Genomic DNA, 55335 nt, shown 5'->3' with positions numbered 1-55335 from the left:
TACCTCAATAAACACATTAGTTTTATAGCACCTTGCAGGCATAACAACTACATTAATTTCCCTCAAAATGAAGTGTTTCACAGCTAAACATTTTCCACTTTTTTTTTTTTTTTAATCTGGTGCAATACAGGAAACATCAACTTAACATGGTTACTTTGGGTCAATGAAATGACTGAATACAAAATCTTAATTAAGTGCTTTAGAGCTAGAACATCGATCCAAAACTCAGAGGAACATAGCAAAGAACTTTCTGCATAGTGTCTGTAAATTAATGTGAAATACCAGTCAACATACTTTCCCTTTTAGCACTGAATTAATGGGGAAAAATTACAGAGTCAAAATTATGCATAAAAATGTAATGTTCAAAGGAGATAACATGCCAGGCTTCATCCAAGAACTGTCCTTTTGAGCTACATTAAAACTGGAGTAATGGTTTTATTAAAAGTAAAAATCATTCAAGTAATAATAAAACATAATTACCAATATTTTTTTTATTAGAGGCATATTAAGCATACATCAAAAAAATACAGGAATGCAACTAGTCAAAATAAGCTCACAAGCCTCAAAAATCAAACACTAATGAAAACAAAAAGAGAACAATCAGGTATCATCTACATGCCAGCATATAAATAACAATGCTTAATGCCTGCAGAAAAGCTCTGAGATCTTTTATTTAAGGTTTTGCAGAATACTAAGTGTACTCGAGATTCTTTACCCTGACCTTCAGTTTCTAATGCCTTCTGGCAGTAAAGCACCACAGAATGTGATTTAACACCTATTGCCCAGGCTCCTCTCTCTCTTTACCCATTTCCAGGAAAAGAAAAGTGGACACGGGTTTGTTATAAAAATTTTCTCATTTAAAATACATCACCCAATACTTAGAACTCAGTATGTGCTATGATTTGATCTTTTTTTTTCCCCTGGGTTTACTCATCCATTCTGTTAAAGAAAAACTGAACCGCAGGGAAAGTTTCTTTCCCAAACTGCCCAAGGCAAACTGAGACATTGGCTGCACTTGAGGAGGCTCCAAGTGACTGAACACTCACTGACCATAAACTAATAATGACAACAGTTTTCCATTAAATGCAAATAATGAAGATAGCATATGCGTGGCATATGATTTCTTTAAAAATAAATGTTATAGAAACAACCTGAAATGATTATTCAAGCAAATATGGTAAATCTCTTGAGATGAGGGGAAATGGTCATTATAGTATGGATACCAACAATTAAGTTACTGGTTTTTGGTCAGGCAATGAAAACTTGAGGTAAAATGTCTTCCTAAGGACAAATAGAGGTGGCCCAGAATAAGAACTACTGACGGCTGGATGGAAAAACAACTTTTAAATGACTCAGAAACAAACAAAAAACTGAATTATGTGCAGTTACATTCAAATAACTAAAAATTCATTCAATGTAACTTGATCTTCTGGAGTGACTTCAGCCAAAAGTACCAATTTAACTTATCTCTAGGAAACGTCCCAAATAACATGATAGAGATCAATCTTCATAATTGTGCAGTCTCCTACAGTGTTTAGTCAGCAAATGAATTACTTCATCTAGGAAAAATTGTAATGAATTTTAGTTTTTCTCCTTCACAAAAATACCGTACCACTGTTTTCATGATACACCTCACTTGCCTATTTAAAGCTATCTGATGGTCTTACTAGAACAATCTAGTTCTCTCTCACCCCTTCCTCTGGAATGGCTACTAGATATTTGGGTGTTTTATACCTAACATTACCTTTTGTATAAGCATTCTCTACATGGTTTGAAACAAACAATGCTTTACATATTAAATATCTGAGTATATATATATACGTCTGCCAAATACAGAGAGTTTTCAATCTGAGTTTTATTTTCCAACTTTTCTCAACAGTACGTGGCCAAATTCTTCCAAATTCTTATTATTAAAATGGTAAATGTTTCAAAAATTTAATTGCATAATAAAAGACAAATGTGAGGAATTTACAAGCAAGTATCACACAACTGGTTCCAGTTGAACTTAATCTTTTCCAATGCCACATATCAGTGTTATTCAAAATACATCATTTGCATGGAAGATCATCAGATTAAAAATACCATAGAGATTTCTCTGGTTTTAAATGCAGATGCATTCAGGAACTCCTTCAGTAACATACACATCAAGTTCCACAGCTGATTAAGTCCTTTAAACTCTCCTCATTGTGATGCTGTATTTTATAATCTTCCACGTGTACATGCCTGAAGACATGAGACTGGTTAATCGTACCTCAAGTTAACGATTTCACTAAAATCTTTAAGAACAAAAGAATACTGCAACTTACTGCTCTCAGCTTTTTCATGTGTCTTGTTATTTGAAGTTCTTAAAGTGGCAGATCTTGAAGAGCTGTGACTATGTAAACTGTTCCACTTTTCTTTTAAAAAGTCTTCTAAACCCACGTGGATGAAAATTAAGACGCAATTCAAAATTTAAGTCATATAACTCTTTAGAGTTTGAAGCAATTTTTGAGATGTTGAGATCGATGTGGTTTCTTTAGAGGCTCCAACAATAAGCTGGATGGTCTCTAAATTTTAATACTGTTGCTGATTAGATTCATTTAGCAGCTGAGCCCAGTTAACCTAGGAGGACAGAGTAGACTTCAGTTGCATGCTGATGGCCCAGAAAAATATCTCTATATAATCTGGAAAAGTTAGCTACAAAAATATGTTTATGCATAGGCACTTGCTCATTTAATTCTATCAAAAAAACCCCCCAAATAAAGAAACAAAAAACCCCACATAAGTCTCAAATTCACAATTTTAAAATTAAATAGTTTTGGGGAACTGTCACTAAATCTTTTAAAAAAAATGTGGGAAGACTATGCCCAAAGTTTCAAGCTGAGCATAAAATTATGCACAAAGACAAAATTTTGTTGCAAATATTTACTCAAAAAGTAATAATTTACAGCAGTGCTTTAACAGCTGTTCAAAACATTTAACATTCATTAGAAACAAAACTGTAAGTCAAAAGCACATTCTGAATGTTTCAAATGGAGCAATGAAGTCATAAGAGCAAGCTACCATTAATCATATGCATTCCTACATCTAGCTGCTAACTAGAAGACAAAAAAAAAAAACCAAAACAAAAAAAAAATCAAACCAAAACCAGCAGCCATCTTTCTGTACACAATTTAGACTACAAAAAGTCCTGAAATTGAACTGTACAATTCTACTTTATATGCCCTTGTGTCCTTTTTGTAACAGTTAGCCAGTAGCAGCTGCAAAATGGCAGAATGCATACCAGTTGGTGTTTCCAGTTTGGGGTTTTCCTTCTTTTTGCTTGCGACAGTTTTTACATTAAACCGTACTTTGGTGTGACTTACAGACCATTCCTACAGGTCTACGGCTAAGAATAATTAAAACAATGGTAAAAGCCTAACAGCTATAGTACTTTCAGCAGTATGTTCTACTTTATACAATCACGTTCGTTATTTCTGCACAGTCTGCACACTGAAAACCCCGCAAGTATATATTTTTATTGTAATAATTCCACTTTCACTGAAAGTTTATTAAGGTAAGCTTACAGCCTGGCAGGATTACACCTGTACAGAGGTGCATAGACTCATATAATTCTGTTTACATGCTTTTACAGACAGGAATGTGACACCAAGTCCAAAGGGTTATGTTTACCCAAATTATCAGCAGACCAATAACCATCATTACAAGCGTGCTCCATTTCAGCATCAGAAGTGAATTCATACTAAATTCCACTGTTTAATGATATTCACACTGAAGGATTTAAAAAAATATTTTCTTGGCAAACAAATCACCTTATCCTGGGCTAGTTAACTATAAAAATTAGAATTTATTCCTCCTTTGAAATGTCAATCTAATAAGACATATCACATCCAAGAGACAGGAAGATATATTTGAACGTTACCTTTTGTAAATTTAGTTAATTCAGTTGTACATACACATACATGCGATCTTCATATGCAAAACTTCCCTTTAGTGTCTCTTTCTCTCCTCCCTCCCCCCCCTTTTTATTTTTAATAATTAGCATCAATGAGCACACTCATCAGGAATGGTCCATGGTGTTCTTACCATTGTTTATAACAAACAATAAAATTAAGATAATTTCAGCTTGCTTCATTTTCATCTGTCTTGTTTACAGTTGTTTCCATTCTGTTGGGACTGCTTTCTTTAGAAGTCTCCTCTGCTTGTTCAGAGAGTTGTCCAGCTTTCTTTGATGAAGGTGCAACATTACCTTTTTGAAGAATTTCAGTAGCTTCATGCTCTAGTACCTCTGATGGAGTCAAAGGCTCCAAATGAATACTGCCTTGTTCACTAATGTCTGAACTAACAGACTCAGGTTCATCTCTTTTTCTCAAGAACTGCTCAAAACTAACATCTTCACCCAATGTTAATTTTAAGTCCCTTGTGTTCACTGCTGAAAGTGTAGTTTCATCCAAGCTATGTACTTTAGTCTGCTCATTCAAGATAACATTATCTGAACTTTGGCAAGTTTTCAACTCACTTTCATCATGAATACATTTTTGTTTCTCATCTACTAATTTTTTGTTATTATCTGAATCACAACATGCTCCTTTCTCATGCAAAGGATTCTTTGAGCTGTTGTCAGGGAGTTCCAAACTAGGAACATTTTCTGTATTTGACAATGATGAGTTTTCTTCATTCTTTTCAACTGATGCAACTTTTTTAGTTTGATTTCTATTGCATTCTTTTGTTTCGTCTGAAGAGTCATGCTCCTGTTTGCTGGAAAAAAAAACAAAACAGGTTATTTTTATAACAAATGAAATAAAGCAACACATGGCTGTACTCTGCAAAGTGACACTCAAAGTGATGTTGTAGATTTCCTATTTGTTATTTCTCAGAATTTTTCATAGCAAGATGGGCTGAATTTAATTAACAGCTGCATTTTTCTTACCTATTTACAAACTCAACTTTGTACTTAGCAGTCAATTAGTACTCTTTAGTTCTTGCATTTCATCTCCAGAAAGGAAGGTTGTCTCCTTTGTGTGACACATGGAATTTTCCAAAATACAATGTTAAGTTCCTCTACCTGCACAGCCTCTTTGACACAGATGCAGGTACATCTACTTGGAAACTTTTATTGATGATGTGCAAGAAAAAGAAGCCAGTTCATACCTTTATACCGTCATACTGACTCTGCAATACTAATTAGAGTAAAGCGAGAAAAAAGCTAACAGTTGGAAATCTAAATTAAATGAAATCTGAAATTTAGTTGAGCAACTACAAATTTGGATTCACTGAAAAAGTGAATCTGTTAAGTAGCATTTTCAGTCACTTTCCAGCGTAAAACTGTATGTTTATAAAAAGGAAATATAGATCAGTACTGAATTAAGCAAGTAAAAATGAGAATCTTGCTGTATAATAAAATCTAAAACACAGCATATGAACTTTGTAGACAAACTGATTGTTTAAATTTTGTATTATTTCCAAAAAAGCCACATGCATGCAGTGCTTTAGAGTGACCAGGAAAAAAGAAAAAAATCAGAATGCTGCAAAGAAAGTCTGTACTGTATACTTCAAACACCATCTGTACCCACAAAAATACAAAATAGTCTGGTCATATTGCTGTATGCAATTTGCTCATATGTTCATATTCCAACAGTCAAAATCCTAAATACTAGTTTCTAATATTTCTCTTCATTTGTTATAGGAACACCAGCTTCTCCCATCCTTTCAACAATGGAGCTCAATTTTTGCTGTAAAGATTTAAATTTGGTAAAAGTTCAATACAATTTCTAATCCATTCAAAATTTTTCAGAATAAAAAGTAGCTCAAATTACCTAAAATTAGAAACAAAATAAAGTGGGGGGGTGGGTGGGGAGATGGAAGAACAACAGTTGGTCTGATTTCAGATATAAATTCTACATAGTAAGTGAAATTAGGAGCAAATAAGTCTCCCAAATTAACTTTTAAAATTTAAAACTTAAATTGAAAATAGTCTCTGAACAGTGACATGCAGACAAAAGATGTGAGAGATACAATATCACCAAATATTTCATTAATCAAAATGCATTTATACTTTATTTCTTCAAATAGTTTTAAAAATGGTTTGAAATAATTTTTAGCGAACCACTTTTTAACATTACCTAAAAGCACCAGACAGTTCCAGGACTCTTAAAAGGAATAGCAGATTTCCTGCTACTATGTTTTTATGATATATTTTCAAGCTGAAAGTCTAGACATGTTGTTCTACTGATCCAGGAATTTAAAACAATTCACGTGATTCGCCCATATGCTAAATGATATTGAGTTCTACAGAAAATGGTTATTCTGGAAGAGGTGCTACATACTACAAACATTCAGAAATCTGTTTTCAAGTTTTACTTTCACTTAAATAAACTAATCCAAGAATATTCCATTTCCTACTTCAAATTTAAGTCAGAGGAATATTTTTGAGTAGGGCTGAGATATCCTTGAGTGGTGAAATCTTACCAGTCACTGAGGTAATCATAAGAATCTTTTCATCCTGTTACACTGATTTTTCATTTATAATAAGGAATTAACTCAAGAGATAGGCCAACCTCTTTACCTAATTACAACCTGTATTTGCTACTTGTATCAAACAAAGGGTTTTTTTCATTTATTGGACTATCTAAACCAGTAAACGACATTCTCGAATATACAAACAAATTTTCTATCCAAGTTCTTCTCCTCCCTCTCAAACTCCTAGAAAAAAGGGGAAAAAGGGTAATATTCGAGGGAAAACTCAAAACTAAGTTCCAGCACAAAAGCCAACACTCAGAAACACCCATCAGCTGTGGCTGACATAACTGGTCTTGCCATAACTGTTCCTAATTACCTCATCTGTTCTGAGAAACACTTAAGCTATACAGAGCCGTATAGAGGCTAGTGAATATTTAGAATTGTTTTCATATGAAAATCCAGTCAACTTTTCATGAAACGGTGTATATACATGACCTTTAGCTACTACTTTTCAACAAGCAGCTTGAGGGTGAAGTGTAGTTGCAGAGTTAACAAGATTATGCTTTATGTAGGAAGTTTTGAACACAGATATGCAAAAAAAAAAAAAAAGGGGTTTAAATAAAGGGATGACTAATGCCTCATTAGCACACACAGAGCAGTGTTTCCACACTGGAAATGCTAGATGGATTACATATATGTACACACACACACTCACACCAAGAAACTCTTCAAAGGACAAATCTGCCCTTAACATACAAAAGGAATCCATCACAGTCTCCCTCACCTTCTAGTAACCAAAATCCCAGCTTCATCCAAACTCAGCCTCTCATTCTCTCTCATTTTTGGCAAAACACAGGAAGGGAGGGAGAAGAAGTGGGGAGAAAGAAAAGAAAGATCTATATACGTTCATCTCTCACGCGGAAACATGCTGTCTCCTATCAGCATACCTTCCCATGAGTCATTTATACCCAATAAAACAGAGTATAAAAATAAAATCAAACAAGTTTTTGCACAACAATCACCATCACAAAAACAATTATCCACAAAAAAACAGTGATCCTTTAGATCGCTAAGCACAACAGTAAGTTCATTTAGATGGAACAGTTCTCCAGTGAAATAATTTACCTCTGCTGAGAACTGCAGACAAACAAACAAAACCTAGCAATTGTGACGCACTAAAATCCCACAATAAAAAGAAAAATCATAGGATTTCAAGAAATCATTCTGTTTGTAAGTCAGTAGCTGAAAAAGAATAGCCTTCCATCCAATATTAGGAATGAAACGTATTCTTACTACTCTATGTGCAAACAATACTGGTTACAGTGTAAGAAAACTAAAAATTCAGACATCAAAAAGACCGGAAAATGCGAGAATGATAATAACTGTATTATATAGAAAGGAGGATTTCAGTGAACAGTTAGAATGTAAAATCTGACTTTTGTTTAATGAAAACAATGAACCCATTTTCTAAAGCATGATACAAACTGTGGCTAGACTATCAAATATGGGCTATACTAATGAACTAGCTGCCATATTGTCTATATGAAGTCAGGTTTTAGAATAAGACTACTTCAAGGGAGTAGCATAAGACATAATTTTGAATCCAAGAGATGAGTCTACCAGGTGCAAACACACACCCATCCCAAGCTACAGAAGCCTAGAAATTAAAAGGACTTTTTTCCTGTTTCTCATTGCATAGAAAATGTAAGATTTGGGTGCCAAGTGAGGCTGAGGGAAGCTAGGCTCTGAATATTTGTTGTTTTAAAATCCTACTACCTCAAATTTTTTTGCTGCTCTTTGCTATACATATTCACTTAACTCTGAGTATTTTATTATTTTATATTGGTATTTTATATTAAGATTTTAAAAATCATTCAGGGAAAAATTCTACAGCAAGAAAGAAAAAAATCATACAACTTCAGAACAGAACTATAAACAAGTGACATTTACACATCTGCATACAGAGCAGTTGCAAAGTATGCGCAAACACACCTTCAATCTGTGGAAAAGTATTTCCAAGTAACAAAACCTGTATTACAGCTGCATTTACATTAACAGTTGGTGTGAGACACCACCATGGTTTTGAGGCACATTCCTTGATTGTTCCCACGCACTGGTTTGGTTTACAGAGCAGTTCTGAGATATGCAAACTAGATTTCATTTTGAGGAAAATGAACTGGAAGCTCTGATCCACAAGTGCTCCAACTCCTAATGGAGCTGTGTCCTCAAGAGTCCAAACCAACAACGGGTGTTCCACACAGCTCTGAGTATGTGCACAGTATGGGCATTCTGTCCAGGGAACACAAGTCTGGTCTAAAATAACACCTCTGAACTACAGTGCAGTGAAGATGCAGGATTCTCAGAATCAACTGCTTTCACCTACTGATCTGCTCCTGCAGCACTAATTGCTTGCTAATATCAATGTAACTACCTTGGCTTAATAACAGAGGAAAGTGTTTGAGGACTGAGAATCTCTGGTGCTAGAGCTACGATACTCCAGATGTCTGTCTTAAAGCCCAAAAAGTAGTATCAAACAAAGTTTTAACAGAAAACACAGAACAGATATATATATTAAAATTATTTTTGTCTACTTAAACATTGGGAGAAAGTAATACATCATATTCAATTAGAATTACAGTGACTGTTTACTAATCCATAGCTTAAAGACAGAATTAGGTTCCAATACCTGAACCATTTAGTCTCAATTCTTAAGCAAGCATTTTAAGTGAAAGTAAAATTTCTAATTATTTGGCCCACACTGCATATGACTAGAATAAAGAGAGATAAAAGCAGAACCTTTTCTAAGAAGAAAAGTAACCTACAGAGAGGCTCTGAAAGCAGTTAGCTTTTTTTTGTAAAGGCACTATAAACGCATATATAACAAATAACTACAATTATGTTTTGACTAAGCTTTTAAAGGTTAAATTTGCACCAACGATTGTAAAAGATCACTAACTGGAATAAGACATTTCAGGCTGTGGGATCTGGAGTAATAATTTAGATGAATTATATGAGGTATAAGTCTGCCCACAATATGCACCAAAAGAAACGTATAAGATTTCAATTATTTCCCCAGACTGACAAAAAATTCCACAATTTTGTCTATTTTTTTAAGTGTAGAGCTATAATTGTTAGCTACCCAACAATTTCACATATTTGGTCTGCTAAGAATTTGGTTGACTATGCTTTCCACAAATGACACAGGTTTTTAAAAACCTAAATGAATATCTAAGAATTAACATTTTATACTGTATTTTAAAATTGTTTCCCAACTGCCCCACTAATAATTAATTCATATGCAATACTATAAAAAAATGCTTCTTTTAACAATCTGTACAATTTATTTAATGTCTTATGAACCTTGACTAATTTGCAGTTTAAGCATTACTAAGAATGTGTTTTGACACGTGGAACCTAAATTCTACATGTCTGTTGAGTAAGTACATTACGACTGCCGTTCAAAATTTTCTATCATAGAAAATACACATTATGAAAATACTAATTAAATACTTTTGCCCAATTACCTGAGAAATAACACAGCATGTGTTATTTTATGTACCTGATTTCAAGATGCAGCTGATCATTGTATTTACCTTTCAAAAGCTGGTGTTTCTGTTTTTCCTTCAGATATACTAGGTCTTGAAATTTTCTGTAATAATTAATGATATTTCTTTTATTTTACATTCATGAGCAACTGATTACAATATAAAGTTGTAGAAATAATTTCACACTGACATTCCCATAAATCTGCTATGTAGCAGAGACTGAGCATGGATCTGAGCACAGATGTTTGCAAATAGTCTTCCAAGTTAAAAAAAAACAACAAAAAAACCCCAGAAACAAAGCAAAACTTTAAAGCTACTCTTGTAGCCTTTTTCATATACGTAATTTCACTTATGCCTTATTGAATAGGATGCAAACTAAGTCTGGACAGCTTGTTATTTGGAGGGGAAAAAAAATCCTGAACTAAACTTGTGTTTTGCTAGCAAAAAAAAGAAAGCAAAAAAAGCAAAGGAAAAGCAAGAAAGCCAAAGTTGAGCTGAGTATATTTTTTAAGCATTACACAGTGTTTTAGTCCTACCAGTGCTATAACATTAAGTATAAGGAAGATTCTTAAAGTGCTCTTTACAGAAGAAACTTTTGAGTCTCTATTAAAACTTATCCGATGAAATAACTTCTTAACTCTAAACAACATGAACAAAAAAAGCAATCCCCCCCCCCGTTTTTAGAACAATAGAAAAGCAAGTGAGTGAAAACTGCCATTTGGAAACAGCCACACCAGTCTTCTAAAGGCATCTCCTATGCTGCAGGGCATCTTGCCCATATAATCTTATTCTCATTTAGGAAATTGTAAGTGCCTAAGTGACAAAATTAAGAAATTAAACTTTTTTCGGTCTGAATAAGACTGTAAGTTAATTTTGGTTTTAAAATAGAAAAGGTCACTGTACATAAAGACAAACATTTTAAATGATTATTTGTATCACAACCTCTTAAATATTTAAAACTGTGTAAACAATGTTACGTACTTTTAGCATAGTATTTTTTTCCCCCCACAGAGGTGGTATATTTTGTTTCAATGAAGCCAAATTACGCAAGTATTTTAAAACTGTATGGTAAAATTAAGCTTATTCTATCTTCTAAAATACCCTTTGCTATACTTCTATCATACTTTGTTATATTTCTGTCATACGAAATCCATACACATATGACCCATGCTAAGAAACAATTTCTGACTTAAAATTACTGCACTCTACTTCCTACTACAGAACCTCCTTCCCTATCCAGCATCCTCCTCTGCCCTGGCTGACCATATTTCCCCCTGGGAACTACCAGAAAAGGAAGATTTCCTGGCTTACCTCTCTGAGTTTTAAATGCTATGTTTTTAAACAACCTGATTCATCAATTTATATTTTTGGTTCTTCAGCACCCTAGGGGTCTGTCCTTTGACCTCCTGCTGTGTATTTCAACAAACAGCCAAAATGTCAAGCATCTGGCTGCAGCGAAATAACAGGCATTCCATAGCACCTTGGAAAAAAAGAGGTTCCACATGGCCCAGATCACACTGAACGGCAACTAACCGTTCTGAAAGGTCTTGGTTCAGATGTCCTGTAAGCGCAGAGAACTAACACCAGAGTAGCCTATTCTGTCTGTATTCTCCATCTTTTCCAACCATAAGGGCTAGGGTGTGTGGGTTGGGTTTTTTTGTTTTGTTTTAGTTTGGATTTGGGGGAGATGTTGCATTTTTTGTTTTATTTTCAATTTTGTGGAGCAAAAAATGCAAATTCCACATCTTCGATAATGAAACAAAAAAAAAAAGAAAGAAAAACTAAGAGAAAACACACCTGACGTGGTAATGGAGTCTATGGAAAGAAAAGGTGTTACTGTGTATGTTTGAGAATCTTGCTTAACGCTGCTGAATGAAGATGAACAGTCTTCTCACATTTCTACAAAATCATTGCTTGTGTTAAAAAACCTCACCAACCCCTTTGCATTTTGGAAAGCAGGCAAGCAGTGTTACAAGAAAAATCTTTACTAGGTCTGAGGACTTCTCCCACTCTCTTACTGGCTGGGATTTCTCTAACAGATTGCCCTTTTTGAAGGGCAACAGAAAGACAACTTCTTACGGAAGAAAATGCTGTAAAATCAGAATCCAAAGATGATATTTTTGAAAAAAGTTAAGACGACGTACTGTGAGATCATTTAGCTTCCTGATAGGCAGAAAGCAGGGGAAAATTTGTACACACGTTTAGAAAACCATTCCTTCATTGGAGCCTGGCATACAAATCAACCAGAACAGACTGACTGCAAACTGGAAATCTTTGGGTGTGGCAGACACACTACAGGTGTCCCTCCAACACTGCCGTACCTTTTTGTAGCAAAACACAGAAAGCTAGATTTTTGCACTATGCATATCTTCTGAACACCATGACCCAGTAGCGTATGTATAGTTAAAAAAGAATTGTCTTGGATCTTCAAACTAGTTATGAAGTTCAGAGATATTGTTAGATTGTGTGGAGAAAAGAAAAGACATTACCTCCAACTTAGCTTCTCTCTCTCTAATGGAGATTTCGGTCTTTAACCTAGTGGATAACGAATTAAGATTCAATGTTTTAAAATACTGTATGGTTAAAATAGAGATAAGGATGAAGATACTTACAGTAAGAAAGCCACATGGTAATCTGGAATCAATTTTTGAAGTTGATACTTATTTTTAATAAGCTTAAATGTACTTCAGAGTTCCAGAAGAGCATTTCAGAATTTTAAAATGTTTTATTGGGTATACAGAAATGGTAAGATAAACTTGTTTCATGTAACCTGTTCCAGTTATCTCACACCTCATGAAAACCAAGAAGCAACAGTTAAGATGGTTAGCAATACTTTTATTCTAGTGCTTACTGCAATTCTACATGAGGAATAATCTCCTCACCATAAACCATGACTGAAGTATTTAAGATCTGAAATGATAAATTTGCTGAAATGCCCTTTTTAGAAGTGCATAAAGCTACATCATGACCCAACAAAAACATTCTGCAAAACAAGCTCAGTTTTCTTTTAATTGTCTACCATAACCCAAATACCCAGAGCACAGCTGTAGTTTACTTTAGGGCAACTGTAAAACATCGCAGCTGACCTCCAACTACTATTTGGAGGAGATACTTCCCTCAAAATACCTTCACAGGCACAGTCCATACATTAGATGAGCTATAAATTATTGAAATTTATTGACTTTTAAAACCACATTAATAAAACAGCTTATCACAACATCACTAAAATTGATTTTCTGTGTTTCTATAAGAAAATACCACCGCAGAGATAGCAAGAAGTATGTCTCCTACAAAACCTTGTTAAGTCATCAGTTCTAACATAAAATCTAACCTTTCAAAGGTTTCCTATAAAAAAAGAAAAACTGAACAAAACCCTCAAAATTGCTTACACCTGTATCTTCTTTGTTGATGCTGCATTAAAGGCAAATTTAATCTGCTGAAGTATGGTGCTGCCTCTGTTATATTTAAATAATGTTATTAATCATAAATTGATTCACTACCTCAGCGAGTCTTAATGGTTGTCTACAAGGTACAAAATACTTGACAGAAGAAACAGCTTTATCAACTTAAATTTTATGAAAAATGTATACTAATATTAGATTGGTATCTGCCACATGTATTTTCCTAATTTGATCCAAGAAAGCAGTGCTAAAACCAGACCTTTTAAAGAATTTTAGCACATACTTTCAGCACACCATAAACACCTTCTGACACTAATATTCTAGCAGGTAACCCACAACTTGGACTGTAGCATAAACAACCATTTATAACTATTTTAACTATTACATCTTGATTTGCAATAAAAGATGGCAAAAATAACTACAAAAAAGGGATTGTTTTAAAATAACATTGCTATGATAGCACTGTAACAATGCTCATCTAATTAACAGTAAGAAAAATGATCAAGGTAAATCAAATGACAACACATTTTTGGGTCAGGGACTTGAAATACTCTGAAGTATTTAATGGTGAGTAGCAACACCAGTAAAAAATGATGCAACACCAAATATTTAGCTTAGCTTTACTGCTTTAATGATTTCTATGCAAGAACTTAAACAAATATGTTGGAAATAGTAATTTGTCTAAAAACAGTCACTCATGAAAGAGCAGAACAATTTAGACACAAATAAATCAGATATTGTATAGCCAAGGACAAAACATACTGTTCTTGTCTGAATAAATGTAAGTTTTGCCACCAAAATAAATGGGTATGAATTGGATCCAGTATCTGTAGATTGTTTTAAATACATTATAAACATTCTGACAGGTTTCTGTGGTCATGTTTTATAGCTTATAAAACAGATTCAAACTGGCTAGTTTATGCTGGTTTGGAAGTGAACAGGGTTTACAATATTTTGTGATAACCACATCTTTGTTAATATGGTTTACCTTGGATTCCTGACATATATTCTCAACCTTAATTCTGTTTAGGAATAGTTCCTTCTAATTTGTAATTAGCAGAAGTTTCGTAAACTAAACCATAGAAGACTATCACCTTGTGATGTTCCCAACACTATTATGGTATAAGAAACCTTAAATCCCATAGTTCTCAAACAGCAAGAAAGGCAATGTACTTTCTTACATCTGTGGAGCTACAGTGCTTCTGGAAAGAACATTATGAAAATAAAACAAAGATCGTGACCATCTCTGGTAAGTACAGCCTGCTGGTCCACAATTTCGAGCAATTTTGAAACCTCTCTAGAACTCTCCAAAGAGTCTTTATTCTACATAAAAATAAACTTCTAGTTAAGAACAATGAAAAAATATCCCTTAACTGTCAATCCCTTAAAAAAAAATGCCCCCAAAATGTAAAAAAATGTGCCCCCAAAATCAAAAGCTGAGCACAAAATTTCAGCTTGATTGAGATACTCAGTAGAATGGATTGGCCATAAAACCAGAGAGACTCAAAATAAAAGCTAGGAGAGTAAGAGCATTAATTTAGACACCTTAAAGTCTAAATTCAGGTTGATCTGAAACTTTATTTGATACATGAGGAGTCACCTAGGACTAATGGAAGAGATTTGGAGTCAGTGAAACAAGTAGACTCTAAAATGCACAGTCCAAGCACGGATGGGAGTATTCTCATTTCTGAAATTCATACAGTCTCATTGCTTCCCCTCCTCTCACATAATAAAATTATGTATATTTGCGCACACACACACACAGCTCAAATCATGAACAACTGTCTGCCCAGCGATCTGTCATGTCTTCTTACAACCAAAGAGTTACTCCCACAGCTTCTTTGGGTAAGCAGCACTGAAACTCGGCTGGAACCTTTTGCTAAACATCCCTTTTTTGTCCACCCCTAACCAAAAGTGACCTTTTCTAGGGTGACTGTAGCTTCAAGAATTTCTAGAGAACAACTTTATGTTATTTAAGTGGCTCAAGGTACCTTCCAGCCACTCAATTGAACCATACCCAGCATTATAAATATAAATCTATTTTACAACCAAAAGAATGGAAAGGTCTTTTGGGTTTCTTTGTTGGGTGGTTTGTTTTTTTTTTTTTTAAACTTCAGCTTTTAGCAGAAATTCCCCATTTTTAAAAATATAACTCTAAGTAGAGCTGATGATTCATAAAGCACAACTCTCCCCCAAATATCTGATTGTATCAGCATTTACTGGGAGGGTACATGTGAATGCATAGTTAGAGAGAAGAAAAAGCTGCTTCTACGCTATGGTGTTTTACACTGTTAACCACTGAACGGGCAAGGAAAGATGGTGACATTCATGTTACTTGACACTGTCTCCAGTTTCTCACCTGTAAAATGGGGTTAGCAATGAAGACAGCTATATAATAATAACAACTATTATTATCATTAGTGAAATGTTACTACGCACAAAGCTGCAGTGACAAACATTTAACAGAATAACAGAAACAAACATATACTTTCTTGTCAGAAAGACTTTCAAAACAAAGGTAACACAGAATTTGCTAATCAAGCAAGGTTGTCCTGCAACTACATGTCTTTTAAGAGCCCATAACGCAGTGACACTCAACGTCCTAAAAATAACAAAAAAAGAGACAGGTTAAGGTACATACCAATGAAGTCTTAATTCTTTGACCGTAAGCTAAACTGGTTATACCATGCATATTCATGCTCTGTCCTTGCAGATGTGGTCCAATATGCTGCATTATTCATGTAACTTGGTAGTTGTTGGGACCATCAGGGATACTTAATATCAAGTCAGGCAGGTTTACTTGCATGGTTTAGTACTGGTTTTATGTTATGAGTTTTCCACATGAGTAAGTTTTCTGAGATCCTCACACAAATGGAAACAGGATGCCACGACGCCAATTGTTTCTACATGAACTATTCACACAAATCTGGCAAATCTGAATGTAGCTTATGAGTGTTTTAACTGCAAGCCTGAAACTTAAAAGATTTCGGTAGCAAAGCTGTAAAAGAACCAAATGATAATATTCCAAATGAGCATTCAAAAGAGCTATAATTCACATAACTTCAAATTGAAGTGTCAATCTAGTGTAATTTCTGGGAAATTTTTAAAGAACATTTCTGAAAGCCACAAAAATCTCCAATCATATTCCAGTTTTATTGTTGCTGGAAACCAGAATGAAAGTGAAATACCACAGATTCAACTTCCTCTGAAATGCAACAGCATGTTCACAATGAAAACACAAACCCATTATGCTTTTTTGAATGCTGCTGTGTCAAAACAGAAATAAGTCCTGCAAGAAAAACCTGTAGTAGGTAACTGATGCTTGAACAGCAGCATTCAAGATGGAACATAGCTTCTGTCAGAAGAAAAAAAAGTAGCAAAAAGAACGAGACTTTAGAGTACTGAGTAAGCGTGCAGATGCTCAATCACAATATGCATAAGAGACAATGGATGACAGGATCCTTCCTATTATCAGCAATACCACAGTGGTTGCAGAAGCTCACTATCACCAAAACTGTTACTATTTGAATACTAAAAGTGAAGAGGGCAAAAATACTGGTAAAAAAAGGATTAATCTCAGAGAATTTGATTATGCAGAAAAAGAAAGTGCTGCAAATCAAGAACAGCTTGCATTCATCAGAAATAATCTCTTATAACTAGGAGGTTATAACAGTGACTGATCTCAGAGTAAGATTAGCTCTACCTATTAGGCTGCTTGGAAGCTAGTAAATTAGAGATTCAACCAAGACGCATATCCAGTGTAAGCAGGAGGTTGAGTTTGGAGGAACACTAGATATTCATCATGACAAAAGGAAAGCTCATCATATATCCAGACAACCTGTTGATGGATAAACTTGCCACAGATAATCTAGAACTAAAGATGAAATCAGAAGCAGTGAAATCAAAAGCAGCAGATGTCTCAGCAGCTTGAGTAGAGCATCCTTGAAGACGAGAGATGATACCAAAAGAACAAGGTGTGAATGAACTGTGGCTGCTCCACCCTCAGAATCAAGGCTCAATAAATGTATCTGCTTCCATCACATGCTTTCCTCCTACAGCATTTAGGAGCAAAAAGAAGCTTAGCTACCCCAGAGCAAAGCAGCTAATAAATTCCTTTGGCCAAGATTCAGTTTATGCAGTTAATGCGACAGAAGTCATTCAAAGCATATTTTGCCACTATATACTGTAAAGTCATTGGCAGACAAAAATGCAACTTACTTGAATATTAGATAGATCAGGACTTGTATGTTTTAGCGAACACAAACAAAGAGAATGACAAAGCCCTTTAGTTTCAGAAGCTAGGATCAAGTTCAGAACAAAATGGGCTTTGATGTCAACACATATATGTCATCATTTATACACTACTCTAGCTTGGGATGATATCAATAGACTTGAGCAGCAAAGAAACACTGCAAATGAGCAGCAAAGAAACACTGCATCACATAAGTGAAACTCCTGGTAAGCGTCTCTTCAAAGGATTATAGCCCCCAAAAAGCTGCAATTCAATGCTGCAAAGCAGAGAACGTTATCACAGAAGGGCCTTTGCCAGACTACAATATTTGGAGAAAAGACCAGACCTGCTGCCTAAAAGATGCAAGAAGAGAATACCACAGCTTCAATGTATGAAGAAAAAGGAAAAGGTCTGGTCAGATCCTTGTTCGCTTACATACCAAAATAATCCCAAGCTGGACTGGGTTCAATTTTCTGGTCCACAATGATGTATCAGTGAGCCAAGGCAGTATAGGATACCTGCTCACTTTCAACTCCCCTGCAACAAAAATGTCTGCTGTCAGTTCATTTAAAAATATGTTAATTGTTGCGCAAAGCAGAGAGTTGAGCATTAGAAGAGTACTGGCATAGTTATTAAGCCTTATTCCCTCAGCACAAGGTGGATCACTAAACAAACAAGGCAACTTTATGTAGAGTAACAATTTAAAAAGCAATTCCTGCTGGAACATCTCCAGCTAGGTTATCTGTATTACTAATGGCAGGATTCTGGTCCAAAGACAGCCTCATCACCACTACACAGAGCTCATAGAACATGTCTGGTCATTAGCAATAAAGATGAGTTTTACAACACATACAGACAGCCTGATATATAATAAAAGATACCATCTGAGAGATGCAAGAGAAGATCCAAAAGCGTTCAAGATTGTAACTGTGAGTCATTGTTTCCGATGATGAAGTGATTCTGAAGAGCCCCATAAACAAGTCATACCTCATTGAATTATAGGTCAAAGAATGGGAAGAAACATTCATAGATCATTGAGAAACTACACAGCAAAAGTTATGAATATTGTCTGCAAGCTCCTCTTCTTCCAAAGCAAACCACAGAGTACCATGAAGAACCATCCCGCAAAAAGATGAACATTTTTGTGTGTACTCTGTACTGCAAATAATGAATTTAAAAATCTGATACACAGGTATATTCATGCTCTTAGGTTTAGCAATGATATATTCTTGTCCAAAATATCAGAGTATTAGTATATGGAGCAGGACAAGATTTACTGAAATTAATGAAGTCTATGAGCATGACAGTTTCAAAAAACACCATCACAGATTATATCACCTCACGTAGTAAGATTATAACTAATCTTACGCCAACATCAGAGCTCTCAAAAAGCATGGCTATCTGCATCTGTCCTAATCTAACAGCTTGCAGAAACAAACCTGTACATATTCTTGACTCTACTTCAAATCTTTTTGGTGCTCACCCATCTGTTTCTGAGAAATAGATACTTGGTATATCCAACATTCTTAAATATTTTCATATGACATGTCTGTAATAAATTCAAGACAGCGAGATCCTTGTGCAGTACTGACAGCAGCCTGCCCCAACTGTACCTCTTTCCCCACCGTTCAACACATCTATAACCTTTCCTTACATATAGTTCAGCAAGCATTAATTCCCAACACCTAATGTCAGCTCCAAGTAGAAAAGCTAAGGTTGTATCATAGCTTAACAGTTTATTTTTCCATTGTTTGAGTTTCACTGAAATCTAAACTGTTAAAGGACACAAGCTACCCTGGATTAATGAAGGGAATATAGCTCACCCTCCTAGATGACTCTTTCCAGTGTTTTGTCCAATTTCAATATTTTGTGCTCCAAAATCAGAAATTTCATTTTTCAAATGGCTTTTTGGAATGCTTTCCCAAATTAACTTCCTTCCCCTGTTCATTCCTGCCAGAATATCTTCAATTCTTTTTAAATAATGTCTATTAGTCATCCCATCAGACCACCAGTTTTATTCAACTGCATCACATGCTAAACAGTTACTAGCAGACTTTTGAAGTTTATAGCATATATCTTGCTCTACTATTACTCATAGCCAAAGGTAAGTATTTCCATGTTTGGATCAGATGACAGATTATTCTAGTATCCCCTCTTACCGGCCACTTTATGGAAACCAAGAAAGAAAATACTTAATAGTTATGAAATAACCTATTGGAGATACTTCCAACAGTCAGTGAAGGCTGATTTATGCTTAGAGGCCTAAGAACTTCTCACTCTATTGGACGAGTTCTCATCATGCATGAGAATATGTAATCCCTTTTAGAATCCTGCTATAGGCTAGATGGACTCAATAACACCGTGTTGTTAAATCAGGGTTAAACTATTTTCTTCTGTCTTTTAAAGTATCTTTCTTCGTAGTCTAATTGACATTTTTGTTCCTGTGTTCTGAAACGGTTTAGAGAACACTCAAATGTTTGATTCAACTGACACACCTCTGAACCTTCAATTAAGGCATAAGTAGGCTCACAAGCTACATTGTAAAGCCTCAGGTACTGTTCCAGGATAATCAGGGATGGCTTGGCATGCCTGATTCTTCTAAGGTTAAAGAAAAACCCAAGCAAACCCTGCAACACAATCCCACAATACTGCAGGTTCTTTTTCAAATCCTTAAAAAAACTGAAAGCCAAAATCCTCATATTAATTTTTCTTTGAAAGTCAGAATTAAAAAGTTAATACAAAACAGCATACCTTTGTCATATAAATAACATCATTTTGAAAATAATTTGTAAATATTTATAAAAGATTAACACTGAATTTGTCCTACTTCAATAAAGGTAACTTTTTTTAAAATTCGTATTAATATTACATAAAGAACATAAAAAACATTTAATAAAGCTAGTATTAAAAGCAAGTTGAAGTAACAGTCTTACTACGTCTAGACTTAGAAGTCAGGATTTGAGAAGTTCTAATACTGCAAGAATTATTTATGTCTCTGGCCAAACTGAACAAAAACCTGGTTTTGATTTTGGCTGCCGTAGGTAATAATTTTATCTCCCCATTCTTGTAATTGTGGACATGGTAAGAGCAAAAAGCACTAGTAAAGTAAGGGTCTATGTTCATCCATACATTTCAGATTCTATGAAATTCAAAGAAAACCCAAGTTCAAAGTGCAAATTTTGGCCATCTGTCACTAAACTAATAGAAATAAACATTGAGCAGTAAAACAAAACTTACTCAGATACTTGTTCAGCAGTTGGGATATCTACAGAGACTGAAAATAAAAATAAAGGATTTAATTAAAAATATTTAAAAATGTGGAAATACAGAAGTACTTGCTTTCAAATCCAAGTACACAGAAATAATGATAATGCACTGAAAAAAAGGACTGCAATAACACAGAGACATCCATATGTAAGTATTTATATATATATACTATATAAAAAAGACACTATATGTACTCACCTTTCTCTATAATAACTTGACAAGTATGAGTGTGGCTTTCACTCAGATGTGTGGCCATGCTATCTAAGCCAGAAACATCAGTCAGGAAATCACAATTAAGACATACTACAGTCACACCTCTAGAGAAGAGATAGTAAAAAGGAAGTATAAATACAACATGGTTGTGAAAACAGTTTTCTTAACTTACAGCAACTAGACAGACTATAAAAAAAATAAATAAAGTTTCCTGCAACTGTAGATGAGATGACTCACAAAAACATATTCTTACTTTTTATACTGCAACTAGCACCTGGAAATCCCAGTTAATGACCAGGGCATCTCTATGCTAGGTATAGTACAAAGAACACTGCTTTAGACAGAAGTTTATCTGTAAAGCATGAGTTTCTCAGTTTTGGTTGTTCGTTTTTTTGTTTTCCTCCCCGCTCCCCATTTTGCACATTATGAATAATTAGAAAATAAAGAAATAGAAATATTTTTAAAAACTGCTCAGGATTAAGAAAGAAGTTAATAAATGTGGACAAATAACAAATATTTGTCACTGAACAGAACACTGCTAGTGGAAGAGTTGATGTTTTTATTCCCCTGCTCTTTCTAAATTGTGGAAGCCTAGAAATTCAAGAGGCTCTGATTCTCATTTAACTAATCAGTTCACTATCAGAAAGTAAAAATATATAACGATCTGTAACTGAAAAAAGCTGAATTACCGTAGCTCTTCTGAATGCTTCTTATAGATCCAAAATCTTTTACTTGGACGAGCACTGTGAAAACTAAATATAAGAAAACATTAGCATTTAGACTGGTTTTCTTGAGTACATTACTCCACATATCCCCTACACCGTACATGTCACCGCAATTTGCTTATGACAAAGCATGAAAATAGAAGGCTCAATTACTGACCTGCATTATTCTAAAACATTAAATTGCTGAAAGCTTACAGGCTTGTGAATCTCAGCTCTAGTTTAAAACACTGGCTCTCTTGTAAATAACGAGTTTGGGAGGGGCAAGGCTTAACTTTGTCAGCACAGTCCTGCGAGAACATAGTTACATTGCTTCCATCAGCAGTTTAGCTCTTGAAGCACCATGGCTGTAGCTGTACAGTGCTCCATAGAAGTGAAGCTTTGCTGAACTCACGCTTCCTAAAGAGATGGCTTTAAATAAGATAAATCACATTTTCAGACAACCTGTAAGTTCTCTCACATTCAGGTTTAAGTATGTGCCAACACTGTACTCCCCATATGAAACAAAAAGCGAGCAGCTGAGTACAGGGGCTGCTACTGCAGAAACACCCTCCCTCTAACAGGTTCCTCCTCACCATCCCTTGTTCCTTACACTCACCAAAAAAAGTGATGATAGGTGCTGCAAGGGGTCGAAGTAGGGGGAGCATTAGTGCATCAAGGAGACAAAGGACAAAAGACTGGCCATTTTACTGCAGGGTTGAATTTGACAACACCCAGAACATGGGCAACAGCAGGAATTTACCTTAGATTCCCCTCTCCCCTTCTGGAGTAAACCTTCTCTTGGGCAATCAGAATTAAGCACGTTAATTTTTATTTTTTTTTAAAGCATGCAACTGATAGGTTAGATGCATAAAAGCATGTAAACTATTTCAGCCTAGGACTTACATGAGCATTGAAATTAATATGAATAAGTCAACATATAAAATATATACAAAAACTTTTAAAGACTTGGGTCATAAATTCAAGGATTCTAGCATTCAAAAATGCCAAGGCATTTTATACATACATGTATTTAAAAAGAAAACTGCATTCTGTATTTTTCCGCAATACATTTGGCTTGTTCAGGGCACAAGATTAACATGTAGGTTTTCAAAATTTTGTTTGGCCATCACTGCTACGTGATCTGTGTAATTACTGCATAGTATAACTCTATTGCTCTGAAAACTAACATATTTGTTTTCTTAACAGGCTTTTTTACAGCTGTCATCACTAATACCCTACATTGCCTCACAATTGGAGGCAAACCTCCTGCAAAATGAGATGTTATTTTTACGGATGACCAGAAGAAGTATAAGAAAAAGCATCCACTTGATTATGCTATTTGAGACATCCTTTACGTGGTATTCTGGGCACAGATTTCATTAGCAATAGCTGTGACTGTATGCTTTCAGCACTTGTAAAATCAGATGAGGTATTCAATTTGAAACCCAGAGAATACGCAACAATTAGTCATTATTTGTTAAGTCTGGCTGAAATGATTATGGAAGATCCCATAGAAACTCTGAAGCAAAGACAGAACACTGCCTGAACCACCGGATTTTTAAGGCAAAACAAGAACATGGGGTTTAGGCCCTCATTACAAAGTAAAAATCCAACCTTACGCATTTCCCTGCCAGTCCTATAACCCAGTTCAAAATTCAGCTAATAGAAACACTTAACACACCTTATATGAATTTAGGAAGTATTTGATAACCCAATAAAAATTTTGAAGAGTTCTTACCTCATCATGTGATTCACATAGGCTTTGCTACAGCTAGTGTTGTATCTGCATAAGCTACAGTGGACATAAGCAGGAAAATGGCTTGCAAAATCTTTTATTTCCGAGTAACACTCAATGCATTTGTGAGCTCCCAAACGATACCTAACAGTAATACAAAAAAGTTAATAGTTAATATCAACACTTTAAGACGAGATAACTATTTCAAACTTTTTGCTTTAAGTCAGTAGCAAGTTTGCCCACATTAGGGAAAAAATGAGGAACTTAAAAATGTATCAGTTAAATACTTATTATAGGTTACATTAGCACACATGAAGAAAACTTTCTTTTTTTCTGAATTATACTGTCATTATGACCTTAATAAAAAAGTGAAAGTTAATGTAAGCATCTGTTATTGGCCACTCCTGGAAACAAGATACTGAGGTAGATGAGAACCTCCAACTTCAGCTGCTGCTGTTGTCTCTATGTACTGGAGAAGGATTTGAAAGAAATGCTTCATCCACCACAATGCACAGAAAAAGCCTTTGGTTTTCCTGTCACCCCTGATATTCCCCACAAGCTCTGAAATATCTACAAAGCAAGAATGTAATCCTGCTTTTCCCCAATTTTGCTGGCTGTTTTTGGATTTCTCAGAGAGCTACACACTGTGTCAGCACCTTGTTGGAAGGGAGACACCTACAATCTTTGACAAAGAAAATTGTTAACTCATCTTAGCCAATGAAATTATATTCTAGTCCATAAAACACCCATTAAATTATTAATATAAGGATAACAAAACCCAGTAAATTGTAAATATAAGGACAGCATTCTCCCAACAGCTTGCTTTTACTTTCTTGATTTTTTTTTTGGTAGCTCCCCAGATTAAGGTATCTCCTAGGACAGACAAGACTTAACCTTTTAAATAACGGTTTCAAATAAAACCCTTAAAAAAATTGAAGGAGGAAAATACTTTTTTCCCCCATAAGAAAACTTGCAAAGAACACCCAGGCAGACGTATGCTCCTCCACAGGTCACTTTTAAACATAAATCTGCCTGAGTCAGTATTTCAAGAGTCTGTGGCTCTGTGCAGAGAAAAATTCTAAATTTAGAACAGAAAAGTTTCTAGAACATCTGTTCTTCCATCATAAAGTAGTCTACCACCAACAAAATTGGTGAATGAAGATTCAGAATTATAATCACAGTACCAGTATGTGGAAAGTTTATGTGCCTGCTTTTTCTGCAAAACTCAAGTGTCAAATTTTCTGTATTGCAGTATTAGAAGTTATCGAAAGATAATTAAATGATCAGTTATTTATATTCGAAGTATACTTAAAGATATTTTTAATGCTAATATTTTACCTTAGATTACGCAATGCTGTATTTGTAACTTCTTTTTTTTTTTTGCTGTTGGTCCATGCATTTTGCTTCTTTGATGTAGTTGGTTTTGATTTTGCTTTTGACTTATTTGTATTAGATTTGTTATGATTTTTAGTGGTTGTATTTTTAGCTTTAGGTGATAACTGAAATGTGGACGTGCTTGTACTAACAGAAGATGTAGCTGATGATCCTGATTGAAGAGATCCAACAGACGCTCGAATAGTCACCTACAAGTACGAAATGAAAAATTTTTCTATTTAGATTTAAGCTTTCTAAGTTCCCATTTCTATTTGTCTCAAAGTTTAAGCCACTTTAGGACAAAAATCATAGCATAAGAAACACTCCTCAGTAAAGACTGCTTTGAAAAATATGAAATACTGTTGACTAGAATAAACCTAACCTCAATAGTCTATTGGATGCTTAAAAAGCTCTTGTTTTGGTGGAAATAGCCATGACAAAACATACTGCTCTCTTTTCAGACCTGCAACTGGCTACATCCTGCTTTCTTAAAAAAAAAAGTAGCTGTGGAAAAGAAACAGAAAGGTCAGACCAATTAGCCCTACTAAGAAGAATACCAAACAATCCCATCAGTGCCTGAATTTAACAAAAGCCTTGCGTCTGGTTGCCTCGTGATTAGCCAATCTACTTCCTTCAGATATTTTTGCTCCTCATCCTAGACCCCCAAGGACTAATTCTGGTTTCTGACCTCTCATCTGGCATTATTGCACTCCCTTGTCTTGCCCTTAAATTTGGTTCTCCAGTTTTCACTCGCAGCATGACTCCTAATTACACTTCTTGCCCAAACTCATAGTTTAGAAGCATCTCATCTTCTAAACCTGGTTCCAAGTTCTTCAGTCTCATCATCTACATCCTGTCAAGATCTACTAACACCAAAATCTTAACATAATCTAAGCTTTTATTAGATCATGAAGGCCCTGAAATCTTTAGAAAATTGAGGTATTGTCACAGAATAGAGAATCAGTGCTTTACATTCTGCCAAGTAACACGGTCAACATCAACTTCATTTTCCCTTCCCGATTCTACAGCAAATGAACTGTGAAGAGCTGATCAAAATGTTAATTTTCTTCTTCCTTTCAACTGAAAGGACACAGATCTTCACACTTCATTAAAAAACTGTAGAAAAAAGTCCTGAAAGATACAGGAATATCCTAGTCTAAGTGGCTCCTTCTCCAGAAATGGAAGACTGATTTAAAGATAGCCTAAGTGTTCTGAGGGGACCCAAGTTTACTTCATAAAACACTTAGCAGAAAATTGCGGGGGTTTTTTTCTCCTTCAAATGCTGGAGCTAAAGAAGACCTGGTAAACTCAGTTTTAAGCATATATTGTCTATGGAGAAGTAGGTCTTGCACTCTGTATGATTTTTTGCCACCACCTTCCACAGGTTGAAAATCATTCACAAGAAATGATGCAGACCCCTCAGACCAACATCCAGACTATCTCCTTTTCTCTAGCACAAGAAAGGATAAATGGGAGGGGGCAAATTAACCAACAGCTCAAGAAAGCAGCAGCACTGACTGGACTACTGGCATACACATATATGGAAGAATGGGACAGAGAGCAACACCACAGATCACAAGGAAGAAACCATAAACTGTGCCTGGCCATTCTTGCAACAGAAGTATTTTTTAAAGTTTTAGTTTTAGAGGTGGCAAAAAAAATTTTTTTTTGCTTGGGAAAAGAAACAAGAAAAGCACTTCTTTCTATTCCACCCCTTTCTTTACCAATACATTTTTTTTCCTTTGTCTCCTCTGATTTTCCTGTATGAACACTTACCTTTGTTCCAGGAGGCAATCCTTCTAACTGTTTGGGTTTCCTAAATGTTCGGTGATGCTGAGTTTTGTGATCCATTTTTTCTTTGCATGTCAAAAATTGCAGTCTGCACTTAGTGCAACGGTATATTCCTTTTTTCTTTTAAAAATGGAAGACAATCTATAGTAAGCATGAATGTGATGATAAACAAAACTCCAACCCTAGCTTGTCTCAAGCAATGGTCATCCAGTTTCTAAAACATCAACTGGACAAACTCATAATATTGTACAAAGCCAAGATACTGTGTAGGAATTAAAGAGAGAATATTTAAATACCTGAAAATGCAAGGCAGTATCATTACTAAGAGGAGGAGGAGTCAGGTTACCAGTTACAAGAAGACACAGTACTTCATAATCTTTTTCTCTACTTGAACTACAGAAAGGTTTGCTAGTAACCTCAAGAAAAGCAGAACACATCACTACAACTTAATGAAAAAACCAAATAGCAGAGATATTCTTTCAAGGATATTCAGAGATTTTTTTAAACAGGGAGCTGCTGTCACACAAAAACATGACAAATTCTAACAATTCCCTTAAAGACTTCAAAAGACACAGTGATAATTCTTCTACTGTATTTTATTAACTATTCTTATGCAGTAACAACCATACAAATCAGTTACGTCTTTTTTTCCAGAGAGATTCATGACATATATTTAGCATTTTTCTAGCATGAAGGATTGAAAATATCTGCTTACCTGATGCCTCATGTAATGATGCATATACGGTGCTCCAATTTTAATTACTTTGAGGCAAAATGGGCACAGCAAATGTTTTGTATTTTCATGAACTGTTCTAAAATGTGTTTCGACATCTGAAAAAGCTGAGGATCTGTAGTTGCATACCTAAAACAAAAAGTTTGACTTTCTTGTTGAAAGTTTATTGACAGTAAAGACAGGGAGGTGGTGTAATCTAAATACAAAACAGTCACTCTGAGATACCTGGCAAACATACGGCATTTCACCTGGCTTATGATTGTCCTTCATATGTTGCAAAAGAACTTGCTCTGTTTCAAAGGATAATTCACAGATTTTACAAATAGCTAGAAAAAGTGAAAAACAAGAAAAAAGTAAAAATTTGTTTGGGGTCAATAAGTAGATAAATTATAATACATATATGTATGTGAACTGTATAAATCTATAAAGGTAAAGCAATCTAACAATTATTCTACTCTTCAGAAGAAATTCCCTGTACAATTTCAGGAAGCCAGAAGTGCTAGGCCCTTAAACAACAGGAATTCTTGCAGTCAAACTTTCAATTAAAAAAACAAAACAGAAAGCTTTTTAAAATGTTTTTTTTTTCCTACACACATTGTTCTAACATAAATTGAATGAGTGCTCAGCTCCTATATTAAACCTCAAGATTATTGCTCTTTAAGTACAATAGCTTTATTCTGAAGTTACAAACCAGCAAAGTAAAAGTCAGAAAATATCTAAAAATTTTAGGTGTCAAAAAGATTCAATGTGATACAATCCAACTTACTAGATGACTCGTAAGGCGTGTGTGTACTTTCAATGTGGCACTGCAGCTGGAATGGGGTGGGAAACTGACGGTAACAGTGCTGGCAGGTGGTGTGGCTTTCCCAACTTTCACTGCTCTGCTTCTCAAGCTCCAAGTGATGTTTCATGTGGTTCATAAACCTTTAAATGATAGTGAACAGGTGCAAAACCCTACATTTTAACATTCACTATACATGACATATCACATGCAAGATGTACAGGATTCTTTAGAAACTTTACTCTGTAAGGACTTCTCAATTTCAAAATTCTTGCCTTGAAATAAAGGGAAATTAGCAAAGGCAACAACAACAAAACATGTCAGCTGTTCACAACTTCACCGCCACCACACTCTCAAAGCCACATTCTGAAGCAAGTATAACTTTAGTTCCAGAAGCTTTCTTTGTATAAAGCATTTAGGACTGAAGTTGAATTATGAAGGACAGTTATCAAAGAATGCCACTGTGCAGCTGACAGTCAAAAGAGTATGAGAAACTTGGTGGTATGTTACTACTTCAAGTTACTACCTTTTCCTCATTAATATGTCCACTTATCTGTAGTAGGAACCTATTCTGGCTGAGAAGTCAAGGCACTCATGACAACATTGGCAGGTCACAGTTACTGGTGGAGCAGCACAAGGACAGGTTAGTTGCACAACCCACTGCTGTTAAACTTCAAAAACTGTTCTATTTTGAATGTGCTTCATTTCAGTACAGCCAGAGGAACTATTAAATGTAGGTCACACTCACAAAAGGAATGTAGTTCTCAAAGTATTGACCTTGGAATTGGAAAAAAGAAATAAGCAAGGAGAACAGTCTCTTGAGCTCAAGCTTCTAATACCCTGCAGTTGCTTAAGAAAAGAAAAGAAAAAGGGGGAAAAAAAAAAGCTAACTGAAGATATCCAGGTGCCTAAGCAGAAGAAAGGAATTGACTAGTACTGCATATTACCTTAACAGAACATTATTTCAACGGTGTGTTCAACCATAGATCTTTTAAAGGAAGCAGGGGATTACCCTGATGAATCACTTTGTGCTTTCCTGAATTAAGGTCCAGAAAACTTCCACTACAAGTAGAGAGGTACTATGCATTTATTTTGTCCACTATAAATGGTTAAAGATGTAAAATATAACTTCAGAATTTTCATTCCACGGTATAAAACTATGGAATACAGCTACAAAGTTACAGCAAAAATTAATATGGCAGAAAGTTGACTCTAGAGAAAGTAAAAGAAAAAATTAAGTGCTCATTTTTAATGACTTGCTGCGGAACACATAGGCACCATAGCACCAACAGCTTACAATATAATCCTAAGTAGAAAATAGTGCCTGAAAAATATTTTTTAAAATGAATCCTGTATCTTAATAAAGTATTCATTCTGTGGACTACTTTTCATGATACTGCAAGAAAGGCTTATTTGAAAAGTATTATACATACAAACCCAGAAGAATAACCTCTTGGCCCATATCAAACTGTTTATTGCTCTTAAAAAGATAAATTGCAAGGGAAGAAATGCCATAATTAACAGGAACTATAAAATCATGAGAGTAAACTCTTTTAAAGTCTAACAAACATACATTTTCAAGCTGCTTAAGGCAAATTACTGGCACTTTTACTTAGGATTTACACATACTTAATGATTAATAGCAAATTTAATGTTTGTAATTACAAGAAACTTTTGTTTTCTTCAATAATATGGGTCTAATGTTAGCATAAACCTGTTCATTTTAACTTGCAGACTGTGCCCTTTGAAGGAATAGTCCATTTTTCAGTTTTACATTCTGCTACTTCAGCTTCCCTTGAAGAATGCATGTAAAAAAGTTCAATGACCTTAACTTCCAAAGGAACAATGACATGAACTCGTCTACCTATTAAAACAGCTTACTGAAGTTTTTTGCAGCATTTGGAAGTAAAATTATTCCATCAAAATAACAGATGTTACGTAAGTAATGCACCAACTATTAGTCACTGTGCATTCCTAAAGGGAATTAACACTCGCATCTACTAATATCACCATCAATCCAGATGGCAAATTGTAAAATACTTTCTGTTGCCCTTTCTAACCCCAAAGTCCTACAACTGCTCTCATTAACACCATTAACATTTGTACTCTAATCTGTCAAAAGTTTAAGTTATGGCCATACATGCATAGTAAAAATTAATTCCATTTCTGTTCAGTCACCCAATATTATCCATTTTCAATAAGAAAAAAATTTTCTAGTTCAGAGACACAACTTTTTAATGCATGAGACTAAGTGCTATGTGCTGTAAGCGATTAACAAACAATTAAGGAAGTGAGTTCAAATACCTTATGTTATTTTTAAGAACTTTCAGACAACTGAAGCACTTAAATGTTGTATGAGTCTTCTGCTCCTGTTGTACCTGCTGGGTGTCACCGTCATGTTTCCCATAATAAAAGTCATTAACTAACATAATCAATTTTCCTTTCTCAGATTCAGCAGTCTTGCTTGTTGTGCTCGAACATTCTGTTTTGGCCATTCCCAGGAAAAAGTTATTTACCATATCTGGACAACAATACTGGATGGAAAGGGGGAGGACAAGAGACAGACAGAGACAAAGGTATCAGTCTCTCTTACCAAACTGCGTCGATGACAACAGCGTTTTAAAAACTGAAGCAACTCACTAACTAGAGTTAGATGCAAAGTTCAATTCTCTGACACACCGACTTTATTCATATTTACATATGGATTTTGAACAGTAACTGATCTTTAGGTAGTGTTTAGGTAATAAAACACTACATATTATAAAAGCTGAAAAGGGATTATTCTCATAGGTTCATGTAAGATAAACTTAAGCTAGAAATCAGAATACCAGTATTGCCTTACTCATTAGAAAAATGTCTATTTCATTTATATTTAATAACGAGAAAGAGAAAAGCAGCTTTTATGCAAGTATTTTGCTGACAAGCATAAGTTTACTGAGAACTTAATGGAAAGTTTTATCTTTCATTTCTTTGGGGAGGACATATGTTGAAACCTGCAAAAGTTCTTTCCAGCATTACTGAAAAATTCAGAAATTCTAAGTCACACAACACACATTGTTCAAGCTTCTTTATGTCAAAGCGTACGTAATGAATCCTTAACCCAATAGCTATAACATAAAACTTAACACTTAGAAAGTATGAAGTACTTCATACAGAAGATGCTATTAAGTTTCCAACTGTGAACAAAATTAGCATATTCTCTGCAGACAGATCTTTCTCCTGCTGAATAATGCTTCTAACTGTGTAGGACTACTTTCTGTAAGCCTACTAGTAAGGAGTTAATTTCCTACTGTGGAAGTGTAACTCAGTATATTTATCCCATATAGTTTAACTAAAAAATTAATTAAATAATACTAAGTAAACCCACTTCAATGGTTCTTTCATTCCATTGATGTACTCAGTGCAAAAGCTATTCTCTACAAATAATGATTAGAGAAAGATAAAACCCTTGATTTTTTTTCCACTGTTATGTATGTTTCTTAATTGTGTTTTGGAGATGAAGAGGACAGTAGCTACCACTTAAGGTATCTTAAGCCCAGTAAATCAGAATGATCTGTGTTAACAGTAACTCAGAGCCTCACAGACTTCTGTTACACAGTAGTTCATACTCCTTTTTGCATGGGTTATTCACATTGTCTATAGAGTGCAAAGCCATTTCTCCACCCCCTGAAACGGAATACATGTGCCTGAGAATTGCATGAATCTTTGACAAATAATAATAAATATTTTCCAGGAAACAATGTTTCCAGAAACAATAACAAGCAGTTTCATAAGCAGACTAAGTGATGCTTAGTTTCTCACAGTGTTTAAGTATGAACTACAAATTAAGTTTTTCCCCTCAGCTTAACAATTTAGCTACCAAATGATATATCAAGATAAAGAGGTAAGTTTATACTGTCATCTTTGTCTCAGTAGTGATCTAACACAGATGTGGGTCAACTGGCTGCCTATTATCATAGGCACTTACCTTCATCAAATTCACCTGAATCTGGCCAATGCTTCAAGAAGTCACAGCTGTGGCAGAGAGAAATCATACAGAGACAGCAAATATGCCTCAATTCATTGGAAAAATAAGGCAAAAAGTGGCAAGATTTAGAGCTCCCCTACTCCATTCTTCCTCTCCATGACTGCAAGACATTGAGCATTTGGGGTCTGGTTGATCACAGCCAGAAGCCAGACTATCTTCATATCAAAACATGGCACTCTTTCGTAACCAAACAGAAGCCCACATAAGTTTGTTATAATGTTTACCAGCCCCAAAATATTTTACCTTCATATGATTTTTTAGAGGGTCCATAAGATTGAAATGAATATTGCACTTCGGACAAGCTCGTGGAAAAGGTCCTCCATTTTTAATGGTGTTTGTTGCAGCATTTGTACCTGTCAAATTTAAAATATGTTAAGATTCAGAATTCACAAGCAGAATACTTGATTTATTATTATTTATTATTCTAGCAAAATATGCTTTTTCAAATGAAAACTACTACAATTGATGCAGCTGTAGTAACCATAAGCAAGGTTTTACAACCATTTAACTACCCTTCCTTTTTTCCAAACTGAGTTTGAGTTTGCTCTGTTTGATATAGACCTATAAACAACTATTACAAAATCTTAGCAACAAATAAGGAAAAAATGGAAGGGGGTGAAGGTAGCATGATAGAGACAAAGCATTAATTCTGTGCACTGCCACCCCCCTCCCACCCCCTGGATAGGACAGATTATTGATGTTTTTGTTTTAAGAGCTTTAATTCTCAAATGAACATGTAAAACTTGTTTTATGCCATGACCTGATCATCATCACAATAGGGTTCAGATAACTGGTTTTGGAAAGGAATTTCACCATCTGGTTCTCAATGATGAGAATATTTCTCTCTGGACAGTTGTTGGAACCTAGGCCTATTCAGATGCATCATTCCTGTTGAGCAAAGGTGTCTTTGGAGAACCTGGAGAATAAATCCTCTAAATAATTACTCCCAGTAATGAAAGGAAATAGTATTTCTCTTATCAACATAAAATGATTAATACCTTTTGAACAAAAACAAAACCGCTTTGCATTAGCTTAAACTTTAATGAATAAACCCAGGCTTCCAGTTTTCTCCAAAATGCCAAAAAACATCAGAGCGAGAGCTACTTTTCCAGATGAAGTTCTCTTGCATTCTCAAGTCATTCACAGATCTGGAGGACTCCATGCTGATTAAGTATTTTAGAAGAAGAGGTTAAACACAGGAAGAGTTTTAAGTAACATCTCAACACCTCAACTGTAGAGTCAACTGTACCCTGCCAGGGCTATGAGAAAATGTAATAAAAATAAACACACAAATACATCCACCTTATAACAAGGGAATGAGTAAGTGTATGAGTTAAGAGATGACCATGCAACAGCGTTATACATTTTTTTCACAAAAATAGTCTTGCATGGTCCATGAGGTAGACATGGATCAAACAGTGTTTTTCCTTGAAGATAACAGTATGGCTAAGAATCGTAATTAAGCAGAAAGTCCTTCACATGAGTGGATGGCCATGCAAGAGATGCACCACAAAACAGTGCTGCAAGTCTTCACCATTACAGTTTGTAAAACATTTTGACATGTCACAGCAAAGTGCAAGCTGAGTGGGAAGAAAACAGGTTCTGCAGCAAGATCTAGTGTTCTGTGGTGCTTCAGTGCTGGATTCTGTGACAGATTAGAAATCGCTATGCTAGCATGGGACAGCTTAGAGACAAACTCTTAAAAATAAAGTTCTTAGTGAATATGATCTACACCTTTGTTACTGCACTTAGTAAGCTCCTCTGGTTATCTTTTCTATATTATAGGCTGCAGCACAGTATCTGTTCTACCCAACACAGGGTGGAGAAAAATTTTTTGCTGCAATATTCCATGTTATAGACACTTCCTTCTGGTTGCTGGGGAAGAGTCCGAGAGCAAACCAGCTGCAAACAAGACATGCAAAAAACCCAGATATGAAATGATTCCAAACAACAGAACCACACTGCAGGTAGCTCCTCATTTTAACATTTTAAGAGAGAGTACGTGGTTGGAAATATCTCAAAGTCAAGAATAAATCCTTGTCTATTACAATCAACTGTAAAGCACCTTTTGGCTCAGGAGGAAAATGCAGCTAGTTATTAATACACTGAAACAGCTGGACTATCTCTCCTTGTAGGGAGGGAAAGGTCTTTCAAAGAACATCCTCTCTTTGAAACTTAGATTCCCTTCCTCCTTTCCCACTGCTATTCTAAACTGTATCAAAACCACTGCTGCAAAAGAAAGGGGAGAACTGCAAAACACACTTTGCAATAGTTAGTCGAAGTACAGAATCACAGAATAATTTAGGTTGGACCTGTGGAGGTGTTTTTGTCCAACCTCCCACTCAAAGCAAGTCCAACCCTATCAGGATGCTCAGAGCCATGTCCAGTCATCTCCAAGGATGGAGATTCCACAACCTGAGTCCTTGCTGCCTTGCCTGACATTCCTACAATGATTTTTTTTTTTCTTCCTTTAATCAGAATTAGTTGATAAATTCAGCAGTCACAGAATTCTTTCAATCTTGATTTTCTGGTTGGTTGTTTTTTAGAGTTTCAACTCTCTATTCAGTTCTTTGACATAGAAAATCTGAACTAAGAGTATGAGGTATGGGGCATTTTGATCATCTGTCTTCTGTCTGCCACTAAACAACTTAACTAATCATTGCTTTACAGAATTCAAACATACCTACTAAATGATAAAGTTCTAAAATTTGAATAGGTAATAACCTAGAGTGTATTAATTTGTAAAGGTATATAAATCCTTGCATAGAAAGGTTTTGCTTATTTTAAGGCATAAGAACAGAGTTTATTTATTTACACTGCCTTAGTAGCATTAATAATACCAATCAACTTAAACATTACAAAAGTGCTAGCTTTTTCCATGAAACAGATGCATGGATTGACAGCTAGACCATTTGATCTACCCTACCTTTTGAAGATACATTTTGTGATGGTGTTACTGTTGGAGAGTTAACTGTAGGTGAAACAGATGAATTGCTTCCAGCACCAACCTCATTAGGCTTGGCCTTTTTTGGAGTTACACTGTTGCCTTCAGAAGTAGCAGGACGCTTAGATACAAAAACACTCTCATTCAGACCTACAGTGGTTTAAATTAAAGAACCTCAGTTTTTTTCCATAGTATATTACAAACACATTACTGATGCCTATACTTTAATAGGTGGACAAGTCTACATAAAGCAGTTAAGATTTCCCTAAAATAATAAGCCATACAGAAGTTAAGAAAACAATATCCAACTCAGACCGAATATTCTAAGGCCAGCGGAGAAGGAAAGGGTAAATGCAAAGAGAAACAGCCCCATCCCTGAAACCCAGTAAATCACACTGTGACCACCTGAATTTATTTGTCCTACTTTTCACATCTTGACCCACACTAATCTGAGACTCACAACAACGTGAGTTCACAGTAATAAAGTTAAGCTAAGCAGCTGGTTTCTGCAATGCCCCCTATTTGGAACAACCTCTGCCCTTCTGATGAAAAACATCTCCTTTTTTTGGTCCTATGTTAATGCTGGTTTAGTTTATTATTAAACTCTGTAAAACATTTGAGACTTCAGTTTGTATGCAAAATGAAAACAGTGTTGTAACTTCTAATAACCAATCACAGCACACCTATTTGCTCTCTTCTGAAAGAACAGTTGGTTCATTTATTGTTTGCGGTATTTCTTCTAAAAAAAGAAAATCACTAAAAAATAACTCAGAAATTCAGAGGTTCGGTGCCTGATTAACATGCCCATCAATACTTGGCTCCATCTTGTCCTGAAACTCATATGTCTTACTGTAAGATTACCCTTGACGATGTAATCTCAATACAGAGATCAGTCCTCAAGTAGACCTGAAAGAGCACAGCTACATACCAAGAAGTCTGAAGTGCCAGCACAGACCTTGTAAATCTCTCACAATCATAGGCTGCAAATAGCCTTAAGACTATGATAAACTATGACAAAGACCAGACTTTAGTTCCAGACACAATGATCTGAACTAAGAACATTCTTGTATATTCCACTCCCAACGGTCTAGCTGCTCCAGTGATTTCTTCAGGTGTAGTAAGAAACTGAATTAGTATCTTTAAAAGTCTTCTCAACAAGCAGAGCTAACTTGTGTCACATAAAATTACTCAAACTTCTTCTGAGAAGAAACAAAACAACCCCCTCCCACCCGCAAGTTGTGTTTACTCAGTGGTAACTATCTTCACCTAGCAAACAGTCTGGATAGTCTCCCCATTTAATCCACAGAGGCAAAGAATCCCAGCAGGGAATGCTGATATTTGAGCATCTTGGAGAATCTACCTCACTATGCTTCATATACAGGAAAACATAATTCACTTGTTACATATGTATTTAATCATCCTAACGTTCTCCTTTCCTTCTTTCTGACATAAATGAACATATTAAGCTCAAATGTCTCACTCTATGCAGTGTTTGCCTAAGGTAATTAACACATTCACAAAATAAACTGGTTATTCATTAGATACTACTACTTCCTAGTGTTTTTTAATTTACTTATACTCGCACTGTTAGGTATATGAGCTGGTTACATTGACATGTGTCTTGATTAGCAAAGGCTTCCATACAGCTGGTATGACTTTAGCATTCTTCTGTATCACTGAGGCTATTCGAGCATCAGGCCACCAACCTACAGCAGGAACTGCTGCTATATATTTAATTATGTGTAGTTGTGTAATGAGGGCCAGGGGAAAGACAGAAGGGTCTGACTGATTTTACAGGAATCTTCAGTAAAGTACTTTATTTTACTGTAGAAAATCTGATCTGGAAAAAAGAACTATTTTTACATATTAACAAAATTGGTAATAATTTAAATCTAAAAAGTTTGACACATCTGTGACAAAAAAATTGAAGACTATTTTATATATTTATAAAGGTGAGCATTCTTAACTCAGTTTATACAACTCTGATCTAATAAAAATACCCTCTTTCAGAAGAATTATAATAATAATAGGAGAATAAACATAGGTTTGCATTTGAATTCTGTTGTTTGTTCATTTAAAAAATAAATTAAAGCCTATTTTTAAAAATAATCAAACCAATTCCAAGTATTATTTAATATCTAGCTGGTATAAATCAGATTGATTCCTCTTTTCATCAAAGTGCCTCTCTCAACTGGTGCATGGACACAAGAATCCCTTGGATCACCCATGTTCCAGACTAGTTTGTCCAATCCTCTACCCAGCAGATCACACAGCTGAAACTGTCAGGGACTCCAGGTACTCAAGAGAGCAGAGAAAAGCAGCAGGCAACAAATTCTTGTTTGGTTTTCAGGCTGCTCAGGAGTCTATTACCTTCACTTCACGCTATTGGTGAATACTTTTGTAAATATATTGTAGCTATTACGAAACAGTTGGCTATACTCATACACACAGTATTATTGTGTACAATATCTAAAATGATTGCAAGAAGGAGCAAAGTATACTGGATGCAGTATCACCTTGCCGACAGCTTTCTAATCACACACTATAACACTACTGTAAAATCCTTAACACTGTTATGTGCATCTGTGCTTGCTGGGCCTGATTTTATGAATGATGGCAGAAGACATTAGAAATGGTAACCAAGAATAAAAGCATCAAATGTACTGTGATAAGTGGTAACAGTCAGATGAAATTAACAGAAGAGAGACATGAAAGCCAAATTATTTCAGGCCTCTAGTGCATTGTCCCTCACCAACATCTCCCATTAATCTAGTACTATGAACGCACGTATACAGTCCAGTCAACTACTAAATACCACAGAACAGTTCTTCTATTGGTTATGGCATTTTCTGGTTCCTGCACGTGGGTAAGATTTGTGGGAGAATGATCCCAAAATATTCTCGGAAAGCAAACTACAGTTTTACATACATCCCCAGTGCCCATCCAACCTGCAGATAAGAATTATCAATGCTGTTTTACTTAACACCACCACCTATTTAGCAACCTAACAAAATGGTTGGTTGGTGTCCGTTAGCAGCTTATCACTTCCCTGCTTAGACCTCAGAAATAAATATTTATGCTATATTGAGCTAAAAAATGTCTTTAATGATCCGTGTACAGAAGTTAAATTGTCCTGCAGAGTATCACAGGCCAGTTCCCAAAAGGATTCTGCTTTTAAATACCATATTCCAGAATGTCTTGTGCCCACAGTGCTGCACATGAATTACAGGAAGCATAGCACCAACACAGGCAAGTTGGCATCACCACATATAAACAAAACGAACGTAAGCGCATTATGTGACCTCACCATGCAAGCCAAACCACAAAATACGCAGATGCTTCCTTGTTGTGAAGTGAAATGTATCTTAAATTTGCCTTCTGTGTCATAAAGATACTTGTGTTTCAACCCACAATTATAAACCTTTTAATTTCTAAATCCTACTGCCATCTTACAGAAATAAACATAGTCTAAGTATGGTATATTTAAGACACTTTGAATTACAATCCTTGATGCTTTTAAGTATTTAGTTTTTCTGGATAAGAGACTAATACAAGTAATTTTTAAATATGCAAGCAGGTCTCCTAAATTAAAAACAAAAAAACCCAACAAAAAACAAAAAAAAAACCAAAACACCCCACCCAAACCACAAACAATTAAACTTTAACACCTGTTCTTTGGAGAACAAGGGCTGAAATACTGAACCATTTGCAAGAAATAAAACCTTTGCTTACTTTACAAAAAGCTATTTAACTCAGTAAGACAGGAACGAGATCACAGAACAGTCGGACACATGCAAGGAAGTACACTACCAACCCTTCATTGGTAAGTATCTGGAGTGAATACCTAAACTAGAGATGCAAAATCATCACATCAAACAGAATAAACTAGCAATCACTCTGTTCTACGTAACTTGTTAGTACGACCAGTATGACCATTCATTGTACATAACCTGTTACCTCATGGAAGAATCAGAAGTGATTGTCACCTGTAACTTTTAGACTGAATGACAGGATTCTGGTCAGTTATTACAAAAGTGCAATCCTTCACAAAAGAGAAGGGAAGTCCCAAGTTATAGCTGTTTAAGATCAAATACACCGCATGCTTCAAATCTACTTCATCTGCTGTGACACAAAAAAAGGCACTTCTTCGTTTGTTTTTAAGTAGGTTAAATAGTTTCTGCTGAAACACAATTTAGGTAGTTAAAAAAAAATTTTTAGTTGTCAAACTACGTATTCTTTCTCTTCCCCTCCTTTTCAGACAGGATCCTTTTGATCCCATCTACTCCAACTCCTATATATAGCAGTCAGGAAACCAAGATCATCATCACAGGGAATCCACTCAGCAGACTCAGGAAGTTCTTCTGGTACTGTTCACAGCCCCTCTCTTGCTAACAACCGTTCTTATTCATGCTAGTCAAAGAGTGCTGGATACACTGAAAACGAGCCTTTACTGGTCAAAAAAAATTACAGTGGACCTGGCAATATTTTTTTCCATCTAAATGAGCATTATAAGAAGACATCAGTTGATATTACAGTCAATCTAATGTGCTGAAAAGCAAAGTCTGGCAACACAAGGCTCCAAAGTCTATTTCATTAAACATTATACAGTGTTATGTACAGGGGGAAGAAAAAAAGTAGCTATACTATGTTCTAAAAAGCCTATTTAAAGTTATAACCCAAAGATCTGCACTACAGTTAAATGACAGGCTGTTTCTTTCTCTTATCAACTACTACAGTTATACCCACCTGTTACATTCACTGCTGGCCCAGTCTGGTACTGTGGAACTCCCGAGTTCTGTCTCACACCAAACAGTATACCAGATGTATTATCTGGTGCAGCTGGTGGAGAATCCATAATATAATCCTAATAAGATATTTTCAAGAGGGAAAAGAAATTTGAGGTTTAACATTTTTTTTTACTTGCAGGCTTCAAAGGGTTTATTTTAAAAACATATGATTGCTTAAAAGTACTCATAAGTACTCAGCTGTAAATCAAGTTAATTACAATCTCCCCAAAATAGTTTCTTTTGACATTTTGGTAAGTTTGCAACTCTTATCAGTGGTTGTTAAGTTATTCATAGCTGTGTATCAGAATAGTAAAAACAACCGTAAGACCTGGGAAAGTCCATTTTATTAAATATTACTAAACCTGTTTGAAATGCTAATTGTAACTGCTTTTGTTCAAAAGTCTGACAATATTTCAAATTATACTTGTTTTTCAAAAAACTCTAATACTTTCTTCCTTCAACCCAAACTCAGGCATTTGCCTGTTACTCTTGTGTAACAGCTAGCTGCATTTGAAAAGATCAGAAAACAGAACTCAAAAGTAGCACAAACTTGCAGCAAGCAGAAGCTTCTCAAAGCAAGATGATATTAAAATCAATCAAATTCTACTAAGTGGTCAAGCTTTAATGAAAGTAAAAGTGTATCTATAGTATGTTGACTGGGAATGGCATTAAAATTCATTCTATCACTAAGGGATTTTTTTTCTTTTAGGTAGAGTAATTTCATAAGGAATTCTGGAAGTAATATAATCAAACCCTCTTTTCAAAGCACAGCTAACCTATAAGTTGGTTCATGTTTCTCAGCGCCTTGTTACATTAAGTTTTGAGCATCTACAAGTACAGGTAGCCTCTTCCCTTTAGTTTAAAAGGTTTGCCCTTTAGTACTACATAAAACCTAAAAAAATGAAATAGTCCATATTACTTGGCTCCAACACTGAAAACTGTTAAAACTAAACACCTTTACTGATCACTCAATAGGTAAAATTTGGAGGGAAAAGAAACATGAAATTTAGTTCTCTTTACAGATATTCAAGGCTGAGGAGTGAGGTAGGAGAAACACACTTTCCAAGATGCATCAATACTGCTCACGTCTTAATAGGCCATTCATCCTAACACAAACAATTGGAACATAAAATATTTTCAGCAATAGCAATAAGGAGTTAAGAAAAACCTTATAATAGAGTAAGGTTTAATTTCAACATTAAGGTATGAACAGCAAAAGATTGGCACTTGATCTTTCTACTCTGAAATAATTCAATTGGTTACACTTCACCAAGCTGTACTGTGAAACAAAAAACTTGACAAAAGTAGCTCAATTTTCCTAAAAAAAAAAAACAAAAAAAACCAAAAAAACCCACCACCCAATACACATACACAGACTTTGTCATCAGTGTATCCATGAGACAAAGGCCAAAATACTTTTTGCTGTAAAGACCAATCTCACAAAATGCTTCCCATTCACAATTGTGCTACTTATGTGAAAACATCCCTGTGGAAGTTACCACATTTTTAACTACCACCACATTGACTAAACTTGATGGAAAGAAGTCTAAAGAAGTGCACAAGTACACATACAGGTATGATAATCTATTTTAGGACTCCTAAGTACCAGAAGAGATTTGAAAAAAAAGGAAGATGCTTCTCCCCCCATCCTGCCTTTTTGTTGTACACCTCTTAAATGAAGACCCTGCAGGACCTTAATGATAATGAAGAGCCATTCTTTCTTCTGGTGAGTGATCTAATCCAATCTAACCAAATTAAACATAAATGTTCAAGAGTAGTTCTGGAAATAGTTACTAAATTTCTCTGCTCTATTTGTTATGAGTAACAGCTACGTGAGCTGCAGGTGTTGCTGTAGCCACAATGGTTTCAGACTAGCCAGTGAAATTACAAGCAAAGCAGCTTAATCTGCAAACCCCACGTCAAGCACAACTAATGCTCAGATGGTAAGTCTGTGGTAGGCTCTTAGTGTGAAGGACTACGCATACCACCTACGTTTGAAATATGACCAATACAATAGCTGCACACAAAATCTGCTTCTCTTACTACTCTGTTGTTGTGTTTTGTTTTTTTTTAAGTGCTGCTAACATTTTAACTTTCTTCAAAACAATATCCTGGGTATTTTGATGGCATATGTACATCTCCCTAGTATATACTAAACGTATCTGGTGAGTAAGAAAGTAAAACCAGATATCCTGGAAAGTCAAAGTCTCATAATTTTCAAAATGTCCTTTTCTGTTTACAATTATTTCTTTCATGCAATTTGGCTCTGTCATTTTACATACAGAAAAAAACCAGTATCTTCCCATGCTTTAGAAAGCAAAAATGTTTTAAAGAAAAAAAAACCCCAAAACCAAAACAACCAGCATTACTACATCAATTAAAAAAAAAAAATCAAAACAACATGTACAGGTGCTCTCACATGCAGAAAGGCAAAACCCAACACTTTTATAAATTAAGCTCCTAGGGCTCAAGTGGGAGGGGGAGGGGCGGGGAATCTATCACCACTCTTAGTTTTCCAAGAGACTAGTGAAAATACTGGGTTCATACTATGCATCCCAGATTTCCTAACTGTGGAAACCAACATGATAATTGGTAACCAAATCCACACAGAGGAATTACGATGCATGCTATTGGACCTTTGCTCTCCCAAAATTAACTAGGAACAACTGGAACCTGAATCACACTCAGACTGAGGAAAGTGCTTATTAAGTAGGGGAAAGATATGGACAGAATTGGCTGGGGCTTACTGGAGAGCATTCTGAGCGCTGAATTATAGATGATCTTCACCATTAAGAACAAATTTTTTGATAAGAAGAGGATAGCCGTATGCTGTCATATACAACAGCAGTAGCTCTGACTGAATTAGAATTGCTGTAAACAGTACGACTGAAGCCAAATTCAACTCAGAATTTTTGGAACTGCACTAACGTAGTGCAGTAACAAGAACACAAAAACTAGACTTTTACAGGAAGTCAGTGAATCAAGCCTATGATTGGAAAGGAGTATTTCAATGATAAAACTGGAATATCAAACATTGACAAAAGGTAAATTATAGACCTACTTGTTACAAAATTGAGTAAATGTGTGTTTCAACCCAGTTGGTGATCAAAAGCAATCAGTTCCCACAGAAAAAGCTTTGACATCTTGAGATTAAAAAATATTGCACCATATTAAGAATGCAAAGGCACTCTGAAGGATGTTCAGCTAAAGATAGGTCCTGCCACAGTGTCTAGTCATACCTCACAGTCATCTTCACATCACAATATTTTAATTTTAAAGTAAGTTTCAAAATCTGGAGGCTGAAGATCCAAACGTCAAACATTTCGCAGAAAAACTTATTTGAAGCCCTTGCCACTTTGGAGGAACCAAGTTGGGAAGAAACAGAAAATGTGTGAACGAAAGCGTCAAAGAAAGCCCAAGGCAGAAAATCATCAATATAAAATAGTGGCCTCAAGTGAAATAAAGACTAGATAAGGGGGGGGGAGGAGAGAAATCCAAAAAACCTAAGGACCTCTTGAATGAAGACAATTGAAACCAAGGACATGAACCAAAATACAGGTAGTATACAAATGACACTAAGAACAGCAAATGACATAATGTGGCAGGAGTGATATTAAAAATCACAGAACTTTGCCCAAGAAGCTAAACTATAGTACCTCACTAAAAAAGAAAAAGCACACCAAACAAGCCTCTTTCCACATTAAAAATATAACATAACCAAGTGGCAGGAACAATACAAAAACAAGAAAACAAATTATTCTAGATAAGGCTAAAATTGGAAATACAATTCTGAATCTAGAAAAGTTAAGTTGAAAAGATGGAAGACTCGCTTTCAGCATTTCTTAAGCAAGGAAAAAAACCCAGAAAAATCTTCCTAAAGGTACTCAAGAATTTCTTAACATCCAAAGAATAGGATGTTACATTTAGGATAACTTATGAAATTAAGAGCTCATGAAAGCTAGAATCAAAATGTCAACGCTGTAAAGAAACCATATTATATATAATTTCAACAGTGGAATACCTATGCACTGGATATCCCAGAAAAGGATGCATTACTTTCTAAAGCACGTCAGTCTAACTTGGAATAGACAGAACTGACTAATACATGGTTAGAGATCCTTTTCCATGCCGTGTACCTTGAAAGTCATATTTCAGGCTGCAACTTCTTCCAATAGGTGTTTCTCTACTCTGCCAGGGAAGAACAACAACCTGCAGATTTTGGCAAAGTAAGACTATAAAAACGTAACTAAAGTCTCATCTGTGATATTCCTGTTGAAAGTAAACTCGATGAATGAGAAAGAACTCTCACAAAAAGAAGTGCTGTGTGCATAGTCTCTTTAAAGGAAATCACTGCCTTGACGAGTTACGTCCAGCTTATACCTTTTGGAGAAGTTCAGCTTTCCTAGGTCTGTTCACTCTAAGGTTTTCTAATAAAAAACAGTGTAGAGGCCACTAGCAGCTTCATCTATTAAAACAAATATGAGCATGTATGGGCAAGGGAAGTAAAGGAGAAGGCTTTCTTTTGCAGTAAAGATTCTGCAAGACATCCTAGTACTCCTTTGAAGGATTTAATAAAGCATACTATGTCATAAGTAAACATTTATAAAAATAAAATTCACAGACTTGAAATATGTGTATACACTATGTGAAGTAGCAGATGTTTCTCTATTAAACTGTGCTGCTTTATAAAAACAGATTTAAGAGAACTCCAGAGGCAATCTAGATATCCTACCAATATCTGGACACTCCAGAGGCAATCTAGATATCCTACCAACATCTGGACTTTTGATTTTTTAGGCCTTCTTAGATACAGTGACAGACTGATTTAGCTAACTCACTTCACCAGACATGCCACAATTTCTCTCTGCAAACTATCAATCAACTACTGAAGACTCAAAATTGGAAAGTATGAGTTCTTCCCTAATGAATCTGCCAGAGATTCAGCGACCCAGTTGATAGGCAATGATTCCATTGCATTATTTTTCTTAAAATACAACCCCCCATTGGCAATGATTTAGCCACAAGTCTTAAGAAGAAGATCTAATTCTCATGTTTTAATGGCCTTATAAACTATGTTCATTCAGACCGATACGCCTGTTCAGCAAATGCAGAATACATTAGGCTGCATGATTTTTATTTATACCAAAAGACTGACAGCTGGGACAACTGCAGGTGTGTATATTTGCATGGACGGTGGAGATGGTGCCTACTGTCGGGCTTCATTTTAACCTGACAGTAGTAGCTAATATTATAGGCACATTGTCTAAACAGTTCCAGCTTAAATTATTTTCAATAAAGGTATCACATCATAGTTTACCTCATACAAATATGAAATTTTAACCTTCATTCTTTCTCTCTCACAAATGTCCAACAGCTAAGGCAATAAAAACAGCATCTAACTTGACTCCCTGAAGTTATCATTCTGAGGTTCTGTGACAATCCAGGAAGATCTATGATACATGATCTATGGGCATAGTTCCCTTGGGCTTTTCAAACAAGTATGTTGCTGAATTGTTTCATGTACTGACCCTGAAACTTTTGGTTGCTTAAGTCCTCCTTACCATACTACTGTTTCACTACAACTGACACGTGAACCAAAAAGCACAAACACCTAAGGAGATACCACTACAGCATTCTTTTAAGAAGTGCAAATCCCAGGAGAGGCACTGTAAAAATCAGGTGGGAAAACCAGTTACTTTAAACACCAAATGCAAGCTATTTAAAAATTAAATTATCAATACGGAGGATCCGTCTCTGAGCAGAGAAATCTGCAAAATTTAAAGAATGAGAATTTCCACCATTTCTCCACAACCTAAACAAAATAACGTAAACGGTACTGATTTCTTTTATGCCTAAGATTTTCATTTAATGTAATTCCACTGTTACTAAAGCTATCATTTTTGAGTCTTGCAAATCAGTATTTTCAAATACATATTTTAATTCACCAGTGCAAGGTTATGGTCCTAGAACCTTTACAGTTTATACAATGCTAGGCTATAACCTAGTCCAGGTCTTCAAATTACTAGACTGAGTCAGTATGTTCCTCATTAATTTATTCAAAAGTAATTGCACCTGAGTATTTTACAGTTTAAGGGAATAAAAATTTACCTGATTGAGTATTACAGGCTGTGCTGTTACAGTAGTCACGGGCCTGGATACAGGTTGAGCCACTACAGGAACCATGATATTTCTTGATACTGGCTGTGTCGTCACTGGAATCGTTACAGGTCTGCTAACAGGCTGTGATATTCCAGAACTTGACCCAGGCATCTGCTGTGTTGATAAACATCCAGTAACTGGTCTCTGCAGTGTTTGTGAAGTTCCTGAAACGTTCACTGGTATAGACAATGGCTGAACTGCTACAGAGCTAGCTGTAGGTCTGGATACAGACTGAAAGACTGATGAAACAGGCACGGCACTGGGGCTGGAGGCAGGTGTTGCATAATGGTGACTGTCAGGCTTGAATGTAGTAACTGTACCTGTTGCAAAGGATTCCAAAGTTATCTTTATATAATTTTGCAGTCAGATGTTTCATAAGTGTTGTGGATTTTTTGTTTTTAATTACCATATTAGGACAATAAAGTACCTCTACTGGGTGCACCATTCTGTATCCCCCTTCGTGATGAGCTGAGGTTGACTCTGTTCAATATATCTGTCAAAAGTTACATTTATCTTAATTGCAGTTAAATTAATAGCTTAATTGCTTTTCAAATTAAAAGTAGCATTCATATCCACTAATTAAGCCAATTAGGATTTGACTTATAAATTAGAATATTATTTAGAACATAAATACCTGGCAAAACAAAGCATCATTTGTACAAATTAAGGTACGTTCTTCTACTCCTCTTCTCTTAGGTTAAGCTAGTTCACCTAAGAATCTCAGTTTTTATTTTCTTGGAGATAGATTAACACACAAATAAGAGTGAAAACAAAAAAAGAACATTTCATAAATACTTAGCTTTGCTGATTATAATGCATTTATTCACTTCTGTTTCTCATATACATAGTAAGTTCCCCAAATACTAGAACTGCTCTACACTAAAGGAAGCATTTTCTCTAAACCAGTAACTACACAATTTGCTTCTGTATTACAGGAAAATACAGCACTTACAAACTTGTTTTTAGACTCCCATTTTCCAATGTGAAAGAAAAATCAACAGACCAGCAATCAAAGGAGTTGTGTTGGAACTGCATTACAAGAGAACTGATTTTCTTACATATCCTACATGGTTGTCTATGACCAGAGTTCTAGCTCATCAGAAACACATGGAATTTCTTATATTTGATGTTTACTCCCTAACTAATGCCACCAATATTCCCCGTTTTATGTCTTAGCCTGGGGTTTCTGATCATTCCAGAACGTTACAAAAATATTCACAAAATCAAAATATTTTTCTACCACCAGATTCTCAATTCCATTAGTGTTGCTGTCAAGTTTCTTGCTCTGACATGTGAAAATATGCATATGAAATTAGATTGATCCTCCAATATCTAACCAACAAGATTTAAAGTACCTTCTCAAACCAGGATCAAATTACATCAGGATCTCAAACAATAGATCTTAGAGTTATCTACACATTGTGTTTAATAACCTTAAGGCTGTTTCCACCAGCCATGGTTCATTAGCATACACTACTCAGGTTGATAAATAAATCTAATAGCAGTAGAGCTCAGAAGATCACAGCTTTCAACCTGTCACCTGCATTTAGATCATACTAATAAAAAAGCAGCTGCAACCAACAGATCCAAACAGGTTTGCATTTTTTAAGATATGATGAAATTTCATCCTGTAATAGTAATACTACTTTTACTTCAACACAACACTAACTACGAGCAAGGATTAACTTAATTTGGGACTTAGCTCGACACATACTTTTTTGTGTTTGTTAATAAATCTGTACCTCTGGAATTTGAATTCCAGAGTGAAATATAACTAAAGCCTTCATCTACCTACAAAAAAAAAAAAAGCGCTATCCTAAAAGTTATGTCTCACAAAGCATATTCGGCTTCAGACAGTCTGATGTGCACATAATTCACATCCTAAAATACAGAGGTAGATTTTACTGTTTTTAAAAAGAACATTTTAGGAAGCCAGTGATTTGAAATTATAAACTAGATTTACATGACTCAACTGATTCATCATAGACTTGATGTGCCCTTTCCCCTCCCCCATCAAAGCGTTATTTGTCCTGTTTAGGTAAAAGAACACTGAAGTATAAGAAAGCTAACATGCAGAACAACATTCTAAAGTAGCAACAAATTACAGGTTTGTATCATTACGAAAAGGGAAGCAAGAAAAATGAGCAGTAACTGTACGAAAAATGAGCAGTTGCAGGAAATGGTAAAGGGAACAAAGTGTGAATTACTTTCATCCCAGTCAAAATAACCCTCCAGTATGTCCAAAGAGGCACTTTATTGTACATGACACTGTGCCAGCAGGTCAAAGTTGGGTTTTTAACTATTTCCTTCAAGTTTTCCACACCAGTCTGTATAAAAACTGATAATTGCATTGTCAGGAAAAGGTTAAAAAAATTGCTATGTATTGCAGAAAACATACCTTTCAGAAAAATTAAGAACTACACGCGAGTCTCCATTTGTCATCTAATTTTTCATCTGATCAGAGAGGAATTTTCCCAGGTAAAAACTAAACAACAGTGATAAGCAAAGTTGAGTTCACTGTGTCTTGCCTATCACCAATAACAAACTGAAGCCTGACTACTGCCAGGTAGCACTACTTACAAGCCAGAGAAGAACTGAGGTCATTCTTCCATAGCTGTTTTTGATAGTGAAGTAGAAGATTACAAAGAGAAAAGTTGAGGAAAGGGAAGGAAAAGAGATAAAGTAAAAAGTTATACCATAAGTGATTTTACTTATGTCAGGACTGAGTATGGACAGCACTAGAATAAGATGCATACATTGTAAGTCTCTCTCTTTTACCAAAGTTCTTGAAGTTGCTGAATCATATCAAAATTGTAGTTTTCACCTGAACTATTTCTATCCTTTATGACTAAAAAAAAAAATCTTGAGAATACAATGACTGCAATGAAACTTGGCATATTTGTTGTTCCAACATATGCCTAGTGCCTTAATAGTTGTTCTGTGCCATGACCTACTGCCAATGACCCACAGCAATCCAGAGGTCTCTGGACCTCCCAAAAAACAGTAAGGGTATTTTTCAGTCCTTCTAGAAGTTTGTAACTGTAGAAAACTTCTTAGAGTAATTTTTAAATAGTCTTCAAATTTTCAAGAGGATCTAGAATATTTTTAAAATATTCAAAAATATTAACCCTTAAGAACTATTTTCAGGTGAGAGAACTTTAACATCAGCTTCAGTATTTCTTTAATATTTAAAACATAATTTTCCACTTTTTTAAGCTAGTGTAAGAAGCATTAGACTTACTATCCCAGTGAGTAACAAAGTAAAATAGAGTTCAGATGCAAGATAAAAGTATTGTGAACTAAAATGACTGAACAGCTAATAATAGCTCCGAAGTCCATGCAGCAGAGTGTGACAGAGAGCCTAGTTTAACATTTTGTCTTGAGATTCTTCACTGCAAACTATACACCTTCAGAAAATGACTGTGGAAATCTTGGGTGCAAGCATAGCAGAGATGAGGCAGAAACTGAAATCAGTAAACCTCACCAGGCAGTCTTGTGTATTCAATAGCTAGAGAAACCTTAGGTCAAACCTCTTAACAATTGACTGTAAGATGGCTGCATACAGAAATCAGAAAGTTTCATTACTAAAATTAATTTAAGTAACAAAAATAACGTTCTCCTTTACTTACCTGCCAAAGCCCAAGCACAGGACAAACATGGAATCCTGACACATCTGCTGTCATCACAACCACCTAACCTCACTCCCTGCACTGCCTGCATTAGGAGAAAACTACAGAACTTGATGAAAAAACCTATTTATTTTACAGGGGATGAATGAATTTATTAATAAAAATCTCTTACTTAACAGAGAGGCTTCTACTATTTTCACATTAATTACTTTTCCTGATTGTGCTTTTATTATAGATACTTAAGACAGTTACCCTGGTTTTGTCAGAATGATGTCCACCCATTCAGACTGTCCACCAACACATGAAACGTGGGGTGGAGGAAAAAGAGGGACTGTAACATGAAGACTTAAATTCATGCACGTTACTTTAGTAGGGAGACACTTCCAAGTATCTAACTAAATATCAACTATATTAAGAGCAACTGCATGCATGGTTTCAGCATTGTATGTATTGGACTTTTAACCATATTTTTAATGCTAAAACCTTCAAACGTCCTTGTTTTGACTTCAGAGATTTAAGGTTAGAGGTAGACACAGCTGTGCATAACCTGGGTTTTAAGACAGAATTTCTTAAGAATTTCAATTTTCAGTATGACAGAGAACTACAGAACAGCTTTAAGATGTAGAATTTCTTAAGTCTTACTGTTAAAAATTCTGTATTTTCAAAGTAAGTTTAAAGTTTTACACCTTGAAATATCTGTTTTAAATTATGGAAAATGTTATCTTACATGTACTAGCTGGCTTCGAGCTTGAGATTTCCCCAACAAAGATTGGCTCATCATCATCATCATCCTCCTCCACTTCTTTCACTCTCTTTTGCCATGGTTCTAGCTCCTCTTCTTCACATTCCATAAATAATTCTGCCATCTTGAGACTAGATAGTAAAAACCAAAACATACATACCAAAACATTCAGTACTTTCATGAAACAAATGTTTCACCGTTCAGTAAAGATTACTGCACTTGATGATAATTCCAATAAAAAAGTCTTCCCTCCCCACCCTGCCCCCCGCCATGTTCTATACAGGTTGAACCTGATCTGATATAGATCTTCAGAGATCGACACCACAACACCTTTCTGATAATTACCTGAATTCTCATCTTTGCTATTAAAGGTGATAAAAGACCAAAGATATCCTCTGCATAATTTAAACTATTTTTGTATAATCCACCAGTAACCATCAGAGGAAGCCTCTGACACCACAGTGAAAGGTATCTTCTAAAAAAATACTCCTATTCCAGGTAAGTGATTCACAAGAAATGTGAAGACCCTGCTATGAAGCATGTAATACACCTGGCACAACTGAGTTAGTGAAACACTCGTTATAGCTTTATTCTCTTTGCATCTAAAAAACCCCAACCCAACCCCCACCCAAACCCACAACCTACCACAGCCCCACAAATTGTGTAAGATTTTGCCAGGGCTTCCCATATAGTCACATTTTCTTTAAACCCCAACAAAAACAAAACAAAATTCCCCAAAACCCACACACCAAAAACCAAACAAACCACACACCAAAAAAGACTTCAAACAAAAAAAACCCCACAACAACAACAAAACCCCAAAACCATACCCACAACGCATTGCATAGTGTTTTCATTATCAATTAGGACTTGACAAAAATTTTGCATAGATCTCATTAGACTGAGTCCCTTGTGCTTGGAGACTTGCTCTTGCAGTAAGGAAAAAAAATGTCATGTATGAAAATAGTAATGAAAATATGTAGCTTTTGGAATTAACCAAATTACAATCAGCATCTCTAATCGTAACTGGTTTTATTTGGTTTTTAAGTAAACAGTGATGGCCAACGAAGTTTTCCTCTTTCTTTTCACATCCTCTAACATAATCTGGAAGTATTTCTGAACAATACAGGAAATAAGAAACTTTTACGTTTCTTTACACACACTACCAATAATCTAATTCGTAAAGACCAGTAATTTCATAAAACCACAGGGCTGTCTCAGCAATAACCAGGATCAGGATCCCAAGACAACATGTTTGCTTTGCCTAAGACACGGAGCTTCGCAAAATTCAGTGTCTCCGTTTTTTGGCAAATTGGAGGGGAAACAATACAGTTTTGCATGAGGAACCCAATAGTAACTCCAGCCAATATAGGAATTCCTTGAAATTAATGAGCAGTTAAGCACATGAAATTCAATTCATCATTGGACTGCTTTGACAAAAAGTGAAGAATATCCGAGCAACAGTTCCTTTCATGAAGGCCACAATCAATATAAGAATATTTCTAGTCTTATTACCAGGCCACTGCCAACAAAAAACATTACTAATACTTCTCTCATTCTTGTGCTGATGCAACACTTACCTGACAAAGCAAACCAGTTAAGGAAGCTTGACTTCCCACAATTACGCAGTGATAGTTCTCTGACAGTTTAACTCCCTAAACCTAATAGCCAGGGCATCAGACCAGCACTAATGTATATGATTATGTCATTAAAGACTATCAAACCTTATACACAAGGTGACAAAATCAAGATTACATTCATAATCATAAACTGGTATTTCTTAAACTAAATGATTTATCTTGTAAGATGAAGAGGGTTTTTATCCAACACATTTTTCTGTACGGTTTCCCATGATTTTCTCCCTTCCAAAAATATTTTGAGAGCAACATATATACTAAACATTGGGTCAAGTTTCTTTTTTGAAAGTGTAATAATGCAAAACTAAGAATACCCCTCATTATCTATCAACAGTGTTTGAAATGAAGTCTTCAGCACAGGCACAGTGAGAAACTGTCTAATATCTAATAAAAGAAGACAATTTCAGGATAGGAGTAATGAGCTGCTAGATTTGGTGATGGACTGTAGAAATAATTAGTCTGTAATAGCTTATCACAGGGGAGCAGACAGATCGTGCCCCTACTTTCATTAAAGTGCATGAGAATGGGGCTGCTGGCATTACATGCTAAGCCTTGGGGATAATATAAAGTAGCAAAGCTATACTCCTTCCTTCCTTCCTCTATCAGCTTAGGCTGCTGAAGTTAAACATGGTACTAGGAAAGAAGAGAATAAGACACTAAACTAGATTCTTGTCGTGGGAAAAGAGGAAGAATATGAAGCCAATTTCCACTTAACAGAGAAAACAGGGGCCATGTGCCAGGTCTTGGAAAGAGAATCAAGCCTGACTCTCCTTTGTAGAAGGATGTTCTTTAGAACACCTTTTCTTTACTAACACAGAGGCAAAGTTTATTAGACTTCAAGGCAAAATGAAAGACTATTTTCAGAGATTTTTTTCATGGAACTGACAACATAAATATGAGGGTTTTTTTAATTATATTAGTTTTATTTGAGCTCAGGGAAAAAAGTAATCAATTACAAAATGTGCTCAGAGAATGCAAGTGAGAGCACATGTAATTTATATTAAAAACACAAAATAGACACAAGCAACCTGCATGTTAGCAGAATTCTAACAAGATACACGTGATAACCTCAGCTACACTATAATGCAGCTGATTTTTTTTTTTTTAAATACAGTTAGAAGTAATTTGATAACATAGGCATGGACTTTTAGAAAGTTACACCAACTGGTGGCACCTCTTATGGACGTTTCATTTTATGAACCAAGATATACATATTAAGGTATTCTCAAAAGGTGACTCAAAATGTATGGCAGCTTTTAAAAGGCAAGTATCAAGATTATTTCAGATCTTTTAAATTTTATTTATTTTTTTTTATTTCAATGCTATGATTTGAAGCCAAGCCTTCACTGACTTTTTTCCTGGCAACAAAGCCAGCCTAATGAGTTCCCGCCCTGCTCCTGCACTGCTCCCTCAGTTGTGCTAGTACAACTTTTCACGGGACTATGATATGAACCAGTGCAAGTTAAAAATAACCTGGCCCATTAACAGTTTTACCGGCACAACTGAGAGGTCAAAAAATCTGTGGCCTGAGCAATCAAAGTTGCAGTAAGGTGGAATGGATTTGATTACAGGAGGTGTGTAAGAACTGCTCAAATGGTCTCCATTGCCAAAGGAAACATCTACACCCACTTTTAAAGTACAACTAGCTTCCAAGTTTTCAGCTTCTTTAACTACATTAACGCAGAAAATGCATTCCAGGAATCCTGCTGGTGGTTCCTCTCAAAGCCAAAACCAACAGTGAATCCTTCCCTGACTCTCCCCAAATATTTCCCAGTGGAGGTGCAGATGCCAGTATAAGAAAGGTAAACCTATTGACAATAGATTTTATTTTCCTCATTTTTTAATATGTATAAACATATATACACATTTATACACACATCTCCTTAAAGGTAGTCCATGCATCTGAGAGGTCCCAAACTCCAATGAAATGCTATGTATATAATCAAAGAAAGTCTTTAGGATAAAAAGTGTCAAAATTGTGAACAATTTCTTTAAAAGATTTAAAAAATATCATTAGACTATATCAAGATATCGCTTTAAAAGGCAACTGCCCAGCAAAAACTAAGGCTAGCTATGAAAGTTCATTAGGCAGGCACAAATAATCAACAACCTGCAAAGACACAAGTCCATGGAACACTATTATAGTTACTAGACAAGCAATAAACTAAAAACCTGATATGAGACAGAAAAAAAAAAATTTAACTCATTGCACAAGAGAGTAATAAGCTTCTGATGAAATAAGTGTTTTAAAAGCACTAGTTTGGACATCTTTATTTATCATGGCAATTATGTTTAAAGATACCTAACTTTATTAAAAGCCAGTTGTATTTATAATCTGGTTTTTTTTACCCTTAGGATTTAAAAGCACTCACATAAACAAAAATGATACAAACATTAGTAAATGTAACAAGAGTGTAACAGCTGTAGTGAAAGCAGCAGAAAGTGATCTGAAGTGCACCTTAAAGATGCACAGAAATCAATACTATAGAAAATCATGGCAAATGCAGCTGCAATAAGATTTCGAGTTACTGAAAACCCATTTATTACTTTAGATGAAATTCACCTGTTCCACTCTTAAGGTCAAATGAGCTTTCCAATACTCAATACTTCTTTGGATTGGCTTAAAATAACTGAAACCAAATCACTAGTATGAAATTGGTAGTGAGCTTAAAGAGTGAGGACATCTACATTAACCAGAAAGTTCTCAGACTAGCCTTGTTTGTCATCTTTCCATAACAGTATTATCAGAATTATTCAAACATTATTTTTTCCTCCAGTTTAATAGCTGCACTTCCAGTGAACAGGGAAGTTCTATTATTTACAACACAGACTATACTGTGAGCACCCACATGGTCTTTTTCAGACAACTTCCCATACAGGCACATAACTTTGCATCATGTTAGTTGTAGAAAAGCGTGCAATCCACAGCTTCATCAGGACCGTGAGCAATTGTATTTTTATTGAGTGCTACGTTTGTTTCAGCAGCGAAGAAACGATGACCAAGCTGAAACTGAACCTGAAAGTTTTAAAAAAACATAAACCAACTTCCCCCAAAACAAACTAAACCAGCCAACACTACCCTCTCTGCCATGAGACGGTATAAGCTCCGCCTAGGGAAGGGCAATATTGCCTTTGCAAACCAGTCAGAAGTTCACACCCCCGAGCTGCGATGGGTGCGAGGCCACGGGAAGAGGCCA

The 55335-nt window shown here is 35.5% G+C and overlaps 1 protein-coding gene across 2 annotated transcripts; it reads right to left on the bottom strand.

Moving 5' to 3' along the window:
• Window positions 1-616: 616 nt before the first annotated feature.
• ZNF280D (zinc finger protein 280D) lies at window positions 617-50627 on the bottom strand. 2 transcript variants are annotated; one of them, XM_009280368.2, is made up of 20 exons: window positions 50487-50627; window positions 46558-46623; window positions 46080-46450; window positions 39931-40048; window positions 35167-35334; window positions 32484-32593; window positions 30518-30747; window positions 28199-28356; window positions 27658-27758; window positions 27415-27561; window positions 26685-26819; window positions 24873-25117; window positions 23538-23678; window positions 21785-21847; window positions 21081-21199; window positions 20853-20889; window positions 12473-12518; window positions 10032-10087; window positions 4066-4737; window positions 617-2601 (listed from the first exon to the last, which is right to left on the bottom strand). In XM_009280368.2, exons 1-19 carry the CDS (start codon window positions 50623-50625, stop codon window positions 4101-4103), a joined length of 3087 nt encoding a protein of 1028 aa, XP_009278643.1. In that variant the 5' UTR covers window positions 50626-50627; the 3' UTR covers window positions 617-2601; window positions 4066-4100. The 2 variants fall into 2 exon arrangements, with proteins under 2 accessions (XP_009278643.1, XP_009278644.1); XM_009280369.1 differs by lacking the exons at window positions 617-2601; window positions 10032-10087; window positions 12473-12518; window positions 35167-35334 and having other exon boundaries at window positions 3512-4737; window positions 50487-50625.
• Window positions 50628-55335: the final 4708 nt, after the last annotated feature.

This window comes from Aptenodytes forsteri, unplaced genomic scaffold, assembly GCF_000699145.1.
Source record: "Aptenodytes forsteri isolate BGI_AS27 unplaced genomic scaffold, ASM69914v1 Scaffold83, whole genome shotgun sequence".
Lineage (NCBI taxonomy): Eukaryota > Metazoa > Chordata > Aves > Sphenisciformes > Spheniscidae > Aptenodytes > Aptenodytes forsteri.
This window is presented reverse-complemented; position numbering and strand designations above follow the sequence as displayed.

Bases quoted from the DNA above. Each gene is read 5' to 3' on its own strand.
- ZNF280D (XM_009280368.2), bottom strand. From the start codon at position 50,625: ATGGCAGAATTATTTATGGAATGTGAAGAAGAGGAGCTAGAACCATGG. The intron at 25,118-26,684 runs GTAAGTGTTCAT...TCGTACTTGTAG, and splicing joins GATTGCCTCCTGGAACAAAG to GTGACTATTCGAGCGTCTGT. The intron at 23,679-24,872 runs GTAAAATATTAG...TATTACTGTTAG, and splicing joins ACAGCATTGCGTAATCTAAG to GTATCGTTTGGGAGCTCACA.